General features: G+C 48.2%; 2 protein-coding genes across 10 annotated transcripts; both read left to right on the top strand.

Moving 5' to 3' along the window:
* Positions 1-11,419: 11,419 nt before the first annotated feature.
* On the top strand, positions 11,420-18,616 carry HIGD1A (HIG1 hypoxia inducible domain family member 1A). 4 transcript variants are annotated; one of them, XM_054693504.1, is made up of 5 exons: positions 11,851-11,906; positions 13,037-13,243; positions 14,896-15,010; positions 16,205-16,339; positions 17,018-18,616. In XM_054693504.1, exons 3-5 carry the CDS (start codon positions 14,914-14,916, stop codon positions 17,065-17,067), a joined length of 282 nt encoding a protein of 93 aa, XP_054549479.1. In that variant the 5' UTR covers positions 11,851-11,906; positions 13,037-13,243; positions 14,896-14,913; the 3' UTR covers positions 17,068-18,616. The 4 variants fall into 4 exon arrangements, with proteins under 4 accessions (XP_037382887.1, XP_037382893.1, XP_054549479.1 ...); XM_037526990.2 differs by lacking the exons at positions 11,851-11,906; positions 13,037-13,243 and adding an exon at positions 11,420-11,498; XM_037526996.2 differs by lacking the exon at positions 13,037-13,243 and having other exon boundaries at positions 11,849-11,906.
* A 10,077-nt stretch (positions 18,617-28,693) lies between these two features.
* Positions 28,694-69,601, top strand: CCDC13 (coiled-coil domain containing 13). Of its 6 annotated transcripts, none has more exons than XM_037526955.2 (16): positions 28,694-28,720; positions 35,707-35,933; positions 37,606-37,754; positions 38,711-38,853; positions 40,474-40,563; positions 44,063-44,179; positions 45,352-45,456; positions 47,342-47,503; positions 49,468-49,644; positions 51,076-51,282; positions 53,390-53,529; positions 54,067-54,150; positions 56,947-57,069; positions 65,528-65,682; positions 68,198-68,312; positions 68,836-69,601. In XM_037526955.2, the coding sequence occupies exons 2-16, from the start codon at positions 35,713-35,715 to the stop codon at positions 68,993-68,995; spliced, it is 2,148 nt and encodes a 715-aa protein (XP_037382852.1). In that variant the 5' UTR covers positions 28,694-28,720; positions 35,707-35,712; the 3' UTR covers positions 68,996-69,601. The 6 variants fall into 6 exon arrangements, with proteins under 6 accessions (XP_037382852.1, XP_037382866.1, XP_037382844.1 ...); XM_037526969.2 differs by lacking the exon at positions 28,694-28,720 and adding an exon at positions 29,075-29,209 and having other exon boundaries at positions 49,468-49,551; XM_037526947.2 differs by lacking the exon at positions 28,694-28,720 and adding an exon at positions 29,075-29,209.
* Positions 69,602-69,828: the final 227 nt, after the last annotated feature.

Here is a 69,828-nt window from a genome sequence, read left to right as displayed (position 1 = left end):
GCACCCTATGACACTAGCAGCATCTGACACTTTGCTTGGGTCTGTGCCTTGGCACCTAAGGATTTTCCTATAGCTGATTTAATGACTATGTTAATCATTTCTACCCCCACGTCCAGCTCTTGGCATTGTGTGAGCCAGGTTTCTGATCTTATAGGGCTTCCTTTCCAGTATTTCTATCCTATCGCCCATCAATAGGACTCTATAACTCTTAAGGATCCTTAATATTAGATTCAATTAGATTTTGGATATTTCACCTGGTTTCATCTGACTCAGAGTCAGAACCTTCAGATTCATCTATTATTCCCCTTCTGTCAGAAGGAATTTATTTTTCCTCTCTGGGTCTCAGTGTTCCTATCTATAAAGTTAGAGGTGTTCCATCTCCAGTGTCCTATCAGAAAAACCCAAAGATGAGAAAGCTGACAGACCCAGGATGGTAAAGAGTGAGCAGTGGCAGCAAGAGCCCTTGGCCTGATCTCCTGGTTCTGTTACAGGGCAGGGAGAGGGGCACCCCAGACCCACCAAACCTGCCTGCTCTAAATAGGTTCTGCCATCTGCTGCATCAACACAAAAGATATGAAACTTTAATGAAAAGGAGCTTTAATACAATTAGGAAACAATACAGGTAAGGCAAAGAATCTAGTTTCTACATCAAGCACCCAAAGTTACCCTTCCCCTCATGGGTAAAAGTCCACCCAAATGGGATTGGCCCAGAGCAAGGCCCCAAAGCCTGCCCCAAGTCTAAAGCATCTTCCAGTGGGGACCCACAGAAAAGGATCAGAAACAACCAGACAAGTCTGGAAGGAAAAGAGCAAAATCAAAATCGAGGCAAAACCCGCCATTGTCACCTCCCCACGGGTTTCACCCACATCTGTGTCACCCAGTCCACGACCAAAAGACAAGCGCAGTTTCTTCACATGTCTCTAGGCTCCATGTGCCTCCTCCTGGTCTCCTTCTGGCTCTCCCTCCTGCTTCTGTTAGGGGGAAAGGATGTCCTAAAGCTAATTCCATACAGGTTTTGTGGACTCCACCCCCACCCCAGGCCAAAGCCAAAAGACATTGGGAGAGACAAATCCCATCACCACCAAAGGGAAGGTGGCTGGAACCTGAGGGTGGGGTTAAGCAGCCAGGTTTGGTATAAAACCAGACACGTGGACTTTGGGGAATTCCCTTTTTGGCTCTCCGCCAGCTCGCAGCGTCCGGCCAGCTCTGAGAGTGCCTTTGGGTTTCCAGGTCGGTGGATCGGGTAGGACGCATTAAAGACTTTATTTCCCTATTTTCTCCCTGAGTTGTACATTTCCTCAATTCCCTTTCCCTTGTAAATAAACCTTTTATTAACCTTTTGTGTGTGCCTGTAGTGGAGTATTAATAAGTCCCTTTTAAGTACGTGGGTGAGGACCCACAGCCAGGCAACCCGCTCAATATCGGGGCTGCTCAGTAACACTTCCTTCCTCCCTCAGTCTCCTCTGCAGCTTCTTCTCCTCCCTGTCAGCTCCACCCTCCTTTTGGGTGGGGCAGAAAACCTGGAACCCCCCCCTTTCCTGGGGACCACCCTGTTACAGGGGCAGCAGAAAGGTTAGGTGATCAGTGTCCCAGTCAGTAGGAGGGAAGCGAGGGGGCTTCTGAGAGGGAGACTGTACATGGTGGGCTATCAGTGAACTCAAGTTCATTGAGTGGACTTGGGTCAGGCACATCATCTTTCTTTTCTGATTTCCCCTGCAACTGGGCAGACAGATTCCTGTCCCTGAGCAAAAAACATCAGCATAGCTAGAGTCACTCAGGGCCCCCAATTTGGGTGAAGTGTCTGTTAGCCTAATCTATTTTTCTCCCAGAGCTATAAAGTAATTGTCCATTCATCTCTGGCAAAGGAGGCCATTACCCTGTCCTTACTGTGCTTTGGATCTATTTCAGATGTCAGCTACATTTATGAGCCCTCAATTCATTAAGCCATCAAGACAAGCAGATGGCGCCTCACAAGCAGCGTGAAGGTAAAATGATTTGGAGAGCCTGACCATCAGTCAATAGAAACCGATTAGCCATGCCACTGAGTACAACAGTACCTCCCAGAAGTGGCAGAGAAATAGTAGGCTCAAAAAAAGCCCTATGTTGGGCCTCCCCTGGTGGCTCAGTGGTTGAGCGCGCAGCCTCTGTAGTGCCGGTTTGATCCCCAGCCGCCGGGCAAGGGTCCCACATGGCGTACAGACCTCTCCTGCCGCCCCGCTGCTCCCCTCAGCAGTGTACTTCGGTCCTTCTGCCTGCTCTGCTCCCCACTCTGGCTCTGGTGAATTCTCTCACCCTCCTGAGCTTCTGACTGTACCCAGTGCTTGTATAAATAAACAAATTCTTTAAAAAAAAAAAAAAAAAGCCCTATGTCATTGTTGGGAGAGATGGGGGGAGCAGAGAGGTGGCGATCAGTATCCAAGAGAACAGGAGAGAAGGAAAGGGCCTCTGAAAGGGAGATTGTGTAAATGGTGGGTGATGAGATGATTAAGAAGCCACAGGTGTCCAGGGCCCCCCCACCCAGGGACTGTAGCTCCAGTAACTGACATGCAGCCAGTGTCACTCAACTCAGGTGTTCGTCTTTGCAGAGACTCAGCATTTACTGTAGCCTTTATGTACAAGACACCACAGTCGCTGATGGGGATATAAAGACGGATGCAACACAGGTTCTGACAAGAAACCCTGTGATGGTCTGGTCTGTGAGGATTGCTCCTGTTTCAAAGCAAAGATCCTTACCAAGGTGGTAGGCGAGTGACTCTATGGCCTTCCACGTCCTTAAGGTTAAGAACCTGGCCTCCCAATGCAGAAGATAAAAAAGCTACGTACTGAACAGGTTTTTAGTTTCCAGGTGAGTAATGCTGATAGTGACTTTCTAACCCATTCCACCTCACTACCAAGCACCTACAGGGCCCTTTGCTCTTGTTAATACCCTGATCCTAGACCTTCAAGAGCCACCTAGCAGAACACTGTGTAAGGTCTTCAATAACATTTAAAGTCCTCCCCAGGGTAGCTCAAACCTGCTTTCCATCATTCTCTGACTACTTTATCCACAAATTGTTGCCTTTACCCCACACTGTCCTCTGTGCCAGAACTACAATTTCATAGTCTTTGTTCCTCTGCTCGTGGTTTCTTCCTTCTGGAATATACTTACATGCTAGTTATCCTTCAAGGCCCACTCACCCAGGTCTCACTCTCAAGAAGTCTTCTTTGAAAACACTCACTCACTATATCTACCTGAATCTCCATTCACAGCACTTATCATAGACCATCATGGATGTTTTTCTACACCTGATCCTTCTACCTAATCAGTGTACAAATTATTTCAGGATAGGGACTGAGTTTTTAACTTCTGAGTCCAGTAATTGCTGATGGTGATCCCCAACTCTGGCTTTAAAATACCCACAGATATTACCAATTTTCTTAAAACATTTAACATTTGGTTTGAACAAAATTCCAGAAAGATTACTCAGTTTTTTTAAAGAAGGCTATAAAAATGGGGGTAATGCAGCTTTAAACTTTACCTTGACCTAAAGAGACATCAGAGTTTAGAAGTCCATCCCCTTGGAGTTGGTATCATCATGTGTGGAAAGCAGCTTGGTATGAGACGTTACAAAGACTTTCTAAAGAGGGGGAAATTAGCAAAACTAGAAAACACTTCTTATGCTGTCCTTCTTCCTATAAACTACAGGTAGGTTGATTTAGTACCTGAGAACCGCCCCCCAAAATTTTAAGTCTTCCACATCAATTATATTTTGAAATGACAGAGTAAGGAGAATGGAATAATACATGGTTGCCCGAGTCCAGCTGCAGCCGAAGTAGGGTTCACGAAGGAAAGGACCGCGTCGGCGAATGAGGAGACACAGACACTTGATCAGGTAGTTGTTGTGCCCAGCGTCGACCAGTGCAGCCCCCAAGGACACACAGACAACCGCTGTAAGAACACAAAGGAGTTTATTACGGGCTCGAGACCGGGCCCTCGACACGCACCGATGTAACGGTGGAGGTCGGGAGCCCTGAACAAAGGAGACAGGGATCTTATATAGGGATACAAGTAGATTTCTAAAAATTAAATCATGTTGGCAGTCATTCATTAGTTACATAGGTGCATCATTCATTGATTACACAGATGCATTTCTTAATAATGGTGGGTACACAGTTATTTTATGGCTACTTTGACCCATCAGTGGCCTGCATTGCTCGGTTCTATTTTATGGCCAATTAGACCCATTACTCGGCTCCACTGTGACTGGCCATCAGAGATAAGACCAGAGTGGGGTGGGGGTCATAAACCCTCTTTGGCATGCAGGCTAATTAGTCTTGAGTAAGCAAAACTTGAAATACTAAGATGGCGGTTATACACAAGATGGAGGAAGAGTGGCTAAGTCTCACAGTGGTAAGCATCTCCTGCTGATCGCCTCAGCGGGACTTTATTTATACATTTTTTATTTCCTTGTTCTTTCAGTTTCTTTTACAGCATGGGCACCTGTGGTTACAATTTTCTCTGAAACATCTTACATCATTGTTTAACAAAAGTACACCATCTGCTTTTACTTTTTCTTCCTTCTGGTCAACTCGACCTTATTAATTTTCCTATAATCTTAGCAACTTGAAGACGTGGACAAGGGTGCTGGACAGAGCATGTCCTATGTGGTTATACAGGCTAAGCTAGGTGAATAAAGGTTAAGCAAGCATTGAGTAAATGGCAAACCTCCAAAGTGCCTATTGTTTCTAAGTTAAAAAGTTACGTATCTGCTTTTAACCCGGCTCATGTGCTTAATGAGCCATCTACTAACATTCTATGACAATAACTACATTTAATTTTATCTAGATACCTAGATAAAATCACCTTGTGGCGGCCTGGTGCCTGGCTTCCTGACTCATGAGACACCAAGGGGGCCCTAACCTTTTTATTCTCTCCCATAAAGAAACCAAGGAAGCCAACACATTCGTACCATTAATTTTGAACCATTTGTTCATATTTTCATCATAAATTCCAGTATAAGGGATGGGTGGGGTAGGACTAAGAAAATCTATTTTACTTATATGCTTGACTCGAGAAGGATACCAAAGGCGGCCTCCTATTTTATATGCAGGGCCAAAGGTCCAAAAACTGTAAGAACAACATGTGGTGTTCCTTTTCTTGGATCTTGTCGCTTTAGGGGCGCCTTAGGGCTTTCCTCAGTGGGGACCTCCACTGGGCTTGCTTCCAATAGTTCTTTCAAGCATACTTTGCTAAAGAATTCAGCATTGCTCATGGTAGATGATTTACAAATCAGGGGACATTGAAAAATATTGGAAATTGTCTCATTACCAATTATATTGGAATGGACATCACTCAGATTACTGGAATATACAGCACTAAAATTGGCAATGATGTCATCATTCATTTTGTTATTTTGAAGCCCATACAAAATTGCCAAAATTACAAGAACTGCCATAAACAAAATGAAAGGAAGTAGCAGGAGCCAGCTGTGGAGCCTCCTGATTTTTAGGAATTTCCCCCATGCTTGGACTTTGTCACAGCATGAGTAGCCTGGCTCGCACCACATGGTATGCATTTATTACCAACTATAATGTCTGCATGATGAAAATGGTAAGTTTTTCAGTCCTGATTATTGTTTTCTTGTAACATGATACGGAATAAAGTGTGGCAGAATAATCTCCACAAAAAAATTATGTGTCAGGCCTCCCTGGTGGCACAAGGGGTTAAGCACTATGAAGCTATCAGCAGCCACTGCAGCACGACTTTGATCCCCTGCCAGGGAGATGAACCACATGGTGCAGCAGACCTCTGCTGTCTCGCCCACTGCTCCTGTCAGCAGTGTATTTCAGTCAGTCTGCCTGTTCTGTTCCCCACTCTGTCTCTGGTGACTCCTCTCATCACCATCCCCCAGCACCTCTAGCCTCCACCCCAGCTCTTGTATGCATAAATGAATAAATCTTTTTAAAATATTACGTGTCATCCAACTATTTCAGATACCATCATTATTTACCAAATTTTGGTTTTACATACTGATCAGAAAAAGAGCCTTTCTCATATAAATAGGCAATAAAACCTCCAATAATCTGGCACAAATAGCAGTTGCCCCTGATTAATATATTAAGCTTAAGTAAAGTGGGAACTCCCAATTTGCAAGGAAAATTCAAATTTCCATGAATGAAACAGGTCCTGAATGATGTTGTGAAACTTAAAAACATCTCACTAAAAACAAATTCCTTTTTCTATTTCTTGTCAGAACTTCAAAAAACTCAACTTCCTAAAAAACATGGTAGTTTTGAGTCATTATATTCTGAAACAGCAAAGTATTTACACTGTGCAGTAAAGAATACAGGTATATTATATTCAAATTATAATTTCCTGAATTTTTATGTCTAATATAGGTGATGCAGCGCAAGCTGAACCCTGAGCTTAAGTTAATAGGACTGCTGTGGCAGACATTTAAAATTAAACAGTCAAAACAAAAACTGAGGAAAAAAAAGGCCATACTGTAGCTCTTTGGACAAATTCTTATTTGGAAATTATCTTGCTTACATTGTTCATATTTTTTTCCAATGACCCTAATGTTAAGCAAAATAAAAGAAATGACTCGTCTTTATTTCCATGCAATCCAAAACTAACATAATTGTTTTTAAAAACTTTAAATTACATAATAAATTACTGTTTAAATCACTTTATCATATGTAGGTTAGAAGCAATAGAGGAATGAAAATTTCTCATTCACTTTTATTAAAGGTCTCCAGTTTTAAATAGCACTGCAATACTAGGTCTGCTCCCATGACTCAGAAAGGTAAACCAGCAGACAGCACCAGACTGGTTCTTAGGAGGACTTTATTTTCATACAGGTTCTACCTGTAAATGTGTCATCTAAACCATCCACTTAAATTCTCAGTCTATATTCTCATAATACAAAAGGAAGTGGAGTGCATGATCTTTCATAAGTCTCTAACACTTATGAAAGATCTAACACTCTGAGTCGAAAGCTTTAGGGAAAAAAATAGAATGCATTGGTTTAAACCTTGGCTAAACATTTATACCATATAGGAATCTTTTGAAGACTTCACTAACTGGGAAAAACATTGGATCCATTGTCTCAGCTTCAATAAGAGCCTGTCAAACCTCACATATTCCCACTACAATTTCGCTTAGCTAGACAAGGGCTCTTAGATACTATGCCATCCCCAGGGAAAGAAAAGGGTGATGGTGTTATCTGTGGCTTCTTTCAAAAGAATGAGATAGTAAGGTTGATGTACTCTTTCAAAGTAATTTCATCAAAAATTTTTTTCAGGATTGATTCCCAATTTATCATTTTCATCTTTACAGCAATACACTAAAAACTATACTGAGTCTGCAACCAATCCTAATAAAAATGGTATTTTTTAAAAATGATACATCATTTTGGACTTGAAGAAATACTTATAAACCAGTACAATTATGTAATTTTCTTCTTTCCTGCTTCTATTGATGCTCTCTTTGTTCTGCCTTAGCCCAAATTGACAGGGCTGTGCTTTTTCTATTTTGAAATTCAATACATTTCAAACTGGGACAGATCAAGGACAATCTTACCAAGAAGTGCCTAGCGATAGCCTCAAGAGAGATATTTTGGGGGACAAATATGTGTCTTCCATGCAATTGTAACTGTAAAGGAAGTAGATACATAGCTTTCCCTAATTTCTCTTTTTTTTAAAGATTTATTTATTTATGCATAGAAGAGCTGGGGTACAGACCAGCGGTGTGGGGCATGAGAGGATTCACCAGAGACAGGGTGGGGAACAGAACAGGCAGATTGACCAAATTACACTGCTGAGGGGTGCAGCTGGTGAGTCAGGAGAGATCTTCTGCGCCATGTTGTTTTTTCCCTGGCAGGCTGGGGGATTGAACTCGTCCTACAGAGGCTGCAGACAGCTTCATAGGTTGCCTCTTAACCTCTTGTGCCACCAGGGAGGCCCCAGCTTTCCCTAATTTCTTTTCTTTTCTTTTTTTTTTTTTTTTTTTAAGATTTGTTTACTTATTTATACAAGCACTAGGTACAGTCAGAAGCGCGGGAAGGTGAGAGAATTCACCAGAGACAGAGCAAGGAACAGAACAGGCAGAGTGACAAAACACACTGCTGAGGGGAGCAGCGGGCGTGGCAGGAGACATCTGTCACACCATGTGGGACCCTCACCGGTGGCTGGGATCAAACTGGCGCTGCAGAGACTGCGGGCAGCTTCTCAGCTCAGCGCTCAACTGCTACACCACCAGGGGAGGACCTTTCCCTAATTTCTTTATGTGAGCCTGTCATTCCAAAATTTATATAAACCCTTCATGTCTATATTGTTTTAATGTTAATAGTAATGAGTCCAGTTTATGTATAAAAAGGCATTTCCTTCCCTATGTCCTAAAAACTACCTGCTGTTAAGGATCCCTTTACTTACACAGAATCAAAATTCCTTGTATACAGACTTGGATCTCTGCCACTTAGCAGATATATGACCTTTATACTAACATCATGTCCACAGCAACTGGCTTAATAGTTATAAGTCACTACTGGACAAACTCCTTTAGAGCAGTTTTGCCTCTTTGAACATGCACAGGAAATTTTAAAGCAATAGCTAACACGTTTCATGCCAGGCACTGGACTAGCACTGGATTAGCATTTCCTCATTAATCATCATTACACATAGTCCCCGACTTAATGATGGTTCAACTAATGATTTTTTTATTTTATGATAGTGCAAAAGCAGTGACTGGACTTTGAATTTTGATCTTTTCCCTGGCTAGTGATATGTAGTATGAAACTCTCTCCAGATGCTGGGTAGTGGTGTTACAGGGCAGGGGACTCCACCCTCCTTTTGGGTGGGGCAGGAAACCTGGAACCCCCCCCTTTCCTGGGGACCACCCTGTTACAGTGGCAACCAGGAGCAGCTCCCAATTAGTCATGCAATCATGGGCGTAAACAACCATTCCCTTCTCCACGTTCAGTACAATGTTCAATAAATTACATTGCAAATTATAAAAGAGGTGGTAGGTGACTTTGCCCACCTGTCTGCTATCATCAGCATTCTGGGCATGTTTAAGGGTTGACTGGGCTAAACTGTGATCTTTTGTAGATTAGATGCAGTGAATGCATTTTGACTATATTTTCAATTTACAACAGATTTATTGGGAAGTAACACCATTATAAGTGGAGGGAGAGCTGTACGGCTATCCCTGTTTTACAAATGAAGAAAGTGAAGCTTTGAGGAGTAAAGGTCAAGGCTGGTATGTGCCTGGGATTGGCAGGTAGGTCTTTCTGACTCAAATCTCATTCTTGGAAATAAACGAGTTAGCGAACATTGTTTTGATTTGTATACATCCCCAGCAGATCACTGCTCCTGTCCTTGTATTCCAGAATGTAGAACTTAGTGACTTTTGGTTTCCCTTCATATTAAAGCCTGTCAACCTCTTTTATCACTTTCATTATCCTAAAAGAGCCCTTGAATATTCCTAATCTTTGAAGACTTCCAGTTACTGAACTGTTCTGTCTTTTCTTCGTTTAATATTATTGAGCGCCAACTGTGTTCAAGGAGACATATGGCAAGGAAGACAAAATACGCCTTTAAGGAGCTGTAAGATTACCACATTGGAGGAGGGTGGGCTTAAGTTAATCATACATAGACAGCATGCATGTTTCCTACATGAGTCCTAACTCAACTATGAGAAAAGGGTTTTTTTAAACTCCTGAGCATTTACTTCCTACATATACAAGAGTTGTCAGTCTGCGTCATTTTGTGCTTGAGACTCTAGTTGGATATATTCCCCACAGAACAATCGTCAATGCTTTGCATCAACTAGCTGTGGAACCAAGCTTAGCCAAGTTTTCGCCATTTTGTATATCTTCCACCTTGATATGTTAGTCCCTGTACAGCTGCATTCTGGAGATAAGTTTCAATAGTCACAACCCTCACTCCACTTGGTGACGAAAAAGCAGACCACCCTAGCTGCCAATGAGGGTAGTCCTATCCATAAATGGGACAGCATCACTAACCGTCCAATCAGTTTGAAACTATAACCGTGCGTACCAAAATGCCTTTGTAGTAGCCAATGAGTAATTGCCAGCCTCTTTCAAAATTCGCTCCGCTCGTGACCCTACAATAGACCCCTGCTTCCTCTGTTCGGGGCTCTCGCTATCTGCCATTGCATTGGTAGGTGCGGTGAGCCCAGACTCCCATTTGCATTTGCATCAGCTATCTTTGGATTCTTGGAGGCTATGCTCACCAAGTCTGCTGATCTTGCGCACAACACTTGCCACATAATTTCTGATTATCTATCTATTCTATAAACAAGTGAGGGGCTGTTCACAGTATTCACTGTCACAAAGGGCTTCTGACACCTTCTTCTTCCCAGAACCCTCCCTGACGTGGGTGAGATTGTTATAGGGCAGCCCCGACATTGAACAGGTTGCCTGCCTGTGGGTCCTCACCCACGCGCTTACAAGGGACTTATTAATACTCCACTACAGGCACACACAAAAGGTTAATAAGCGGTTTATTTACAAGGGAAAAGGAAATAAGGAAAATGTACAACTCAGGGAGAAAATAGGGAAATAAAGTCTTTAATGCGTCCTACCCGATCCGCCAACCTGGAAACCCAAAAAGCACTCTCCAAGTTGGCCAGACACTGCGAGCTGGCGGAGAGTCAAAATGGACCCCCCCTCAAAGCCCACGTGTCTGGCTTTATACCCACCTGGCTGCTTAACCCCACCCTCAGGTCCCAGCCACCTTCCCTTCGGTGGTGATGGGATTTGGAGTTCCCAGTGTCTTTGGCTTTGGCCTGGGGTGGGGGTGGAGTCCACAAAGCCGGTATGGAATTAGCTTTAGGACATTCTTTTCCCCCTAACAAGATGATAGCTCTCCAGACCCCATACTGCCATTCCTGGCCGCCCCCGCCTGTGTAAGCTTCGTGAGGGGCGCCACGAGACGCACAAGAGGCGCAAGGCCCTGATGGGAGATCGCCAGGGAAGAGGAATGAACTGAACACTCAGTCTCCCGACAGCCGTAGGCGCCCCTTGGGGCGGGGGCGTGCCCCGTATCCCTCAGCCCGCTGTCAAAACCCCGCCCAGCGCGTGCTCGGGACGCAGCATTCGCGGGGCTCGCCACGGCTCCCCGACGGGAAAGAACGAGAGAAACCTGGGGTAACCCTGGGCCAAGCAACCGCTTGGCCTTCGAGGGCTATCACGGGCCCCCGCACGAACACAAAACGCCCAGCCGTCAACCCTGACGCAGCCCCTCCGCGCCTGCGAATGACGTACAGCCGCTACCGGCGCCCCAGCCAATCCAGGGCCCGTTTTAGGTCGCCCCACCCGCCGTGCGCACGCACGGACTTCCCCGACCGGCACTCATCCCGCCCACTCCCGCGTGCTGATCGCTGCCTTCTGATTGGTGGGGGCCGTCTGGAGGCGGGACCGGGAGAAGCCGGCTGGGGTACGGGCAGGGGTTCGGGGCCAGGCTCTGCTGGCGTCTGAGGGGGCTCCGAGTCCTGGGTGAGTGCAGTTTGAGTGGTTGCTGGGTCCCGGGGAGCCAGGAGTGCACGGCGGACAGAAGTGGGGTAGCGCCTGGCTGGGCCGAGAGCCCCTTGGGAGGTTGGGGGCCCGTCGGGACTGGATGGGGGGCGATGCCCGCGGGGGAGGCCTGGCGGGCTCGGGCCCGACGGGTGGGCTAGGCCTGGCCGGGCGTCCCGGGAACGGGCCTGGCGCCTTGTCAGGTGGGGAAACCGCGGCCTGCGCGGAGATGGGCAGAAGTTTGTGGAGTAAACGCCGGGACGGAAGACTCGCCGATGGGGCGGCACGGAGAAGCCTGTGGAGGGGCGCGGGGTGACGTCAGAAGCCGGAGCCCGGGCGTCCGCCGAGCAGGGGCCGTCCCTGGCCGTCCGCGGTAGCGGCTCCTGAGCGGTGGGTGAGGAGGGCTGGGGAGGGCGCGCGCTCGGCCCCGGAGGCCGGACAAGGTCACAGGGAGAGTGAGGGGGAGAGTGAGGGGGGGAAGTTGAGAGATTGCGGGCCGGGCGGAAAACCACGCGACCTTCCCGTCCGCCGCTCGCTGTTCTCTGGCCGAGCGTTTCCTCCGCCCCCGTCCCGGGCAGGTGCGGAGGCCTCGGGGTCTGGGGGAGCCTCTGCGACGGCCTTGGCTTTCCTGCCTCAAGTACGCGCCCCAGTTCGAGATGCGCAAACATGCAGGGGTGCACTGGGACCTGCCGGCGGGCCTCGACCTCAGCACTCGGGGTTCTCTGTTATTCCCGGGGCGGGAAGCTGCCTTCCCTCTCGAGAGGAACCCCTGCGGGAGGAGAATAGGCTCCCGGGAGTGCCCGGGCACTTTCCAGCCTGACGGCCTCTCGGTTTTGACAGATTGGAGCGGTGCCTTGCCCCATCGTGAAGGAAGCGGGGGTCGTCCACCCGCACACCGGGGGCTTTCTTGCTTCCCTCTAAGTCAGAATCACTGGGAGTAGGGAGAGGATTCTTAAAATGAACCCTTGGGCCCTGCCCCCAGACCCTCTGAATGAGAATCTCCAGGGTGGGGCCTCGGCAGCCATTTTAAACAAGCTGACAGGTGATGATGCAAAATCAAGGTTTGAACTATTGTTTTAGGTAGTAGTTTCTGTCACCAAAATGACAGACTCTGAATATCCTTTAGTCTTTTGCATCATCCGGGCAGCTCATCTTCTCTTACCCCTTTTCTAAGATCCCAAGTATTTGGATATGTCTTTAAAAGGTTACAAAATAACTCCTGGCTTCTAAGTTGGCTTTGAATATCTGATGGTTCCTGCCTCTTTGCACCTGTTCAACTTTCTGACAGAGAGCTGTCAATTGTTGTAGGTGAATAAGAAAAAAATATTAAAGGAAAATGTAGAACTTGCGCTGGTGAAAAAACTTTTCAAATCACAGTTGAAGTTGAATGAATTAAGTTGGGAGAAGTTTCCATTTCATTTTTTTAAAAGATGCAGGCTTTTGTTGAGAAATGGATTTTAATATTTCTCAGATTATATACCAGCATCATAAAAATGTGTATGTGTGTTGTTCTTTTATAGACAGGAGACAGCCATCACCCCTCCCTCTTTTGAGGAGGGCAGGGAAATCTTTTGCTCAGGTCACCTGTTGGATAGTGATCCAGATGTGAGATAATTAGAGAAAAAACTACCAACTTTCTTGCTTTTAAAGACAATTTCCAAAAGACTTCTTAGTTTTGGAATAATTAAGACAAAGGAAGAAAACATGCTTTATATCTGCAAAAGAAGGTAATTTTTTTAAAGATTTTTTTTATTTATTTATGCATACAAAAACTGGGGTACAGGCCAGAGGTGTGGGGAGTGAGAGGATTCACCAGAGACAGAGTGGGGAACAGAGCAGGCAGATTGACTAAAGTACACTGCTGAGGGGAACAGGGGGGAGTCAGGAGAGGTCTGCTGCACTGTGTGGGTTGCTCCCTGGCTGGCTGGGTATGGAGCTGGTGCTGCAGTGGCTGCGGATAATTTCATAGGTTGCGTCTTAACCGTTGGTAGCACCAGAGAGGCCCCTTTAAAATTTATTCAACAGACATTCAGTGGCATACTTATTACTTGCATGGCATCATGCCAGGCATTGAAGATAATAACTAGGGTAGGTGTAGCCCCTGACTTAAAGGATTCTTGCTGGAAAAATAGTTACACAGGCATTTATAAATGCCTGCCCTCCTTAAAAGAGGGAGGGGTGATGGCTGTCTCCTGTCTATAAAAGAACAACACACATACATATAGAGAAAGTATAGGGACTGCATAACCAAAGCACTTATCCAAAAAAAAAAGCTTTCCAGAGGCGGTCAGTTGAAATAACCTGAAAAATGGGAGGAATTAGCCAGGACTCCCTTATTATATGGATAAGTTTACAGGCAGGTCAACCAACTATGAAGAAAGAAGTGTTACATAATTACTCTGACTAAGTTAAAAATGAATTTATTGACTCTTGATAAAATGCTTATTTCAGGTGACTGAAAGAGGAGAATGGCGCTTTTGGTCCCTGTGATAATGGAAATGAATCTTTTTTTTCCCCAGACACTTTAGTCATATAACTATAGAGCTAGTGACTTTTTCTTTTGTAACATTTCAAGAAATAAATTATAAAAGAAAGTAGAGAATTTTAAGAGGGATAACCAATGTATATGAAGTATATAGGGGAAGGATATTCTGAAGCTTAGAAGATAGTTATTAAGAAGATCCCCAGGGGTAGTTTAATGCTACAGTAATATTAAAAAAATAACCATAGATCATAAAAAGCTAAAAAACTGTTATGTTCATTTAATATAAATAAATAGCTTTTAAAAGGAGGCTTTTCTAGCATAGTATCTAAAATAAAGTTTGGTCCTTTAAAGGAATAAATAATGAACTAAGTAAGTTGCTAAGTAAATAGTATTAGAAATTCTGGTTGTTAAGAATAACTGTAATCTTGCTCAGAGACAACCACCATCGATAGGAGAGGTAAGTGTAATAGGTTAGAAACTATTCAGAAGTGAAAACCGAAGTAGCACATTGGAGAAAATAAATCTGTCTTTGAAGTTAGCCAGTTACAATTGAAAGCAATAAAGATTATACTTAACTATACTTTAAAATGCTTAGTGTGATTTTTCAACGTGATATTGAAGAGATAGTAAGGAGAATCAGTTTGGTTTGAGTAATTTAAAGTTACCTAGTTGAATATAGTATTTTAAAGGAATCGATTGTGTGGGAGAATAAACATTCAACCCTCCCTAAATGTGACTAGAGATTAAAAATACAGTTATTTTCTAAGAATATTTTTAAAAGTTCATGGATAACATACCAAATTTTTATGGAAACTTGGATTATCTTAAATACATCCAGTCATTTAACATTTTAAATGCTTTTAATTGTAAAACTTTCTGGAAATTCTGTTTCAGGAAGATTCTTCAATCACAATGTCATCCAACCAGGACATTTCTCTGTCTTCATATGATGAAGGTCAAGGATCTAAACTTGTTCGAAAGGCTAAAGAGGCACCATTTGTCCCCATTGGTGAGTTTGAGGGTCTAATAATCAATCTTTTGTAAGCTTTAATCTATTAGAAGTGTGGTCAACTCATACAGCACATCCTGAAAGCATGTATTTCCTAATATTTTATCATATGTTGATATTTGCTGGTATTGGTTCAACTCTCATTACAAAAATTCTCTTGCATATTCAGACTTCTTGTTTTAGTAAGTCTTATTTTAGTGAATATGTTGAGACCCCCAAGACTGCCTAGTCTCAGTGGTTTGTGAGGAGGACTCAAGACTCAGAAAAATATTATACTCGCAGCTATGGTTCATTATAATCTCTGCTGTATTAAGTTATTTCTTTCAGGGAAGGAAGTAGGACGGAGAGGAAGAGGTCCCCTGGCACTCTTTTAAAGGTTCCAGGAACCCACATTTTATTTTTTATTTTTTTAAAGATTTATTTATTTATTTATACAAGCACTGGATACAGTCAGAAGCGCGGGAGGGTGAGAGAATTCACCAGAGCCAGAGCGGGGAGCAGAGCAGGCAGAAGGACCGAAGTACACTGCTGAGGGGAGCAGCGGGTGGCAGGAGAGGTCTGCGCGCCATGTGGGACCCTCCTCCGGTGGCCGGGGAGCAGCCAGGGATCGAACCGGCGCCGCAGAGGCTGTGGGCAGCTTCGCAACCCAGCGCTCAACCGCTGCGCCACCGGGGAGGCCCGAACCCACATTTTAAAGATGATCTTAACTTTCTGAATCTGCTACTGTTTGCTATCAGTTATGGATTTTGGCTCTTAGGGGAGGAGAATTAAAAACTTAAATTGTATGTAAACTGTGGTCTGGTAAAGCATTCTTATAAAATAGAGAAAGTACATTCGTTTTTTCATTTTTTTTTTAAGATTTATTTATGCATATAAGAACTGGGGTACAGGCCAGAGGTGCAGGGGGTGAGAGGATTCACCAGAACAGAGTGGGGAACAGAACAGGCAGACTGACCCAAATACACTGCTGAGGGGAGCAGCAGGTGAAACAGGAGAGGTCTCCTGTGCCATGTGGGTAGCTCCTTGGCTGGCTGGGGATCAAACTCATACTGCAGAGGCCACGATTGCTTCATAGTGCTGTGTTAAACCTCTTGAGCCACCAAGGAGGGCCCCGAGAAAGTACATTAGTTGATAATAGAATATCTTGGTTCCCTGCCACCACATATGCAGCATACTTGAAACTTTATTTTACAGGAATGGCGGGTTTTGCGGCAATTGTTGCATATGGATTATACAAATTGAAGAGCAGAGGAGATACTAAAATGTCCGTTCACCTTATCCACATGCGCGTGGCAGCCCAAGGTTTTGTTGTGGGAGCAATGACTCTTGGTAAGTTCCTTCAGGTAATTTTCAGATAGGTTCCCAATTAATGGGTTTCTTTGCAAACAAGCAAGGTAGATACTGACTTTGAAGCAGTTTCAAAATAGCAGTTATATTCATTTTCATGTAAAAATCAATTGTAAAACAGCTCATATAGTAACATAGTTCTTCTGTGATATATCTTACTAAGGTTTTAAAAGAGAAAAAAATCTTACTGGATTTATCATTTCATTGAAGAGTCTTGATATGCAAATAAGGTTATAGTATGATCCTATTCTCTGGGAGAGACATGTGATTGCTATTGTATTGAGTTCTTGAAGGTTGAAAAGATTTTTTTAATGTAGGTATTACATACTTTTGTTGAATTTAATTCATTGACTTTATCTGGTATTCTGTAGCAAGGGTGACTCCTTTTATAGTTGTCAGATAAATATTGCTTGTTCTTTCAAACAAATATTTAAATAGCCTGAGTTAGTCACTTTATCCTTGATCTACTTGGGAAAGTCTATAAGAAGAATTTTAGAAATGTAAATTATTTAAGAACGCAAGAGTGAAGGCATCTTATAATTTTGTTCCTCTGTAAATATTGCATGCTAGCAATGCTGTTACTTTTATTTATTTTATAAACTGTTTATTTTCTTAATATTGAAAATACTTAAATACTTAATTTGCATTCTTTCTCTTTAGGTATGGGCTATTCCATGTATAAGGAATACTGGGCAAAACCTAAACCGTAGAAGAGATCCTGTGTTGGTCTTGGTGGTACTTACTTTAATTAGACATCTCATATTGAGGTTATATGATTGTATTGAAAGTTATTTGAACGGGTCAAACAATAACACGGTAATTGGAATATTGACTTCCTTTCTTGCAGACTTGATTTACCTGATAATGAAATTACTAGTGAGTAGTTTACTAGCTGGGTCATTCAGGGGAGTCAAATTAGCACCAAAAAACATGTAAGCGCTTGATGGTGGTAAACCATTCACCTTCTAAACTTTTCTGATGAAATCAGTTCTAAATAAGACAACCGTCCAATTCTAAAGTACTCCCAATTGCTATAAGATATTATCTACCCCAGTTAATTTAATTTGTTCCTGCCTGCCTCATGGACTGAGCAGTACTTCAGTTTTTAGGTCTGGTTGGCTCTTGAAATAATAATGTAGTGCATGGATTGTGCCATCATAGGCCTTCCCCCCAACTGAAAATGTGTGTGTGTTTAAACCAAACCTAAAAAGCTGACAAGAACTGCCTTATTTAAAAAGTATACTTGTAAACGTGAAAAAAACTTAATTATGGGTTCCAGTTTAGCGCTTTTGTAATTCAGAATTATATTTTTGCTGCTGTTATTTAGAATAGTTTTTAGATGTCATCTTAAAACAGAAGTGTATTTTAAGCCCTAATTTAAAGGTAAATGAACAATACTTTTTCAGTGTGCCGTATGTTTATTTCCTCTGTAAGAATCATAAATGCTAAACTAAAATTACTTAATGGAAGTGGTTAAAGCAGGTTTGATCCAATGTTATATAAACTTTGAGATACTACAGAATGCTTTATTGCATTTGTGATATTCTCTTGTCTCACCTGAATTTACATTCCATGGTGATACATGGTAAATGTAATGTGTTATTAAAGTAAGTGAACACATCCGATATCTTCTGTTTATTTCAAATTAGAAAAATAAAACATTCCTGAAAACACCATAAAAGTTAATTTTCAAGAAAAGATAGAAACATTTCGTACCTTTGGTAGGAACCACAGGTAAAGAATATCTACCAAATAGGAATAATAGCTAACATTTATTGAGCATTTTCTATGTGTCACACATTGCTCTAAGCATTTTTCATCTGTCATTTAAGATCCTAGCAACCCTAAGGAGTTGCTAGTTCACATAGCAAGAGATTTGGGACATGAACAGGTGAAATAATCCAAGGTCGCACAAGCTCAAAAGGATTATAGGTCTGGACCTGGAACCTAGGCACTGGAGAGGTAGGTCTTTCATAGTGATAAAGAATTGTAGTGTTAGTCTTTGTGGAATTCATACTGGAATACAGCCGGTGTCACAAATTAATAAAACGAGACAAGAAGTCTTAACTCACCACTGACTGTATAGCCAGCACCAAATCAGTGTTTACTCAATCTTAACTAACTAAAAACTTAAGGTAATTTCTATAGTCCTGTCTAATAGATCTTTACATGGGTCTGTGAGAAAGTACTTTAAAAATGTAAGATACAATCAAAATCAACAAACAACTATGAACCAGAGATACTCTATGGGGTGTGGGGGATGGGGAAAGGAGGGATAAGGGTCAGAATAAGGGGGTTGTAATTGTATGGGGAATATAAAAATAAAATTTAAATGAAAAAATGTAAGATACTACTAGGATCTGTTTTCTCAGCTTTGAATAGGTGTTATAGGAAACGCTTATAGGCAGTCCTTAAAATTGTTTCATGAAGCTTCTTTTGGAACAAAATTGAGAAGTTTCGGAAAATTATGCTAATCAATGAGTACATTATTTTGTTTAAATACTAGTTTAAGAGACTTGAACTTGAGCAAGACAGGAAGGAGGTTTGAGAGATAACAATTGAGCATTAATTATGTGATCAAGAGAAATTGAGCAGGGGGCCTCCCAGGTGGAGCAGCGGTTGAGCGCTGGGTTGCGAAGCTGCCCGCAGCCTCTGCAGCACCGGTTCAATCCCCGGCTGCTCCCCGGCCACCGGAGGAGGGTCCCACATGGCGCGCAGACCTCTCCTGCCGCCCGCTGCTCCCCTCAGCAGTATGCTTCGGTCCTTCTGCCTGCTCTGCTCCCCGCTCTGGCTCTGGTGAATTCTCTCACCCTCCCGCGCTTCTGATTGTACCCAGTGCTTGTATAAATAAATAAAAATAAATCTTTTAAAAAAAGAGAGAGAGAAATTGAGCAGGGTTGCCTGCCTAAAGGAGAGAATGGGAAATCAAGGTTGTTGAAGATGGACATCAGGTCATGGAAGTACTTAAAAGTATCTCCAGGGGAAGTGATAACTAATTTTTATTGAATCGGACCTCATTGGGTTCATGGTTCTGGCACTTACTATCTGTGTAGTCATCGTTTCTTCAAATAAAGTATGGACCATAGCAGGGCCCAAGGTTGTTGGGGAGAGTAAATGCAGTGATGAATGTAAAAGACAGCTCCTTTATGTGAGTTCATGGCACTAAAAGCATCGGTATACTCAGATGGTCAGTTACCACTGTTAGTGTTCAAGCAACAACTTCAGAGCTTGTCAAGGAAGCCTGGAATTGATTTAATAGAAAGCATAATGGATACTGGGTATAGCATGCAGCAGGAACATCTGGCTGGGGGACCTTAGCCCAGGGTTAGAGTTAGAGAAAGTATCCCTGAGGAAGCCGGGGTCTACCTTAGGTAGATATGTTTATCCTTGCCCTCCCCTCTCACACCGGCCGCCCTACACACACACATTGAGAGAGTCCTTGCTTTAATAGCATTATCTTATGAGGACATTGGTATATGGTTGCTTCCAGGTCTCTCTTCCACTAGTATGTTTGAGCATATGATCTTTCCACCCAGAGCACCCGTCATTGGTGCCTGTCTAAAATGGGTGTTCAGTAAGCGCTTGTGAGTAAAAGTAGGTTTTGGTTTATTGCATTCAGGATCCTGCTTTCCCCAGAAAGCATTTATAATTAATGTTGAACAGTGCCATCTGGTGGTTAGAGTTGGAATTTGACACCACGCTTCCATGTACCCCTAAAATATATTCTGCTTCTGTGCCAGAGTCAGAATTTTCAAGAAGATTGGCCATGTCTTTCCTCTTGTCTCACAGATGAGGAAATGCTGCTGAGAGTTTCAGGAACTGTTTACATCCCCATGTAAACCTCCAACTCACTGCAACATATCTATTAGGCCAGAACAAAGTTGAATGAACATAGGAAATTTTAAAATTCTCATGAGTCTGAGAGCAGAAATACCAGTTATTTACATGTCACACTTTTGAAAGCTCTTCAGACGGAATGGGAAAAATTTGAGAAAGGAAACCAAACGTACCATCCATGCATCCTAGCTTTTTCTTAAAGAGCCTATTTTCCCCTGAGTCACTGAAATTTGTAAAAGAATTTGTTTTTAGCAAGACAAAAGGTGAAAGTCCAGTAGTGGAAGGTGATTCTAGAGTAGAGGCCCATGTCCAGTTGGTCCCCTTAGAGGAACCTAGGAAAATATCCTCTCTAATATTCTGGATCCGGTCTTTTTCCTTCCCCAGTTGAACTGAAATGTCACAGAGTAACTAAAATTTTGCAATGTAAGGAAATGCTGTCATACCTTGTAGCTGGCCTGTTATCTACATTGAGCTTGTCTACCCCAACATCTTTGCTTATGCTCTACTCCTTTCTTGAATGTTCCCCTTCCCCACTCCCAGTTTGGTTAAATTTCCATTTAATTTAATTTTCTGATATATACCATAATTTAAGTGCACACTGTAAAGATCAAAATCAAATTCTACTTTTGCAAAAGGTTCTCTGAATTCTCTAGGCCAAATAAACTTGCCCTTTTCTCAAATCTTGCCATATTTGAGTTTAAAACAAAAAAATACGTTCTCTACTGTGATAATACTTTGCTTTTGTACAGTGCTTTGCCCTATATAATAAATGCTTAATACTCTTCCATTAGTTCCTCACAAAAATTCTGAAGTATGTATCTTTCTGACTTTAGTAATAAGGTAAGCTCTAATTTATTCAAGGTCACACAGTTAAAAGTTGGAACTTAACCCAGACCTGGAGGCCATGGTCATGTTGGAGAGTTTGCACGGTGAAAGGGAAGGCAGGTATATAAAGGATTGCCTGCTCGAGTGATACTTCAATGCTTTCCTTCATTTCCACACTGCACCCCACTCAACTCTGCAGGTCCCAAGTCCAATAATCTTGCCTGATAATACCATAGCTGCTTTATCTTCAGACTTTTTCATATATAAAAACCCTCAGTCAATATTTGTTTTGGCGTTTATTAGGAATCTCAAGAGATTACTGGGGAGATGATAAATTTAAAACAAGTGCAGGAGGCATTGGGAACCAGTCAACATGGGAGGGCCTCCGTGGTGGCCCCAGGGGTTAAATACCGCGCTATGAAGCACTATGAAGCAATCCGCAGTCTCTGCTGCAAGAGTTTGATCCCCTGCCAGCCAGGGAGAAACTCACATGGTGAGGCAGATCTCTCCTGTCTTGCGCTGCTCCCCTCAGCAGTGTGTTTCAGTCAGTCTGCCTGTTCTATTCCCCACTCTGTCTCTGGTGGATCCTCTCACCTCCCACATCTATGGCCTGTACGCAGCTCTTGTATGTATGTAAATAAATCTTAAAAAAACAGGGGAGACGGCAGCTCTTACTGAGACCAGGTGACTTGCATCCAACCATTTTTGTGTGTGTGTGTGGGACCCTCGCCGGCGGCAGGGAGAACGAACCGGTGCTACAGAGGCTGCTGTGGGCAGCCTCGAAGCCCAGCGCTCAACTGCTGAGCCACCAGGGGAGGCCCTATCCAACCATTTTGAAAGATCTTGATATGAGCCAAGAGTGAGCCATTGAGAAATTGGGGTGGGGAGTGAGGGATAGAAAATACATTACCAATCCACTGTGCTGAGGGCTTGGGGGAGAATCAGGGTAAATATCATCCATCAGAGAGGACCCTTGGAACTAAGGATTAGTGAATCTTGGCAGAACATTTTGTCTAATTTTGAGAAACATTTGAAACATACAATGAGATCACCATATGTGCAAACACATCTTGGGCAAAATAGATATGTGGATCAAGTAAGATTTGACTTGTTGCCAAAGTGATGTTAACCTAAAACGAGAAGTGTACTCAGGGGAGTCTGTCACAGGATGGTGACTCAACAAAGAAAGCCCAAATCCATGGTGAACTGAAGAGAACTGGCAGTGTGCACACAGCACCTTCCAACAAGAAGGAACTTGAACCTGGAAAAAATGAACAGTTTTCATCTATGTGGGCACTCCTAGTTGTGAAATAGAATAGTAGCACTTATTAACCCTGGGTCAAAAATAACTGCAAGGCTTGCCTCTGCTCTGAATCCATGTTCACAATATGTTCCTCATGACTCTCTTGGTCCCGGGGGGGTATCTGACTCTTGGAAGGGAGGGGCCCTGGATATAGGCCACATAACTCCTGGCTTAGTGTTCTGGTTTACATGGCAATCACTTAATACTATGACTGGCCAACCCCAAGAGACACTGATAACATAATGTCCAAGTGAGAGTTTGGACCTGCAAAGCTGAGATCCGTAAGTAGAGAGCTCTGAAATGGGGAGAGCCAAGCGGAGCCTTAGTTTAAAGTTGTAGCAAAGCTTACTTCCATTTTGAGGCAAAACAGCTAAATCTGTAAGGATACATGATAACTGAAGAGCACTTCAGTTTGCCAAGCATTTTCATGATCTATTTTGTCATAATAATGAGGCTACTATTGTGCTATTTCAAGAAGAAAGCTGAGGTTTGTGACTCATGACTAGTGTTGTTACAGGGCAGCCCCGATACAAAATGGGGTGCCTGACTGTGGGTCCTCACCCGCGCGCTTAAAAGGACTTATCAATACTCCACTGCAGGCACACGCGAAAGGTTAATAAAAGGTTTATTTACAAGGGAAGGGGAAATGAGGAAATGTACGGCTCAGGGAGAAAAGTGGGAGACAAAGTTTTAAATGCGTCCTACCCGATACCCCGATCTGGAATCCCAATTGGCACTCAGAACACCGCAAGCCAGGAGCCATGAAGCCAGCGAGAGAGGGAGAGAGCGAGCTCCGCAATGCCCATGTGTTTGGTTTTTATACCAACCCTGGCTACTTAACTCCACCCTCAGGTCCCAGCCACCTTCCCTTTGGTGGTGATGGGATTTGTCTTTCCCAATGTCCTGATGGCTTTGGTCTGGAGTGGGGGTGGAGTCCACAAAGCCTGCATGGAATTCGCTTAGAACATCCTTTTCCCCCAACAGTACCTTTGTATAGAACTAAATACACACAAAAATGAATACAACTAAAATTGGGGAGCAACTGAGTAACATAGGTGGATTACATCAATGTCAATACTTGGGTTGTGATGTTGCATTGTAGTTCTGCAAAATGTGGCCTGTCCACATGCTCCTGCATGTCTGGGGTGGGGGGTGCCACATACACCTGCATGTCTGGGGGTACACATACTCCAGCATGTCAAAGAGATGAACGCATCCTGAGGAAGAGAAAAGCAACTGAGGGCCTCCCTGGTGGCGCAATGCTGGTGAGATAGGACAAGCTAGGGTTATTAGGCAGTTTTAGGGACAGTGCAGGAGGGGACCTCTGAAGAATTTAGGGAGGCTTCAGAGATAAGGACAAGCAAGGAAATGAAACCAATTCCACTGGGAAAAACAAACATCCTAGCACCACAGATAATCTTGTTAAGGATGGTCCTGGTTTTCTTCGGATGATAAGATAAAGTGTAAAGATGCTCACCGGGAGGGCTAGACCATAAAGATAAAGATATAACAAATGGGGAAAGACAGACCTATTAGATAAGGAATGTGAAGATCTCTCACTCAGTAGCAAATTAAGTGAGACAGCCGAAAACTGACCAATCACAAAGAGACTGGTAGAGCTTTAGAATAATCAGGGAAAGAAAGTATATATTCCCTGAGACACGACTTCACTTGGGCTTCCTTGCCCCTCCCAGGCCTGGTTCCCTGGCCTGGGAGTCCCACTTTATTTCTGCTCTTTTTCTCCTCAATAAACTTTTTTGTCTTTTAAACAAACCTTGCCTGAGCGTCTGCGAAGTTCCTGCTGCGGCTTCGTGAGACACCAACCCGTGGGGGGTCTAGTGGCCGGGGCTCAGCCCTGCCCTGCAGTCTGGGATCCGTTCCTGGCTGGGAGACTAGGCCTGACAATTCCGGTATCACTGGGAGCCACGCTACTCATGTCGTCTGACAAGGGTCCAGGCATAGGATAGATTCCTAAAAAGTCAGGAATCTCGTTAGCTGACTCCTGCTAGATTCTCATTTGTTTATGGCTAGTTTCTACCATTGTTAAAATACGCATTTAAAAGTAATTTGAGAAAAATTTCAAGAACCATTTGCTTTACAAAGTAATCTTCATTATGATAAATTATTTTATTTATTTTATTGCTCTTGTAGTAAATTTAATAATCTGTGCTTATTTACACATAATATGTTGTGAAATTATTATTTTCATATATCCCCTACCCCCTCCCCAACCTAACCAGAAACTGCAAAAATTTTGGGTCAACAAACAATAAAATTTCTAAATTTCATAAAAGATAAAAAATAAATAAATAAATAAATAAATAAAAGTAAAACTGCAAATGCTGTTTGATCAATTACTGAATAACCAATTTGATGGCAAATGGCACTGCATGATACAAATATTTCATTATTTATAAAATTAGTAATTCTCGGCCAAAAGGCAGTAATTCAACATTTGGCCTTACATTAGCAAGTGAAAAACTTCCGAGAACAAAAGGCTGTAAACGTCCCTCGGCCAAGTCTTTGATATGGATTTGGGGTCTTTTGAGGGAAGGGCTAAATGGAGAAGGAAATTCTTTTGCCTTGAAGTTAAGAGATAGCAGCTGGGTGGCAGACGCGAGCCATGCTCCAAGTGTAAGAAAATTCCTGATAAGCCAGGAGGCTCCATAGCCTGCTAAATTCTTCCTGTTTGTTTAAGGCTGATTCCCCTGGAGGTGACAATTGGTACGGTAGCTGTTAGAGTTTGCATTCAAGAATAAGTCAACAGCAATTTTGTGACTGGTTGAGCTAATAACCATGGCAGCACTAATAATGCACTTGGAAATAGTCAATGTAGCTGTTAGAGTTTGCATTCAAGAATAAGTCAACAGCAATTCTGTGACTGGTTGAGCTAATAACCATGGCAGCACTAATAATGCACTTGGAAATAGTCAATGTTACAACTACTGATATGTCACGTATTAACTATTCTAGAAACCAAAAGCTATAACCATCTCCAGCCCTGCCTCCGATGAAATATTTGTAGTTCTTTAAAACAACAATCAGCAATCTTACAGAAAAAGGAATTTTCCCTTGCTCTTAAAGTTAGATATGGAAACTAGGCTGACAAACTCTTTTGTTAGATTAGGAGAATTCCTCCCTTAATTGAGAACTTGGGGCTAGGGAAGAGTAAGTGCAGCTTGTCTGGCATTGACACCCTCCAGGCCCTTGGTTCCTTAATATTGAATCAATATCTTATTAAAACAATATAGTATTAGATAATGATTTCTATATAAAAGCCTCCCGTTTTTTGCTTTAATCATATGGTTACAGGGCAGGGAGAGGGGCAGCCCAAACCCAGCAAACCTGCCTATTCTGAATGGGTTCTGCCATCCGCTGCATCAACACAAGTCATGACACTTTAATGGGAAGGACTTTAATACAATTAGGAAACAATACAGGTAAGGCAAAGAATCTAGTTTCTAAATCAAGCACCCAAAGTTACGCGTCCCCTCATGGGTAAAACGCCATCCAAATGGGATTGGCCCAGAGCAAGGCCCCAAAGCCTGCTGAAAGGTTCAGCACGGTAAAGAAAAGGAGAGTCAGGCTGAATTTCTCAAAGGGAGGGAAAGTTTATTGCGCCCCAGGCGGGCCTCACACATCCAAGGTGGGGGTCAGTGAAGCCGCGCACTTTGTTAGGGGAAAGCAGGGTTTTATAGGGTAAGGAGGGGTCAGGTGGGAAGTTGGGTTCGTATGGCGGGAAAAGTTTGTAGGGCGCGAAAAGTTTCGTGGGGCAGGTAGAGGTTCTTTGTCTGAGAAGAGACTCGTAGGGGGATGGGGGAGGCTCATTGTCTGAGTCCTCCAGGCAGGTATCCGCATTCCTGCCCCCCAGGTGGGCTTCCCAGTGGGTTTTTGCATTCCGGCCTCCTACATGGACTTTTCATCTGCCACAAGTCTAAAGCATCTTCCAGTGGGGACCCAGAGAAAAGGATCAGAAACAAGACAAGCCCAGAAGGAAAAGAGCAAAATCAAGACAAAAACAGTCATTGTCACCTCCCCACGGGTCTCACCCACATCTGTGTCACCCAGTCCACAACCAAAAGGCAAGCACAGTTTCTTTACGAGTCTCTCCATTCCATGTGCCTCCTCCAGATCTCCTCCTGGCTCTCCATCCTGCTTCCTTCCTTGCTCAGTCTCCTCTGCAGCTTCTTCTCTCCCTGCTCAGCTCCACCCTCCATTTTGGTGGGGCAGGGAACCTGGAACCCCCCCCCCACTTTCCTGGGGACCACCCTGTTACACTATGGTTATATGTTAGTCTAAACATTATAGGTTAGTTAGAAAAAATCCCTTTGTCTCCCTTCCCCCAGGTAACTTCCTGCCCTTTGTTTGCCCAAGCCCTTAGTTGATAGTTCACCATGGTAAACATAGAAATGTTACTTTCAGTCACGTAAGTTTTTGCTAGTAATAAAATGATTGTTTAAGATAAATGACTGTTCTAAGAACACTTTTGTTTAGCAACTGTGCCTTCTTCAAAATAAAGAATGTTACAACCTCTGCTGGAGGGCAAATAAACCCCTGGCTGTTCTAGAGAAAGAGGTAATGATTGTTATCTTCCTGCTCTAATACATATTCTTATGTACTCTCACGGTTTGCTTGTAATGTATAAATAAAGGGCTGCTGAGACCCTCAGCAGGATGATGTCTGCACCCTGATCAAGTGTTTGAATCTCCTCACTCCCTTTTCCCCTCAACCCTCAGATTCGTCCATGCAGTCTCATCCTTACAGGAACCCCTGACCCCACGACAGTTTGCTGGAGCTGGTTTCTGGCAGTGCAAGGGGTTAAGACACGACCTATGCAGCTATCCGCAGCCACTGCAGCACAAGTTCAATCTCTGGGCAAGGAGATACCCACATGGCACAGCAGACCTCTCCTGACTTGCCCACTGCTCCTTTCAGCAGTGTATTTCAGTCAATCTGCCTATTCTGTTCCCCACTCTGTGGTGACTTCTGTCACCCCCCACACACCTCTGGCCCAGTTCTTGTAGGCATAAGCAAATCTTTAAAGAAAAAAATAAGGAAAGGAAAAAGCAACTGAGATGCCTGAAGACTTGCAAGATTTAAAAGCCTGGAAAAATATTTGGAGAGCTTCCTTAGCTCTCCTTATCATAAATTTGCATTCTACCACCATATATATGTTGAATAGCATAGTAACGTAATTGGGAATTGCCTTTTTTTATTTTTTAAGGGTCTACGTTTTCTACTTTGAAAATAAACCGTAGTCGTTATGTTATAGGACAGGGAGAGGGGCAGCCCAAACCCCGCAAACCTGCCTATTCTAAATGGGTTCTGCCATCCGCCGCATCAACACAAAACATATGACACTTTAATGGGAAGGATCTTTAATAAAAACTAGGAAACAATACAGGTGAGGCAAAGAGTCTAGTTTCTAAATGAAGCACCCAAAGTTACCCATCCCCTCGTGGGTAAAACTCCATCCATATGGGGTCGGCCCAGAGCAAGGCCCCAAAGCCTGCCACAAGTCTAAAGCATCTTCCAGTGGGGACCCACAGAAAAGGGTCACAAACAACCGGACAAGCCCGGAAGGAAAAGAGCAAAATCAACATCAAGATAAAAGCTGCCATGGTCACCTCCCCACGGGTCTCACCCACATCTGTGTCACCCAGTCCACGACCAAAAGACAAGCGCAGTTTCTTCACGTGTCTCTAGGCTCCATGTGCCTCCTCCAGGTCTCCTGGCTCCATCTTGCTTCCTTCCTTCCTCAGTCTCTTCTTGCAGCTTCTTCTCTTCCTGCTCAGCTCCACCCTCCCTTGGGTGGGGCAGGGAACCTCCCCCTTTCCTGGGGACCACCCTGTTACAGTTATTTAAATTCTCTACTTGCAAAAATGAGAACACAACCCTCCAACTCTACCCCCCAGATAGGATCACTTTTTCTTTCAAAATTCCTATGTACTCCCGTCTTGTTTCTGTGCCTACTTTTGTAAAACAACTTTATTTCGCAATTACTATATTGCGTTTTTTCTTTTCACTCGCCATCACAACATAAACTCTCCCGCACATTTTGCAAAGACCTTGCGAAGGGTGACATCTTCCCGGCCCCTGCAGGCCTGCGGGTCGTGCACCTCCGCGAAACAAACGATCAATGTCAAAGCCTCAGCCGACTGCGCCCTCCTGGGTCCCAGCCCACGCTCCTAATCCCATTCCGCCCCCGCCTGGTCCTTCTGCGCCTCCGTCCCTTGCCGGACTCCCAGCGCCCTCTCGGCTTCCGTAGACCGGTGAGCCGTCACGCGGACGGCGTTGCTGGTTGCCTTGGTGACGGTTGCTAGGGGCAGCGCGTGCAGGCGTCCAGAAGAGGTGCCGGCGCGGCGGCGGCCGTAGAGCGGCGGAGAGGAGTGACCGCTGTAAGTGCGGGGAAGGGCGGACGGGCCCGGAGCCGGGGGACCCCGCAGATGCCGGGGGTTCTGATCCCGACCCCGGCGCGCACGCTCGCCCGAGAGCCCCGCCGCGGGCCTGATGCTCGCTGCATGCCCGGCGCCCGGCGAGAACTCTCTGAATCTTCACGCACAGCCCCCTCCCCGCTGCAGGCCCACACTTATTTTCCGCGCGGTCCAGGGCTTGGTGAGACTCAGAGAATGGGTCACCCGACAAAGTCACTTAGCTCAGGAGACGGCGTAGACAGGCGCGCGAACTCGGGTTGCCCTGACCAGCGCCCCCTGCTGGCCGCTGCTCGCCCCACGCCGAGGGTCTGAGCCTAAACGAGCGACCTTGCAGCCTCGGTGCACGCTTCCTCCTGCCGCCCTGCCAGCCCCCGCGAGACGCAGGACGCTCAGAGCAGTTCCGAAACTGCAGGCTTCGCAGCGAAAGAAGGTCACAGCATAATTAGAAGGAAGGTATACAGATTTCCTATTATCCCCTGCTGCTACACAGGACATCAGTTTACCACTAGGGTGGGAAATTTGTTGCAAGGATGAACCTACTGTTAATTTACATCAGGGTTCCCTCGTGGTGGTGTGCAGTCTATGGATTTGGACAAATGTGCAATGAAACGTAGCCACTGTGGTGTCATGCCTAGTACTTTCACTGCCCTAAAAGTCCTCTGCATTCCAACTAGTCATCCCAGTGCCTGGTAACCACAGACTTTTGTATTGACCAGTTTTGCCTTTTCCAGAATGACATATGGTGGGATTCACAGAGTATGTGGCCTTTTCAAGACTGGCTTCTGTACTTAGCAATATGCATCTAGGTTTCCGTTGTGGCTTTTCGTGACTTGATAGCATTATTTCTTTTCTTCACTGAATAATATTCCCTTTTATGGGTATACCAGTTTGTTACCATCCATTTAAGGGTATCTTGGTTGTTTCTGATTTTTGGTAATCATGAATAAAGCATCTATAATCATTTCTTTGTAGGTTTTTGTGGACATAAGGTTTCAACTAATTTGGGTATCTGTGATTGCTAGATCATTTGGTAACACTATGTTTAGCTTTGAAAGAAACCACCAATCATCTTCCAAACTGACTGTACCTTTTTGCTCTCCCATCAGCAGTGAAGGAGAGTTGCTGTTGCTTCAGATCCTTGGAAGTATTTGGTGGTGTCAGTGTTTTGGATTTAGCCATTGTAATAAGTGTGCTGTGGTATCTCGTTGGTTTAATTTGTAAATCCTGGTGACAACTAATGTTGAACAGCTTTTCTTATGCTTATTTTCCTTCTGTGTATCTTCTTTGATGAGGCATGTATGTGGGTCTTTCTCCACTTTTATTTTTTTAAAGATTTATTTATTTATGCATACAAGAACTGGGGTACAGGCCAGAGATGCGGGGCGTGAGAGAGATTCACCAGAAACAGAGTTGGGAACAGAACAGGTGGATTGACTGAAATACACTGCTGAGGGGAGCAGTGGGTGAGACAGGAGAGGTCTGCCGCTCCATGTGGGTTTCTCCCTGGCAGGCCAGGAATTGAACCCGTGCTGCAGAGGCTGCAGACAGCTTCACAGTGCAGCGCTCAACCCGCTGTGCCATCGGGGAGGCCCTTGCCTTTTTACTTTCTAAGCAACGCCTTTTGCAGAGCAGAATTTTTAAATTTTATTTAGTCCAACTTAGTCTCCCACAGCTGTTACAGAATCAGGTTTGTCCTAAATCCCAGATTCTGTGTCAGCTTGGACCAAACTATTTGTACCTGGTCCGGACCAGCAGCATCCAACACCCAGGCTGCATCCCAACCGACTCCCCAGAAACATGGCCCACACCTCAGCACCTTTCAAGCTCCCAGGTGGTTTGGTGGGTAGTAGGCCAGGGACCACAACTTGACATGCTGGTCACAATCTTCAAGTTGTTTTCCCAAATCATTGATGACCAAAATGATTTTTTTTTAAAGATTTATTTATTTATTTTTACAAGCACTGGGTGCAGTCAGATGCGTGGGAGGCTGAGAGAATTCACCAGAGCCAGAGCAGGGAGCAGAACAGGCAGAAGGACTGAAGTACACTGCTGAGGGGAGCAGCGGGCGCTGCAGGAGAGGTCTGCGCGCCATGTGGGACCCTCGCCGGTGGCCGGGGATCGAACTGGCGCTGCAGAGGCTGCGGGCAACTTCGCAGCCCAGCGCTCAACCGCTGCGCATCGGGGAGGACCCCAAAATGATTTTTAATAGCTCATCCTTTCATTCTCCAAGGTAACTCAGATTGGACAATGAAGTATGTGGCTGTCCTCTCTCAGGAGACTCACAGGATTATCTGGTTTTTATACTGTAATTAGTTATATATTCAAATAATAGGCTCAGCAGGGTTTCCGTCAATCTCTAGACACCTTTTCAAGTGAAATTTCTTTAAATAGGGTCTCCAGTGCAAGCCCAGCTCACTGCCTAGCTTTATAATAAAGTTTCATTGGAATACCGTCACACCCACTCATGTACTTAATTGTCTGTGGCTACTGTCCGCCACAGTAACAGGCTACATCGGTTGCAACAGAAACCATATGGTCCATAACACCTAAATTATTATCTAGCCCTTAAAGAAAAAGTCTGATTTTACCTAAAGTTACAGCATGGAGTCTAATTGTTAAGTTACAGTATGTCCCTGGGTATCCCATCTGTTGGTGTAACAGGGTGGTCCCCAGGAAAGGGGGAGGTTCCCTGCCCCACCCAAGGGAGGGTGGAGCTGAGCAGGGAGAGGAGAGGATGCAGAAGAGACTGAAGAAGGAAGCAGGATGGAGCCAGGAGACCTGGAGGAGGCACATGGAGCCTAGAGACACGTGAAGAAACTGCGCTTGTCTTTTGGTCGTGGACTGGGTGACACAGATGTGGGTGAGACCCGTGGGGAGGTGACAATGGCAGCTTTTATCTTGATGTTGATTTTGCTCTTTTCCTTCTGGGCTTGTCTGGTTGTTTCTGACCCTTTTCTGTGGGTCCCCACTGGAACGTGCTTTAGACTCGTGGCTGGCTTTGGGGCCTTGCTCTGGGCCATTCCCACATGGATGGACTTTTACCCACGAGGGGACGGGTAACTTTGGGTGCTTCATTTAGAAACTAGACTCTTTGCCTTTCCTGTATTGTTTCCTAGTTTTATTAAAGTTCCTTCCCATTAAAGTCTCCTATGTTTTGTGTTAATGCAGCGGATGGCAGAACCCATTTAGAATAGGCAGGTTTGCGGGGTTTGGGCTGCCCCTCTCCCTGTCCTATAACATTGGGACACACTGGGGTGGAGACTTTTCATTTAGTGTTGCACTTTCAGCAGAGGGGTCCAGGGGTTGCTGCAGTATGACGGGAGGGTCAGTCACCAAGACCTTTCTCAGTTTCCAGGATTTGACGGAAGCACTCACAGCGTCTAGAAGCGCCGTTAGAGACACAGTCTGTTACGGTGCAAGGATGCAGGCTAAAATCTGCTCAGGGAGTCGGCACTTTGTTTTTTGTTGTGGTTTTTTTTTTTACATATTTTATTTATTTTAAAGATTTATTTATTTATGCATACAAGAGCTGGGGTACAGACCAGAGATGCAGGGCATGAGAGGATTCACCAGAGACAGAGTGGGGAACAGAACAGGCAGACTGACTGAAGTACACTGCTGAGGGGAGCAGCGGGTGAGACAGGAGAGGTCTGCTGCGCCATGTGGGTTGCTCCATGGCCGGCCGGGGATAGAACTTAGATTGCAGAGTCTGTGGATTGCTTCATAATACGGTGCTTAACCACTTGCACCACCAGGGAGGTCCCGGGAGTCAGCAGTTTGGACAGAGTCCAGGAGACACCAGGCATAAGTTTCCAGCTGTCCTCTCCCAGCGGAGTTGTGGGAACAGTGCTGACTTCTCCCAGCGGCAATGCCTGGTATCTGCATGGCACTTTGCCAGCCGGGGAGACTCACCCAAGCCTTAATGGCCAGGGAATTTATTGTGAGGGGCAAGAGGTAGGGAGTAGTGACATGGACATGGCTGGCTGGCTGCTTGCTTCGCTAACCTTAGTCATTCAGTCTCCCACCTTTCCAGGGGTCAAGCTGGAAAGGAGAGAAAAGTGGGAACCAAGATCCAAATCATAACATCACTCTATTAGCACAGACTATCTGGAATGGTCCAAGGCCCCCAAGTAAATAAATACACTGTTAATAGGCAGAATATGCCAGAAGCTTAGAGTGTCTTCCCTAGAAGCTGGTCAAGAGCCAAGCCTTTTTTGAGAATGTGCAGGGTATGGACAACCCAGACTTGCTGAGTTAATCCTTGACTACACACTTCCTCTTCCTGGGCAGAGCTGCCTGGTGAGGAATCCCAGGTGACTGGCTCCTGCCTTCACTCAGCAGGCTCAAGGGCCAGATAACAGGTTCCAGTCCTGGCACATTAGGCCCACCTGCAGCTCTGAGTCCATGCCCAGTATTCATTCACTCCAAGCTCATTGACTTGGAACCTCTAGGGGTGGAGCTGGACATCAATATTTTTAATTTTATCCCTAGGTATTCAAATTGAGGCAGGTTTAAAAACCACTGGGTATAGGCCTTGGAACCACCCCAAGTGGACAGGATGGAAATACATATTTTAGAAAGGAAATGAAACACTTGAGGGTGTTCTCCCTGCAGGATCAAGTTGGCCTGGGGATACCAGCAAGATTAAGCCTGGGGGGTAGTATAGGAACAAAGGCGCAAGTTAATATAATTAGCTCAAACTTGGCATCAGAAGGGAAAACAGGCTGGAAGGAGAGGCTGCAGCCAAATCCTCCAAAGCTTTTAGTGCCTTTGGCCTTCATTTTGTGGCTAATGGGCATCTACTTAAGCTTTTTAGCACAAGGGTGTGGCAGGCTCTTAGCTGTGCTTGGAAAGGCAGCAGGACTGCAGGATGAGGGGAGAGAGGGGCAGCAAGGGCTATAGGGAACTTTTGAGCAGTACTAGCAAACTGGATGGTGGGTAGATGAATTGAGTTGGTTTAAGGCAGGGATGTGTCACGCTTTAAAATCGTGTTTAAACTGCTTTAAACATGGACACATTTAAAAATTACATTTTCTAGGGCCTCCCCTGGTGGCGCAGTGGTTGAGAGCAGCCTCTGCAGCGCTGGTTCGGCCAGTGGCGAGGGTCCCACAAAAAAAAAAAAAAAAAAAAAAGAATTCCATTTTCTAGGCTCAATTCTTCTATTTATGCAAAGTTCAAAAACAGACAAAGCATCTGGAATATGTAAGGTACTCTGACCATTCCATGAGAAGAAGAGAGCACAATTTAAAAATGGGCAAAAGATACAAATAGACATATCACAAAAGATCTACAAATGGCATCAGCTCCTGGAAAGATGCTCAATGTATTTGTCATAAGGGAAATGCAAATTAGACCCACGTTGAGACACTACTCCATGGCCACTCAGATGACTTACCTGCAGACTGCCCATGCAGAGTGTTGACCAGGATGTGGAGTGGCTGAAACACTGCCTGTGGGAATGGAAAATGGAAAAAGCCACTCTGGAAAACAACTTAGCACTTTCTTATAGAGTTACACATAAATTTCCCTAATAACCTGGCATTTCCAAGAGAAGTAAAAACATGTTCGCACAAAAACTTTATCGTATATGAATGTTCATAATGCTTTTATTCCTAATAGCAGACAATGAAAACAGCTCCGATATCCAATAACTAGTGAATGTATGAACAAATCGTGGATGAACAAATAGCTGCGCAGTGAAATACTCTACCTGGCAGTAAAAAGGAATGAACTAAGGATACATGCAGCAACAGGGACGCATCTCTAAAGTGGAGTGCTAGGCAAAAATAAAAAGGAAGGAAACTTGCCAGACACAAAAGACTACCTGCTCTGGGATTCCAGTTACATGGAATTCTAGAACAGGCAAAATGATGGTGAGCAGGGAAAAACGGTGAATGGTTTGTCTGAGATTGGAACTGGCAAGGAGACTGATTACAAGGGGCCCAGGGGAACATTATGGAGTCATGGAAATGTTCTACATGACAGTGGAGGTGCTTTATACGATGTGTGTATGCATCAACATTCATTTGCACACATAATATTGATATGCTTTTTTTCTGTGCAAATTATATTTGAATGGAGCTGATTAAAAAGAAAACACCAGGGCCTCCCCGGTGGCGCAGCGGTTGAGCGCTGGGTTGCGAAGCTGCCCGCAGCCTCTGCAGCGCCAGTTGGATCCCTGGCTGCCGGGCGAGGGTCCCACATGGCGCCCAGACCTCTCCTGCCGCCCGCTGCTCCCCTCAGCAGTGTACTTCGTCACTCTGCCTGTTTTACTCCCCGCTCTGGCTCTGGTGAATTCTCTCACCCTCCCGCACTTCTGACTGTACCCAGGGCTTGTGTAAATAATCTTTAAAAAAAAAGAAAACACCAAATTCTTCTTACTAGTGCAGGTCAGAACAGTGGTCCCCACTTGGGGAACAACTGACTTTAGGAGGCACAGGCAGCCCGCTCGAGGAATCTGCCTTAGGTGGCCACCTCACAGGTGCATACCTCGGTGGAGAGTCATATGCTCAGGATGTACGCACTTTTTACTACAGGTAAATTACACCTCAATTTAAATTTATACCTCAAATTTTAAAAAGTAGAAATCCTAGAAGTTGGGATTTAATTGCCCCAGGGACATGGACAAGCACTGTTACATTTTATAAGCTCCGAGGAGATTCGATGGTTCTGTTGTGCACTGTTGAGAATCACAGCTTTTGGGGACAGGAAGGAGTCCAGCGTTTTCTGAGTGACGGGGAGTATTCTGATGCCACTCTGCATCTGCGGGAGGGCACTCAGCTCAGCTTGGGCTGTCAGGGAATGTAAGGTGAGTGTGGGAACTTCCCCACGGACACACAGGAGACTCCAGGGTGGGGGGCTGCTGGCAGCCTGATTACCTGCTGAGCACTCTCTGGAAATACACACCTTGAGGAGTTTGCTTCTGCTCAGACTCCTTGTCCTACTCCTAGGGCAGGATGGCAGCGGATGACAGCTCGCAGGACACCTTGCGGCGCCAGTTCAAGGCCATGCAGGAGATGCAGCACAAAAGGTTGCAGATGCAGATGGAGAAAAGGAAGGAAAAGGAACTGAGCCTCAAAAGCAAAGCTGATGACAAAGAGGAGTCCTTGGAGATTTCCAGTGGCCTCAGCCTTCTCCAGGCCGGGGAGCAAAATTTGAAAAATGGCTTTGCACAGAGGTAAGTGCAAGCCCTCCCTCCTCGGATTCTGCAGGGAGAGGGCAGTGTGGGAGAAGGGTCATCGTCGTCCGGTTGACTACATGTGTGTCCCGAAGCTGAGTCAGAGCTTTTGACACAGCTCGTTATTGAAGACTCTGGCAGCTGATAGTAGAGCTTGACTCCCGAGACATGATTTGAAATGAAACATATTTAGAGACCATTTAAAGTCAAACTGAATTTTTTAAAGTCACCAAGTTGTAGCTTACTCACTTTCATTTTCTTGTGCAGTTTTGAAAACTGTGTTTGACTGACTGGTGGATCCTCCGTGACCCCACCACCAGATCTCAGGGACTGGTCTCCTGAGCCAACTTCCCTTCCTTGACTCACAACCACACCCACACATGCCCGCCCTCAAGAAGCCATTGGTGGGTTCCTTACCTTTTTTATAGAAAGGGACAAAGTTAAAAGGAATCCAGAAGCTCCTCATTTTTTTTCTAAATTCCATGATGTCAAGCAGATGCATATTGGTTTTTACTGGTTGTTAGAAAGTCTGTATTGATACATAGTCTCTGCTAATCATGTAAGCAACAGATTTAAATTGTCTTTTTGCTTCTTGTTTTGCCCAGAATCTATTTTCTCCACTTTCAAATCCTACTTGTTATGGTTTATCAATCTTCAAAATGTTCTCCCTAAAAATACGAATTGGGAAAAAAATAAGGATTTCTCAATAAATGAAAAATATTCATATGGTTCCTAATATTATCTCTAAGTTAACTCTAGACCAGTTTCCAGGTGATCTTTCCCCAAAACTGGACTTGGTAGAGACTTGAGTCATTGGTGGAATAATAACGACAACAAATGTAGTAATAACAGCTATTCCTAATTATTACCGTTTCCTATGACTTGCATAACTTCTTTGCTCCCTGAACAGCTATCCCTAGGGAGCCTGCTCTGCGCCGGATAGCAAAGTGGTCACAGACCCAACAGTTTTTTGTGTTTTGAAGTGTTGAAAAGAGCCTTGCAGGACAACTTGTAATACACAAAACCAACTATCTATTGTATTCCAATTTCCTGTCCAGTTTACTATCGTTTTTTCCTAAGTATCACTTTGGTTGCTTTTCACATACTTTTATGTATATATTGCTTTTGCAGTCAATCCATTCTAAATGCTTCTAAAGGATTTCTTCTTAAGTCATAAATGATTTAGAAATGCATGGTGTTTTTAGTCCCCCAAAATCAATATATTTGGGGCTTTGTTTTTTATTTTATATATTTGCTGTCTTTTCTACTATTGATTTCTCATGTTAGTCAATTGCCATTAAAGAAAATGGTCTGTATGATATCCATTATTGGGGATTTGCTTAGGTTGCCTTTGAGTCTGTCATATAATACATCTTTATATCTGTTCCATGGATGCTTGAAAGGAGTATGAATTCTGAGTGGAGCATTTTATATAGCTCTCTGTTAATAAACAGTGCTTTTCAGACCTTCTTTCTACTTTCAGGTATGGTGTGTATGTCTGTACGTTGTCACTTACTTTTCAGAAGAGTGTTAAAATCTGCTTACTGAGGTTCCTCGATTCCTCCTTCCTGTTGTATACCTCAGTCCTTACCATCAACCAGGTACAGCAAACCTGGGCAGTGGAGGCCTGACCCTGGTCAGCTGGTGCTGTGACTCCGCCTTTGCCTTGCAGGGTGCTTGAAGATGAGATTGAGCAGCTTCGAGATCAGCTCAGGGAAACAGTGGATGAGAATGGGCGATTGTATAAGTTACTGAAAGAAAGGGACTTTGAAATCAAACACCTCAAAAAGAAAATAGAAGAGGACAGATTTGCCTTCACAGGTCAGTCCTCCATCGCTGCAGCAGCCCCTGCCCCAGGGCCCAGGTTGGCTCACGATCTGCCATTGAGCCCACCTGACAGGGCAGAAGGCAGGTGTCCAAGGGCCAGCTATGGTTACACTCATCCAGACCAGTCTGGAATGAGGGAGAGGGGCTAGGAGGAGAGCAGGCCAAGGGAGCCAGCACACGAGGAAATGAGAGCGCAAGAGCACCAGGAACTGGGGGCAGCAGGCGGGCATTCAGGCAGAGCAGGTGACCCAGCTGGCCTCGCGACATGGGGCCTCCATGATGTCCACAGCCTGCTCGGTGGACCAGCAGAGTCCATCCTCTCTTGGTCCCCCTTTTTCCCAAAATAACCTAATAAAGGGACAAGGGAGCCAAATGTCCACCTTGATGCTCATGATGCTTGTCTCCCTTTGATAGCCCTTCGATGCAGGTCTGTGCCAACCTCAGCCTCCTGATGTGTCCTCTAGCTGGCCTGGCCAGCAGCAGCAAGGCTGGCTGCCTTGATTGGAAAGCCATCGGGTACCTTTGTTTCCCTTCCACCAGCTGCCTTTCTGTCTTGTTCTGAGTGGCCCCATAGTCATGTTAAAAAGTCGGCCTGAGAAGGTATCTGCCACTGTCCTGCTGTAGCAACCTTGCAGGCCATCTGACAAACCTGCCCTCCAGACAGGACGAGGGCCTCCCGGGCTATACTGTCAGCCAGTGGCCAAGCGGAGCTGGCTCCCACCTTCTGCACGGCCCCTCTCCAGGCGACGTCCCCCATGTCCATCCCACCAGACACCTCTTCTGGAGCCTCCTGTCCTTTCCCACTGCGCCCCAGCAACTCTGGCCTCCTTGATGTGCCTCCGACACTCCATGCAGCGCCACGGCTTTGAAAGCCCCAGCGCCGTTGGTGGTGCGGCGTAAATTTGAGGTGTGGGCCTATGTTTTTAATTGACACCACCATTTCGTTTTAGGGACGGCCGGTGTAGCTGGGGATGTGATTGCCACCAAAATTGTTGAGCTGTCTAAAAGGAACCGGGTGCTGATGGCGGAATCAGAGGGTGCGAAAACCAGAGTGAAGCAGCTGACCAAACGCATCCAGGAGCTGGAGCGGGAAGTGAGGGGCCTTGGTCATTCCTGCCTCCTGAGGGGACACTCTGGACCCTGGGCCACTCCTTCAGAGAGGAGAAGCCACACTTAGAGGCTTTGGGTCCTTCTGAAGTGTTTGTGGGCCCGTGTGTGCATTGAGGCCCATGGTCTTGTCACATCTGGAGAGGGGCGGAGTGTGGGAACAGAGGGAGCAGAGGGTGTGCGAGGCAGCCTGGTGTCGTGGCTAAGGGTGCTGACCTGGAGGCCGACTACCTGGGTGGGAGCCTCAGCTGGGGCACTGATTCGCCTTATAACTGAGCAAGTTCTAAACTCTTCCTCATTTCCCTCCAGCTGCCACTGGGCAGTAATGATAACGCTCACCCTAAGGCTTTCTGAGGATTAACTGAGGTAACCTTGTAAAATGCTTTGAATAGTAGCCAGCACATGGTAAGGACTAGTAAGGGTTTGTTCAATAAATTAACGGGGTTCCTGCCAATTTGAAGCTCGAGCTAGAAGCATTCCACTAGTCGGTCTCACTTTACTCCATCTTCCCTTTTTGTTGTCCCCTGCCCCCCCACAGTGAATCACAGACCCCTCCAGTTGAGCAGAGCCAGGGCCCCAGCAGCTCATGGTCCCCGAGGAGCTAGAATGGCGTCCATGTGCTGGAGAAGTCTATGTAGCTTCTTCTATGGCTGAAGGGGCTGAGACTGGAAGAGGTTAAGAGGCTTTCTCAAGTCACACAGTGTGTGGTGCCAACTTTCAAATCCAGTTTTGTTGCTTTCCAAAATCCCCTCCATCATTATAGTTGGCAGTGAAACAGAGCTTTATGCTAAACATATTTTTCTGGAACCATCCCAGGCTCTGTGATAGACCATGGGGAAACAAGGTGTCAAAACAGTCATGGTCCTTGCCTTCCCGAGAGATAGCCCTGCACCCAGGGCCTCTCAGAGGAGGGAGGGGGTGTGTACCGTGGAAGGATGAGAAGGGACCAGACGCCAAAAGGTGGATGAAGGGCTCATGCAGAAGGTCCAGCCAGTGCAAAGGCCCTGAGCAGGGAAGATGGCCAGGAAGGAGACTAGTGTGGCCAAGACTGGAATGAGATGAGGCCAAAGAGGTGGGAGGGCACACCATGCCCATCCTTGTCAGACAGGGCATGGTGTTTATGTGAAGAACAGTTGGGAAACCAGGAAAGGGCTGGTGGGCTGGTGGGTAGTGACCTTGGCCTCCAGGCTGTGAGCCATGTGACAGGTTCCTTGTGTCCTGAGCTGTCTCCTTGTCTGTGGCACAAAGCCCACAGTTCCTTTGCTCTCCACCCCCAGACGGTTGCTAGACCTGCAGGGTGCAGACCACGCTGCTGCATGATTGTTTATTACGCCTTCAGCGAACCCCAGGACAGCGCTTATCCTGTGACTGGGGAGTGAGGCAGGCAGACAACCCATTAACCCCGCTCCTATGGCAAAGCAGCTGGCAAAGGAGAGTGCCTCCACTGATGATCCTAAAGCGAACCCAAGGGGAATCCTAAAGTGAACCCAAAGGACAATCTCTGGGGACCAGTAACCACACATCTGACGCAGCCCCAGGGCGCTGGACTCATATGCTGCCATTGCTGGGCAGAGTTAAATATTAAGTTTGAGGTTTGCTTTTTCAGCTGCAGGCAGCGCCAGCCAGATTGCCAGCCAAGGGTGCTACCGAAGCAGGAGGGAAGTCGCCGAAGGCCCAGATGGGAGACAGAACTTTGGTACGACTTCTCTCTGGGGGGGTCTGAGATGCAGGCATCAGCTTGGGCCTCTGCTCCTCCGTGGGAGCATAGTGTCTCTGCCTGGGGTCCTGGCCTGCCCTGCGTGGCTGAGCCAGTGCCCACAGCCAGCAGGGAGCAGTAACTGAGTCTCTGACCTGAAATGGAGGCCTTGAGGTTCAAACTCTGCTTCTGTCCCCAGAGAAGGCTGTCAGGAGTTACCTGAGGGGCCTGAACTCTAGACCCTCAGGACCAGGAGTGATTTTGTCTCCTTAAGGCCAGTCTCGTGCCTGTTTGGTGCTAGGGAGGCAGTGGAGGGGCTCTGCCCTGGGCAGGCCTGACTGCATGTACTTCAGGGCTTACCCTGGCTCCCAGGGACATGGCTAAGCTGCCTCTGGTCTATCCAGAGCATTGAGCACCTCCACGTCCCTGACTGGAGCTTTCCCCGGGGAGAAGCTGCTTGTTCAATCACTTGTTGAGTCTGACAGAATTTTCTGAGCCCTGTGACAAAGGAAGCAAATACAGAGTATCTGTCCACAGGGGAGATATTGAAGGATGGAGGGGGATGGGGCCTTCAGACAGCCCCCAGGCTCTGAATTCACAAAGGGAGCACATCCTTCATCTGAGGCAACCACGAGGTGAAATGCAGGAGGGGATTTCTGAGGTACTTTACTGGAGAAGGTGGATGGAGGAGGGCCTTCCATCACGAACAGTCCAAGTCAAGCTCAAGGCTTGGAAGCACTCACTATTCCTGTTCTGCCTGCTGGCTGGATGTCAGCTGGATAACATTTGCTTGCAACCTAGGACCCAAGAGGGAGAAAGGGTAACTAACATAAGCCAAAAAACAAAAAAAAACAAAAAAACAAACAAAAAAACCAAACAAACCAAAAAACTGGTTTGGTCACCTATGTCACCTATGGAGGGAAACCTTAAATGGCAGCTACAGCAGGAGATTTGACTTTGTCCTGTGACTGCAGGGAGCCTGGGAGGTTTCTGGCTGAAGAATGGGTGATGGGCAGCAGCCTCAATTCATCAGCACCACGTGTTTTCCCCAGGCATCTTCTGAGCAGAGAGGGAACAAAAGTGATGTTCCCCCTCCTTAGACTGTTGGGGCAGCCCAAGCCCGAGCCGCGCTCAGAGGCCTGCAGGCTACAGCGCATTCCAGAGAGGAGCTGAAAGCCTCCCTCTGTGTGGTGCTTGGGGAGGCCTAGTGTGCCAGCATGGGCATTGTCCTCTCCTCGCGGACTGCATTTCTGTCATCTCCTCAAAGAAAACAGACCAGGCTCAGGAGGGGTATGCCCTTGCCCATGTCCCCCACAAGGCCTGTGGAATGTCACTCTGGGCAGAAATAGCTTTCCAGAAATGTCAGGGAGGTACGGCTGGCCCAGCTGTCCAGGAGGGGACGACCAGGCCTGCCAGGGTTGGAGGGGTAACGGCTACTCATCTTCGAGCGCGTGGCCGCTCACCGGAACACCATCTGACCCTCAGCCCCGCCACCAGCTGCCCACCCAAGCCAGGCTACTGAGCGTCACCGCTGTCAGACCTTCAGACGCATTATCCCATCAGCATCATTAGTTCTGTGGAGGCTGTATTACCTACCCCCAGTTTACAGATGGGAACAGCTCGAGAGGGCGTCACCACCTGGGTTCTAGATCCAATTCCAATCTGGGTGCTCTTTCCATGCTCTGGACGAGTCACAACAGTCGTGTCAGACATGCTATAGTCCCACAGTTTCCGCACCTCCACCCGTCAGGGCCGATGAGGGGGTCAAGGCACCGAAATGCTGGTAGGCAAGGGGTGTTGCTGCCCCACCAGGGCAGACTGAAAGCAGCTCGTTAGCAGGAGGAGGCCAGGCTTGTGTTTTTGTTTTAAGTTTTTTGTTTTTTTTTTTCATTTATACGATAGCTGGGGTACAGGCCAGAAGCGCAGGAGGGTGAGAGGAGCACTGCTGAGGGGAGCAGCAGGCGCGACAGGAGAGGTCTGCCGCACCGTGTGGGAATCTCTCTGGCTGGCCGGGAATCGAACCCGGCGTTGCAGAGGCTGCGGACAGCTTCACTGCTGCGCCACCCGGGAGGCCACATTTGTGTTTTATTTGAGTTCCCAGTTTGCAAGGTCTGTTCACATCCGTTATCCTGTCTAGCCTCTTGGTGGCACTGTGAGGAAGTGGAACAGGAAGTATTTGTTACCCTTTCCTGCCTTGAGGGAACCAGATGAGGCCAGAGTTTCTGGACCTGGTGTCCAGCTCTAGTTTCCCTGACCAGTGTTTTTCAGCTGGGTTGGCCAGAGACTCAGTGCTCCTCTCACCCTCCTGTGCTTCTGGCCTTTACCCCAGCTATTGTATAAATGAAAAAAAAAAAATCTTAAAAAAAAAAAATATATAAACCTGGCCTCCTCCTGCTAACGGAACTTTCCAGACCCCCTATAATTGGGTCTATCTTCACACTAGCATTCACAGGAGATTTTGTTTGTTCTCCCAAGAAAGCCACTGTAGCACCCAGCCTGCCCACCAGGTCTGCTGGGGCAGGAGCAGCGGCCTCTGCATCCACCTGGGAGCACGTTTCTGCTGCCCAGATGCCCAGACACCAGCCACAGCTTAAGAAGGAGACTCAGCCAGTGCAGGGGACCATCAGGTTCTGGGCACACTTAGGTCACCCCAGCCAGCCCTGTGCGTAGGTTGTCGTGCCCCCATCTTGGGACCTGGTGGAAGGAGTTTGAGTGGGCTGACCTTGGAGTCCTCAGGAATGTCTCCTGGAGAGAGACAGAGAAACGGCAGCATACTGAGGGAAACTTACATCCAACTAGTTAAAGTCAAGCATAATTTTGAAAATAAAATACATTGCCCTCAGTGTCCCCAGCAAGCACTTTTCATCGCTGCAGCCACTCTTCATACCATAGAAATGGAGTGTTTGGAAACAAAACTGAAACTTTATTTCTGTTCCATAAGCCCATTGTCATGGGCCAGGATGATGATTCTGGGGCGGGGAGAGGCCCTGAGTTAGGAGGGTTGTGGCCCTCTTGTCCAGCTGGCATTGCCTTGTGTGAGTGAACTAGTTCCCTCTTTATTTTGAGTGAAGATGGGTGAGCTGGGATGCCAGTCTCTGAGCATAGCAGTGAGCACCCACACCTAGGAAGTGTCTGGGACTGGTGGAGCCCATGGGCCCCCTCCAGATGCTCTCCCTCTGTGGCCACCGCACGCATCCATACTTGTATAAGCAACACTCTGAGCCCAGGCCTCAGCCCCCTGGGGTGGGCTGCCAGAATTCATGCCCATGCTCCACCTTTCCCTGCCAGGTACCCCTAACCAAGGGGGTCTTAACCCTCTGCCAGCACCTGCTTTGCCTCTAGGGGACTGACACTAGGACCTGCCTCACAGGGCTTTGTGAGCCTTCACTGAGCTGCTCCTGTCACGCACTTGGCACCGTAGCTGGCACATGCCTCGGTCATTGGGGCTAGCATCTTTATTACTGAAGTAACATGTGACCCTCCTCTCCTTCCCAACCAGCCAGAGACCCCGGTGGTGAAGGTCTTGCAGGACAGGCTGGCAGCCACCAACCTGAAAATGAGTGACCTCCGCAACCAGATCCAGGCCATGAAGCAGGAGCTCCGGATGGCCCAGAAGGTACCTCAGGGTCAGAGTTCAGGTCTTCTTTCTGCCCGTGGCTGGGACAATGCCTCCATTCAGGAGCAGCAAGCACTTGGCCTACGTGCACCTTGCTGCTTGCACTGGCTCAGGATCCATGTCCAGTAACCTCCTTCTACCAGCCTTTGATGCAGACCCATCTGGTGAAGAGGTTGCTGGCTGCCCCTGCATACTCACCTTCATGGTGCCCATCCAGCCCTGGACCAAGGAGAACAGTGCTGTCCACTCGGGAGAGTTCTTTCTCCTTTCCTTGTGCTGTGTACACCCCAAAAGATCTTAGGTCTTTCCTTAGTCAGCCACCTTGGACAAGGAAGGCTGCCAAGACCTGCCTCCTGCCCTCTGCCTGCTGTAATATTAAAAAATGAATAGGTTGTTTGTGTTTTAAAGGCCCCTTTCAAAGGCAATACTCAGAATTGGGACACAGGCCCAGCTGGTTCGTTATTTATTTTTATTTACATAGTGAATTCTCTGGCGTTTGTCTTCCCTGCTGGAACCACTCAGGCCAGCCAAGATTTCCAAAACAGTGTTCTATTGTGGAAACAAGCGCCCGAGACTGGGGCTGCTAGACCTAGATCGGGTTTCTGTGGGTTTCTGTGACAGTCTTCAGAGGGCCCAGGGCCTTGAGGTAGGGCCTAAACACAGCCCCTCCCACCCCGACAGCCACATTGGGGTGCCCTTCTAGAATGAGGTGTCCCCAGGTCACATTCAGTTTTGTCTGCCTCCTTGCTGCATTCAACTGGCCTCTGGTCCGTGGCTCTTCCCGAAGGGTGAGGCTGGTGACAGAGTGCTTTGTGCAGCATCCAAAATGACCTACCTCAGTTCTAGGTGACAGGTGAATAAGTTAAGGAAACAGGTATTGGCCAGCTTTGTGGTTCGCCCATCCCAGAATATGTTAAGAGCAGGGGGCCCCATCTGGGCATTGTCAGCATTTTCTTGACTGTTGGCAGCGCTGCCGAGAAATGCTGGGAGTGATCGCTTTGCTGCTTTCCCAGGGAGAACCGCTCTGGAGCTTGGTCAACCGGCCTTTGAGCTGCAGGGAGGGTCGTGAAGGAGGAGGCCAGGCTTCTGGGCGCCCCATGCACCCAGCCCTGTGTCTAGGACTGTGGGGGGACGCGCGCCCCCAACCCTACTGATGACCTTGCCTTTCTCAGGTGCTGGTCAGTGAGGTCGGGGAGGATGTGAATGTTCAGCAGCTCCTGTCCTCGCCGGGGTCCTGGCGGGGCCGAGCTCAGCAAATTCTCGTGTTGCAGAGCAAGGTGAGTACTGAGTCATCAGGCTTCCCTGCCCCTGAGCCATGGAAAGACCCACCCTGACCCCCACTGGAGACACAGGACCCAAAAGGACACACAGGACCCAAGCAAGGCCCGTGGGCTCGCAGGGTGTACTTGCAGGCTGCTGTTGTGCTTCCTCCCCAAGCAGCCTGACTTTAATTTGTTATTTAATGAACAAGCATTTACGTAACACTTACTGCGCGCCAGGCCCTGGTGCTTCACAAAAGCCAAAGCCTTTGATTTATTTTACTCCAGGCATATTTTCCCTAGTTCACGTAAATTTGCATGACTGTTGTATTTGTAGGCTTTTTCCAGTTATGTCCAGATGCTTGTCCTTTTTTAATTACCCAATAAAAAGCCAGCCTAGCCTTGACTCCCTCTTTTGTTCTAAACATCTTGGTCTCCTCTGGAGGCCAAGCGGCAGGACTCCCGAGCCAGGCTGCTTGGATTCACATCCCAGCCCTCCCTTCGGGCCAGTTACTTCACCTCTCAGTGCCTCCGTGCCCTCCCCTGTGTGCTGGGAGGATGACCTCTGCACAGGGACGTCGGGAGCACTGAATGAGTACAATGCTCTGCCCCGCTACTGCCATGCGAAGGTCAGCTGTGGTTATCGCTGCCCCCTTTTCCCTTCAGACCAAGAAACGCAGGAATAAGTGTGTAGCTCCCACTGTTTGCCAAACATGTCGCCTCCATCCCAGGGGAGTTTGGGTTCACAGGTCCTGGGTGACCTGAATCCACATGGCCTCCCTTGGGATCTTTGAAGCCAACAGGGAGAGGGGGGTCTCAAAAAAACTGTTTAATGACCAGTGTCTTAGAGTTCCAGAGGCCTGAGCTTCAGCCTGGTCTTTGCCATTGATCTACAGGTTCTGTAATCGTGGGCAAATCATTTCCTCTCTCTGAGCCTCTGTCTCTTCATGTGTAAAGTGCATGTACCGGTGCCTGCCCTCTAGGGTTATTGTGGGGCTGAATGAAAGAACATTTGTCAAGGACCCAGCACAGTTCCTGGCCATAATACGCACTCGACACGTTATTTATTGCTTTTGTTGTTAAATTGTATAAATAAATGATTGAAACTACTCCTGATTTCTTTCATGTTTCAAGAGTGTAAGAATTACCCCGCTGCACCGCATGAGGGTGCTGACACGTGCTTTCATGGCCAGGCAGCTGCTCTTGTTAGAGAGCCTAGTGAATTTGCCCTGACTCAGGTTTTTCCAACTTTGTTCCATCATTAGTTGTGTTGGCACAGAAACCAGGATTAGGAGGACTTTGGAGTTAGCCACTTTACACCCTGTGTGATAAAGCTTTGATTTGTGGATTGTCATCTACCTGCCTGTCTCCAGTGGCAGCCTCCATGCTGAGGGCTTCACCTGGCCATCTTGGGGTTTCTCCAAGTTGCCTATTGCTAAAACCACCTGTCTAATGTTCAGGGCCCAGCCTATTCCTTGGAGCTCTGACTTGTGCACTAGAGGGGACTCTAAGATCTGTCATTCTCAGAAGCATCTTATGGAGTCACAGGCTGAGCCAAGTCCAGGATACTGATCCTCAGAGCACCGTCATGCAGGGGTGTTCCACATGATGGGCCTGAGGTTCAGAGAAGTTAAGTAACCTGTGCACAGTTACACAGCCAGTGAGGCTTGGAGCTGACCTCTCAGTTTCCAAGCCCCGCTGTCCCCCTGCAGCATCTTCTGCAAGTGTCTGGGAACGGTGGCCCCCTTGAGGAGCCCACCCCATCTTGTCTTAGGTGGTCTGTCAGAGTTCTTCCTGTGCTGAGACTGGCTGTCCCTTCCCTCCCAGGTCTGGGTCTCCCCCCGCACTTCAAGGTGGCCCCTCTGAGTGCAGACTGTTAGGGAATGAGTTTTGCCATCCTCAGGTTCGAGAGCTTGAGAAGCAGCTGGGACAGACCCGGAGCCGGTCTGCAGGCGCGATCAGTGACGAGCTGCCCATCTACCCAGACCCAAGGAAGCTGTCTGCACAAGAGAGAAACCTCCTGAGGATCCGCACGCTGGAAAGGGAAAAACAGGAAAGCTGGGAGGTAACGCGTGCCAGGAAGGCGGTCGGGCTGGGGCACAGGGAGATCAGCACACCCCTGCGCAGGCCTGAGCCCCTCTCCGTGTAGGTGGCAGACTTCTGGGACTGTGGGTCGCCTCTGTCCCTCGTGCCCCGTCAACCCAGTTTGAGCGGCCTGACGGGGTCCTCACGCCGAACCCATTTCATGAACATTGGTTGGGCGGCCCCCTCCCCGCTGCTTCGGACACATTGGCTCTGAAACTCACGATGTCAAAGAAGAGAGGGCCTTGGCCCCAGAGGGGTGATAGGGCTGGACGCACTTAAAGGAGAGTTGCAGGAGGCTGGGCTCAGCGCCAGGGCTGCCTCTCAGCGCTGTGCTGCGGGCGCCAGAAGCCCAGCTACCAGCTCAGGCAACAGAGGGCACTGACTGGCCCCAGGGATAGACAGTCCTAGGGGGCTGTAAGTTGTGGAAGGACGTGGTCCGCATGCATTTGGGGTGGTTACATAGTCAGGCTCGGGGGATAGGTTGGAGGAGGCATGGGAGGCAGATGTAGTTGTCCCTGTGAGACTCGACCGAGGGCCTGGGACTCTGAGGGTTAACTCTATAGGGTGCGCGGATTTGGGACTCAGAGTGGGAGGGATGTGGAGGACTTCTAGTGAGTGTAGAGGGTGTCGAGGTGAGACAGGGGGTAGGATCAAGGGAGATGGGGAGTTGAGATTTTGAAGTGTTGGCTGTGAGTGCAACTGGCTCAGGCTTGTGTGCCACAGGGAACCCCACAGGTTGAAACCGTTGGACTGACTGTACTGCGCAGTGCAGTGGAAGGAGAGGATTCCCCAGGGCCCTCCTCTGCCAGGCACCCCTGAAAGCCTGGAGGATGTGGCCAGCAGAGCAGCAGGGGAGTGCTGGCTGCCTCCCTGCAGCTAGATGCGGCCCTACGGATTCAGCATGATTTAGTATTTTTCATGCCTGGAATTCACTTCGCCAAGGACCTGAAAAAACTTGTTCAATGATAATTAATCCTCAAGACCAAATCAGATGTCACCCTCTGCCCCAGACCCTTCTTGCTCTCTCGGTCACGATCCTGAGGGTTTACCTAGCCTGGGCCTCTGACCTTGCCCCTGACCTTGCTCACTGCATTCCTGCCACACATGTTCTACCCCAGGGCCTTTGCTCTCACCCTCACCTCCTTCAGCCTCTGGCCAGATGTCATCTTTTTAGCGAGGCCTTTCCTGATCATGCCATCATCCCAACCTTTCTCCCCATTTTTTAATTAGGCTTTGTCACCATTTGCCATCATCTGTCTCCCCTACTAGGATGTCAGCTCCTTGGGAAAAAGGACTCTGTTTTGTTCTCTGCTGTATCCCTAGCACCTATAACAGTGCCCAGCACATAGTAGGCCCTCGGGAAGTATCTGGGAAGGAAGGAATGGACGAGAGACTGCAGAGGTGTGAGGTGTGTGTCCTACATGAGTTTCCAGCTTGAGACTTACCAAAGTGAGGTGCAGCCTGGGTGGTGTGCCGGACATGCTGGAGGAGAGGAGGGATGGAGTGGCAGGTGGAACCTCCCTTTTCATTCTAGCTCTTTTGGGGTGAGTTTAAACCCTAGACTAAGTGCTGCTCACCAGAGTGTGGCTTTTCTCCCTTCCCATCTCGGGGGTGGGACACACGAGTCAGCCTGTGCTTTCCTCATGTCTGACGCTGGCCACGCAGGGGCAGCTGCCTGGAGGCCTGCGTTCTTGGCCGAGGGGAGGGGCACTGTCAGCCACTGCTGATGCCTGCCATGTACTGAGGCCAGGGTGGCCGCAGCCTGCCTGATGGCCCCAAGAGACCCAGGCCAGGAGTCCGGGCCCCGGCTCTACTGACTTGCTCTGTGACCTTCAATGAGTCTTCCCGCTTCTCTGGGCCTCCCCAACAAGTAGAGACGAGAGACCAGAGGTGACCGAGCTCCTGCTCAGCCCCGCTGCCCATGACTGTGTGTTTTCGTTACAGAAACTTGTAGGTGAGCGTGATGCCCTGCAGAGAGAGCTTGAGGAACTGAAGAAGAAGTTTGAGGGCGTGAAGTCCCGGAACAAGGTGCTGTCAAATGATGTGAAGACCCTCAGGAGTCAGATGGGCACCCTAGTGGAGAAGGGCCGGCACGATGATGAGCTCATTGATGCCCTCATGGTACGGCCAGCCACTGCAGGGGGGCGAAAGCCAGGGCCTGGTCCCCCAAGGCTGGACCTCCCCCTACCCCAGCCCTAGCCACAATGAGCCCTCACTAGCCCCAGAATGCACCTGCATAACCCAAAAGTCCACAGCCTCCAGATGGACCCCAGGCCAGGGACAGGAACAGCGTGGAAGCTCCCCAAGGGGTGCAGGTTGTGTGGTGCGGGATTGGTGCCAGCTCAAGCTGCTGGGCCTGTGGACCCCAGAGGAGGAAGAAATGGATGAGGGGGAGGAAATGGATGGCCCCTGGCTTACTCTTCATCACGGAATGGAAGGGACAACTGGGTGGGCCAGTACAAATTCTTGCCTGTGAGATACCAGAGAGCTCCTCCCCTTCTGGGCATGGGTGGCGTCCATAGTGGTAGTTCATTATGCTTAGGACAAACCCTTATTATCATGTGTTATAATCTCATTTTGTAGATAGGGAAACTGAGACTCCAAATAGTTAGACAAGTCCCTCAAGACCACACAGTGGAGGTCAAACCAGGTTAACCTGACTGTAAAACCTTACTCGATTAGCAAGTCCTCACTGCTTTCTTTTTTTAAGATTTATTTATTTATTCATACAAGAACTGGGGTACAGGCCAGAGGTGCAGGGAGGGGGTGAGAGAATTCACCAGAGACAGAGTGGGGAACAGAACAGGCAGACTGACTGAAATACACTGCTGAGGGGAGCAGCGGGCAAGTCAGGAGAGTCTGCTGTGCCATGTGGGTTGATCCCTGGCTAGGGATCGAACTCACGCTGCAGTGGCTGCGGATAGCTTCATAGGTTGTGTCTTAACCCCTTGCACCACCAGGGAGGCCCCCTCTCTGCTTTCCTGCCCCTCGTCTGTTCTCACTGGGACCTGAGGCAGCTCAGAGTTTTGGTCTCTGAATTCCAAGTTGTGCCCCATAGCCTCTTCTATATCGCTGACACGGTCCTTCCTGGTGGTCCCCTGGTGGGAAGCTTTTGCCCCAGGACTCTCCTGTGGGACTTCTCAGGGACTAAAGGATCCCTGGCTGGGGATCTAGGTACTGCCTTCAAGGGCAATCTCTCAACAGAGTGGAATAGGATTTCTTTGTATCCAAGTATCTCCCACTGACTAAGGGGCCAACTTCTGAACCACTTTCTGTGCCCTGAGAGCTCCTTGCATGTCCTCGGCCCCATCTCAGGGAGAAGGAAGTTAAGGCCAGGAAAAGGGTGTGGTCCCCACCTGCCTATGGGAACCCACCTGAAGGCAGGCAAGAAGGTGTTCCTCCTGCCTCCCAGGGGAACAGGTCCTATCCCACTGTTAGTTTCCTGCAAGAGCAGGGTGGGCCACTGGGAGCGGGGGAGGCGCGCTTCCCTTGTCCTGTCTTGCCCAGGGCCCATGGCTGACCCTCGCCTGCCCTGCTCTTTGCTCCTCTCAGGACCAGCTGAAGCAGCTACAGGAGATTCTGGGTAGCCTGAGTCTGCAGGAGGAAAAGACTCGAGCATCCCAGCACCGCCTGGACCAGCAGCTCAACAACGAGGCTCAGCGGAGCAGCAGCCTTGTTGCCCAGCTGCAGGCCATGGTGGCTGAGCGGGAGGCCAAAGTGCGGCAGCTGGAGCTGGAGATCGGGCAACTCAGTGTGCAGGTAAGTAGGGCGCTGGCCCGACCGAGCATTCATCTCCAAGCCCGAGCAAGTCCACCCATTCCCAGAGTAGGCTCAGTGGCTCCTTCTTTCCAGGGCATTTGCTCAGGCCCTACCACTTCCTACCTGCCTCTGCTTTGGCCCCCCTGCTTCCTTCTGGCTCCCTGGCTCTTCTGCACAGAACTTTCCTCTCTAAGGTACCAACCTGATGGTCTCCCCACTCTGCATAGAACCTGCCTTTGCTCTATCACCCATCCCCTCCCCCAGTCCTCAAGGGTCCAGGTTCCTGCCAGCTCACCCTCTTTGGCCCTCCCTGTGGTCCTCATCTTCATGATCCAAGATGGTGGTGACAGTGCCAGCCTTTCCATTTGTATTCCAGGCAGCAGGACGGCAGAGGAAAGCCACACTTCCTCATCCAGTTTGCTGAACACCATCTGACTGGCTCTTGCTGCCCCTCCTGCATCTTCTCTCCATCCCTCCCTTTCCCCCACACCCTGGCCAGTGGATGCTGCTTAGCATCTCACAGGCACTGCTTTCTCCTCACTCCAGGCCTGCGCATGCACCTTCTCTCCTCTCCCCCCCACCTCGCCAGCTGCCTTAAGGTCTTGCCTAGTCGCCGGAGCTGCCTGGACGCCCATTCTGTGTCATGTGGTGGTCTCGGGCATGCTCCTGACTCCCTGTGGATACCCGCGCCAGACTTTGTCGCTTTGTATAATCATTTCCCCCTTCTCTCCCGCCATGTCCCCTTGAGGGACATAGGCCTGGGGCCTCAGTGCCTGACACCAGTCACATAGTAGATGCCCACAACACGCTTGTCCAACGAGTAAGCTCCTGGAGATGTACGGCAAGCGCCCAAGCGCACAGTCCGGCCTGCCAGCAGTCAGCACTGTGGGCTCTGTGGCTCCTCCCTGTGGTGCTGGTGCTCGGAATGGGGAGTTGGTGACCTCCGGGAGGCTTCCTTGGCCAGCACATAGGGCTCAGTGACAGGGGAGCCTCGCAGCCGGGTTGACTAGTAGACCCAAAGGTGTGTCACAGAGCAGCCCTGCCTTTGTTCCAGGGACCCACGGCCCGGTCCGATGAGCAGGAGCCCAGGGCCCCTCAGCCCCGGCTTCAGGCCGGTGGTGGCAGGTGGTTCTGCAGCTGTCCCACCTGCCCCTGAGGCCAGAATAGCCTGGGGCCACAGGATGGAGTGTGGGAGAGAATGCTGAAGCCCCCAAGGCTGGGAGAATGTACGTGGCACTGAATGTGTCTTGCAACGTCTTGCAGTCCTCACCCTGCTTCCCACCCCAGGTTCCTGGGTAGCGAAGGTTGAAGGGGCTCACAGAACAGTCCGGCTTGCTCACCTCACCATGCTTCTGCTTCCAGGCACAAAGAGGACTGATTCTTGTTTTGTTTTATTTGTTAAAAGAAGACTGATTCTTATGTCATAGGTCACCAGCTGGTTGGGAGCCAAGCACTGCCCACCGGACAAGTCGGTGCCTGCTGCGGGTTTTCTCAGAATGGGTGGGGCAGGGGGACATGTCAAATTGTTTGGGTTCACGCCAACCCTCCATCCCTTGAGGGTGGCCTGGTCTGCTAGGGGGCTTCTAATGTTCCTTCTTCAGCCTGGTCTCATCAGCTGTTCTTCTAGAACTGGGAGGGGAAGTAGGAGGGAAGGTGCCTGGGAAGCCCAGCCTGCCCCAAGCCTGCCTGCCCTGGCTGGGGCCCTGCCAGCCTATCTGGCTCTGGGCGTCTAGAAGGTCCAAGTGTCTCCAGTGACAAAGACAGCTGGCCTCTGGACACACCTGGCTTTCGTCCACATGTGGGCCCACTGGAGGATAGAGGAGTCCGCCTCTGGTCTCCTCCTCCTCGAAGGTCATGTTCTTCCCTGTGGGACCTGAATGTAGAACAGCCAGTCACTGCCACCAGCGGGCTTTCTGAAGAGAGGCATTATTAGATGTCATTGTCATGCAAGGAGTGCCTTCACCAAACAGCCCTCGCTTTTCACTCCTGAAAAGAAGTCTCTTTCACATTCCCTGAAAGCCCCGAAATCAAGCCAAGCCCCCCTCCTGCCTTCTCCAAACCTCTGAGCCAAAGCCCTGAGAATTGAACCCATGTCTGTGCCCTGCAGTACCTTCGGAATAAAGGAGCAGGCGAGGGGTCCCGCGGGCCAGAGGTCAACCCCACCTACACCAAGTTTCCAGAGGACCAGGGCCTGACCAAGTCCCCAGCCTCAGCAGGCGATCAGGCTGGCAGGCTCGGATCGTCTCGGTAAGAAAAGAAATGGGGCGGAGGGCTTGGAAAGTGAATATTAATTATTCAGAAGAAAAGTTGTTTCCTGCTGCCTCTGATGGGAAACCACGGCTGCAATTTTAAGATGCCTGTGGCATTGTCCTTCCAATAGGAGTGCATTGCCTCTCGAGTGCATTAGCCCTGCGTCTGCGGGAAGGAGCCAGCGAGGCCCGATACTGCTGCTGCGAGAGCATAGGCTTGCAGCTCCCTGTAATGTCCTCTCCACGCTGGCCCCGAAATGCGCTTGCTCCCAGGATCCTCAGACCCGTGTTGGACTGTTCGAGGCTCTGCTGTCTCCTGGTTCTGTCTCATTTTGAGCAAACAAGAGTTCCTGGAAGAAGGGCAGCAGTTGAGAGGGTTGCCCTGCCAGGGCCACTGTGAGGGCCAGCACTGGCCACCTCCTTGTCCCCAGATCCCGCTGGCCCCTGCCCTCTCCCCCCACTAAGCACATGCAGAGGTGAGGCGCGGGCCCGGCCTGCCTTCCCTCAGTGACCAGCCCCTTCTGCCTCCGCACAGCTCGGTGACCAGCCTGGGCCACATGCTGGTGGAATCTGCTCTCACGTGGCCCTCCATGCCCAGTCCTCACAGGGCCTCACCCAGGTACGAACCCAGGACCCTGGGCTCCCCCAGTCCTTCCCATCCTTGGTTGCATTGTCATCCCATTAAAAGGAGGGGAAACTGAGGCCAGGCCAAGTCAGGGACCCTTTCAGGTAAACATAAAGACATGGCAGGTCAGGCAGGTCCAAGTGCCTTGTCCACCGTGGTACAGCAGAGCTGGAATGCAGAGCTGGAGTCTTTTTTTTTTTTTTTTTTAGATTTCTATTTATTTATTTATTTTTATTTTTATTTTTTTTTAAATAATAAATTTTATTTTTATATTCCCCATACAATTGCAACCCCCCCATTCTGACCCCAATCCCTCCCCTCCCGCCCCTACCCCCCAAAAGTGTCTCTGGTTCATAGTTTTTTGTTGATTTTGATTTTCACTTTCTTATAGTTATTCATTTTCCTGGTCCCTTATTTAAGTTTTCTAGATTCCTGCTATGAGTGAGACCATCCGGTATTTTTCTTTTTCTTTCTGGCTTATTTCGCTGAGCATGATCCCTTCCAGCACCATCCATGTTGCTGCAAATTGCATGTGTTTATCTTTTTTGAATGCTGAGTAATATTCCATGGTGTATATGTACCACATCTTCTTGATCCAGTCATCTATTTTTGGGCATTTGGGTTGTTTCCAAAGCTTAGCTATTGTAAACAGTGCTGCTATAAACATAGGGGTGCAGGTGCTCTTTGGAATTGATGTTTCTGTGTCCTTTGGGTAAATACCTAGGAGTGGAGTTGCTGGATCATATGGAAGCTCTATGTTTAGTAGGTCCAGAAATCTCCACACAAGAGCTGGAGTCTTGACCTCAGACCAGCAACCTACTATCCTTCCTGCAGCCACACAGTTAACACAGAGAATCTTCGTTAACTCAGAGAATCTTCCAGGGCCTGGAGCCTCTTACCTTCCCTTCCCTTCTCCTGCCCATTGAGAACCAGTCTCTAGGGGGAGAATTTCACGTCATACTGGTTCCCACTTTAAGTCACTGATATCCCCTCAGCTCACTGGCCCCCTCTTTCTTAATAGAATCAAGTCTCTGGACTTAAATGGACCCTTTGTTCTTCCTGCCAGCCTACAGACAAAGGCCAGTTTTGTCCTGCCCCTGAGCCCTGCCCACTGTCCATTGGAGCCATGCTCCTGCTGTTAGCCCCCGCCCCCACTTCTCAGACAGGTCAGCTCAGGTTCTGGAGGCCTCAGAGTGGCCCTCGACCCCCAGCTGCCCCGTGTGGGTCTGGGCCTCTGTAGGCTGCTGTCTCCCAAGGGACTAAGTAAGACACTTTCAACCTGACCATTGGCAGCCCGGGGACCATGGGCCAAATCTGGCCACAGCTGTCCCAGCCCTCAGCCTGGAGTCACAGGGCTTTTGGGAAAGAGTAGGCCAATTCTGAAGCATCAGGGTGCATGCCACGCTCTCACCCCATGGGAGGAGTGACAGGCTCTGTCTCTCTAAGGTTTTCCTGCTCTGTATTGGGAACAGGAAGATGGACAAGCTGGCCCCTTAATGTCCCTTTCAGGCCTATGTGGCTGTGACCTTTATATTCCACTGGGATGCATGAACTGGCTGCCCAGACTGCTGGTTTTCAAGCTTGCTTCTTGTTTCACAACACACAAGTATTTACTGAACCCGACCACAGGTGGGCCCTGCCCTTACAGATCTTACAGTCCCTTCCCATCGGTAGCAAGACAGACATTCATGGAGCAGAAGTGACCCCAGAGTGTGTCTGTCAGGGCTCGTGTGGTGACCGATAGGGCATCCGGGCCAGCAGCTTGCCTTTTCCTCTTGCTGCTCCTGCCCCATATGTGAGAGTCATGGAGATCACTAGGTGAGGGTCTTCTGAACTGCAGGGCACACAGACCAGCTGGCATCTGCTGATTAGATGCACATTACGATTCCATTACTGACGTCCTGAATTCCTAAAACACACTAAGTCAGTGCCAAAGCCACTGATAAGGTGACTGAACTTTGAGTAGCAAGAACATGGGGGCATCTGCTGTCCTCAGAGCCCATCTCAACCAACCCCTCATGCTCAGAAGGGAGGGCTGGGGCCCAGAGGGGAGGAGACCTGCCCAATACCCCAGACCCAGTCAGCCCTGGGCTCACATGCCCCAGCCTGGCCCTTCATACATGCCCAGCTCTGCAGCCTCCCTGTGTCATTGATGCTAGAAAAGCAAGCCTAGGGTCACCAGGGTCTACCAGGTAAAACAAGGGCAAGTAGAGAGAAACTTTGGGTTCACAATTGGGCTCTGGGGGGGTTGGAGTGGGGGCAGACCTACCTTCTATCCTGAACCCAGGCAGCAGGTAAGGGACGGGCAGGTAGGCGCAGTGGGCTGGCTCAGGGCTGGAGGAAACTGGCCACCTTATAAGAGCCAAGTGTCCAGACTCCAGGAAGGTGGGTTGGACTTGGGGCCAACCAGGAGATGCAGAAGGACAGCGGCACTGCCCACCTGGCATTACACAGGGCAGCCAGGCTTCAGGCCACACAGGTGCTGAGGGCTCTCCAGACTTCAAGAGCCCACTTCCCCAGCAGCCAGACTAATTTCAGGTCCCCAGTGATTGGATGGACAGTGGTGCTGATGCAGCTTTAGCCCTGCCAGAGTCTGGCTTTGGAGCCAGTGATGTGAGGTCTAGAGACTTCAACAGAGCCAGATATAGTGAGGAAGACTCGGGGGCTAGGAGGGGCTGGGCTGGCTTCCTTCTCCAGCTGTCTCTGAGGCACCCCATCACAAAGGTAAGTATACCTCTTCAGGTAACCCTGCAAATGACATCTGCCCTCTACCCCTACCTTGGCCCCCAGGTTCTCGGACTCCCCTGAACAAAAAGGCTGGCAGGCTCAGGTGACAGAGTTCAAGGCCCTCTGGCAGGCCACCGAGGTGGAGCGCGACCGGCTCACCGAGTTTGTCACTGTCCTGCAGAAACGGTAACTCGTGGCTCCTCAGACCACGGGCCTAAGTGGGCTGGGGGTGGAAGGCCTGGCACAAGGGCACCCTCTTGGCCAAGCGCCAGGCCTCTCCCACGAAGGGGTTCACTTTACCTGAGAGCTTGGTTCGCACAGTCTTTGTCCAGGACTTTCCCAGCCACACCTCATGTGCCCATCAAGCGCCCCACAATCCCGAGGCCTGACCACCACACTTATGGTTTGCCTCATCCTGTGTGCACCCAGTGGGACTGCCGCGTGCATGTGGGTGCCAAGTGAGAGTCTCGGTGGGAGGACGCTCAGGAGTAGTTGAACCAGGCAGATAACCCACCAATAACTAAAACTGATGATGAGCACGGTGCTACACTGGGCGCCTTCCGAAGGCTCAGTGAGAAGAAGATGCGGGCCAGACTGAAGTCTGGAATCCCAACAGCAAAAGAGCTGTTGACAGGTGGGGGTGCTGAGACAGCCCTGGGGAGAGGAGGGAAGCGGGCAGCCGAGGCTGTGCTCCAGGAGGTATGGTCTTCTCCACAGGGTTGTTGACAGATTTCCATTCAGATAAGTCAGTGTTCCTCTTTCAAGTGACCCTTTTGGCAAGACTTGCTGGTGCCCAGGTCAACACGGCCCCACCGTGTGACCTCCACATGGAAGAATACAAAGGACTCCACTGTGTTTCTGAAATGACAGGCCAGATCACATGTCAATCCGGGTTCTGGGATGACAGTGGGAAGGCAGATTTTTGGGAGGTGCCAGCAAGACTCTAAGGTGCAGGACGAGAACGGAGCCTGGGAAAGTGCAGAGACCTTGGTAGCGGGAACCTTGGGCACTGGAACCACACAGGCCCAGTGGTTTTACGCCAGTGCATTCTGGGAGAGGAGGTCTGGCCCGCATGGGTCGCTCACATGTCCCTCCCCAGACACAGGCCAGGAACCCTGACCAGAAGAACCCCCGGATACTCACAGAACAGCAGGGGCAGTTTGTCAAAAGGAAAAATGGCATGCAGTTACCAGAGAAGAACTGGGTGGTGGGGCCTGGGAAGTGGACAGCGGGTGGCTGTGCCTGAGCAGAGAGACACCTTCTCATGCAGTACGTAGAGCGGCCGGGGAGGGGGGGTGTGTAGATGAGAAAAGTAACATTAATTCCCTTTCTCTAGCTGAAATGTAATGGAAAATAGAAGCCTCTAGCCTGTCAGATGGCAGAAACACACTCAGCTCGGGCTTTCTCGCCCCTTCTTGAGGGGCACCTGAGTGGGGGGTTTTGGGAGCCGCGGTGACTCAGGCATCTGTTGCTGTGTAGCAAATCCTAAACTTCGTGGCTTCAAACACGATGGTTTATTGTTTCTCGTTATTCTGTGGGTTGCCTGGGTAATTCTGCTCCTCGTGATGCCAGCTAGGGCCCCTCTGAGCCCATTTAGCTGGAAGCTCCATAGCGTCTCTCTCTCCACGTGGCCTCTCACCTGGGTGTCTCTATGCAAAGCTGGGTGTGGGGAGGCAAGCGGGGCGCTCCTCTGGTCACATCATGCTCTCAGGGGGTGCCTTTGTTCTTTTTGATTCCTGAGGTCCCTTCTGCTGCTGTGTCATTTCTGGGAGTGGGGAAGCTCTGGGAGGCTGTCTCAGGCCCATTAGCAAAGACAAATGGTCTTTTTAATCCAGGGCATTGCTATGGACTCAAGCAAAGAAGGGGGGCTCAGGCCCTCTCTGCACTCCGGTCCCCCCAAACCTATTTGGATTTCTCACCCTCAGAATATAGGCCCCTCCCTCTCTCTTAGTCTGCCCTACCAGTTCCCGGGCCTCAGCCACAGCCCCCAGCTCCCCAGTCTCCTATCCTTATCCCAGGGAGATGGCTGCGCTGTGCTGGGGACCCCCCCCAAACCATGCTACCATCAAAAAGGGCCTCGGTGGAAAGTGAGACAGAACTTCTGTGGTCTGTTTCCCTTCTCTCGAGTCCTGTGTCCAGTGACCAGTGTCCGTGGTCCTGTGTCCAGTCTGAGCCCCACATTGTAAACAACCCAAACCAGGTCTTCCCTCGCCCCAGAGAGCCAGGCTCCGGATCATGAGGATTGTCTTCACACACAGGAGTTTTGTTTGAGATGCCCACCAAAGGAGTCAGCAGTTGTGTTGGCACCCTAGTAATGCCAACTCCCCAAGTGACAGGAGCGCTATGATTTCACAGGGAGGGAAGGAATGTGGGGGAAACCGGGGCTTCCCAATTCCAGGTCCAAGGAAGTGCAGGGCAGTGTAAAAGGAGGGAGTAAGGGTACCTGACTTTCCCAGCAGGGAGTTTTCTCAGCCATCAGCAGGTGTTTGTCTCCAATGTACTATCAACCCCAGGAGACACAGAGAATTTTTATTAGGGTTAAAACATAGTCGGTTTTTCCAAATCTTCCAGAAATTCAGTGGAGCAAGTTAATAGTTAATCATAGGATATAGGGAAACCAAATAAGACAGTGGTGTAAAACAATAACAACAGTACAAAACACAACAAAGCAAAAACGGACAAGTATAAATCAGAGACATCCTGCAGGGGAGGAGGAGGGAGAGGGACCAGAGGGAGGGAGGGAGGAGCACAGGGGACTGAGGTGATGGTGCACGGGTGCATGGGTGAAGGAAACTCCATGGGGACTACACCTGAGGGGTGGGGAGAAGCAAATATTCTTTAAAAATGAACAGGGCTCCCCTGGTGGCACAGGCAGTTGAGCGCTGCACTATGAAGCTGTCCGCAGTCTCTGCAGCACCGGTTCGATCCTGGTGGGCCGGTGAGGGTCCCACATGGCGCGCTGTCCTGTCCTGTCCTGACAGACCTCTCCTGTCTCACCCGCTGCTCCCCTCAGCAGTGTATTTCGTCAGTCTGCCTGTTCTGTTCCCTGCTCTGTCTCTGGTGAATCCTCTCACCTCCCGCGAGTCTGGCCTGTACCCCCGTTCTTATATAAAATAAATCTTTAAAAAAAAAATAAAAATGAACAATGATGCAAAATAAATAAATAAATGAAAATGAGAGGTCTAAAAAAAAGTAGTTAATCAAAGGAAGGAGCATGGGAGTGTGATTCAGTGAATTAACAGTTAATCCCAAAGAGGGAATAGCAATTGAGTAAATTAATAGTTAATCCTGAAGAGGGAATGCCATTCAGTGATTAGAGTTTTATTCCTCTTATTCCTAAATTTTTCATCTAGGGGAGTTTTGTGGTGCAGAACGGAGGGGATCTGGCTACCACCTGTCTCACAGTTTATCCATTTTTCTAGTTGTTTAGAATTGGGAGTTAGTGTGGTTGGTCTGCCATGACAGAAGTCACTAAATATGTCTCTTTTTAAAAAAGCATGCAGTTGGCTTTGCTTGTAAATTCAATCTGAGAATTTGGATTTGAACAGTGAGTTTAATTCATTTTCATTTTTGTAATATTTGGAAATATTTTGATCATCTCAATATTTTCTACTTGCCATGGCTTTTCTTTGTTCTTTTTGTACACCCTTCTCCCTTATATTTGGTGGATCAAGTTTCATTTGCCTCCCTAATGTATAAGTTTGCCAGTTAGACATTCTCTATTCTTTTAGTGGCTATCCTCAACTTTTAACATAAAATCAGCAAGCCTAAAGACAGCAGGTTTCTTTACTATCACTTCAAACAACAGAATAAATTTTGATCTTTTATTCTGATTTCCCTACTTGTATCTTTCATGTTATTGTTACCTAATATTTTCTTCTACACTTCTTAAACCTTCCAAAATTGACTTTCCAAATTTGTCTTTTTAAAATAAAATCAGTATACATCTATTTTTGCCAATATATTTTAAAATATCTTCTCTCAATTGCTGCTTCCTGTTTCTTAATCTTCCTTCTCAGTTCAGTTTCCCTCTTACTGAAGTGGATCCTTTAGTTCAGTGAGGCCATGAGAATAGCAAGCTTCCTGGTTCTTTGTTTATTTTTAAATGTCTTTATTATGCCGTTCTCTTGAATGAGAATTTCATTGGCATAGAATTCTAGATAAACAGGCATTTTACCCAGCCCTTGGAGGCTATTCTAGTCCATCGTCTGAGCATCCACTGCTGTTGAAAGGACTCTGCCCCTGGATGCTTTTTCAGATATTCCCTGCCTTGACATCTGAAAGTTTCACTATGAAGTTCTCCCTTGTTTTATTTTTCCTACTGAGGAATCAATGTGCTTTTTCTTTTCTTTCTTTTTTACATCTTAAAAGGACAGGTTGGTTAGAAAAAGGAGAAAGAAAAAGGTACCGGCATAGTCAAGGGCAGGTGGGAGAGCTGCCTCTTGCCTGTGCAGAAACGCGCTTTTTCAGTCCAAGGACTTCAGTCTCTGTTGCCAAGGACCACTCCCCACAGATGGCTTCTCCGCATCTTCCCCATTCTTGTCACCTAAAATTCCTCATCAACATAGATTAGCTCTCCTTCTCTTTCTTCCTGTTATGTTCCCCACAACTGTTAAAATTTCTGAATATTGTGGACTGATTCCTGGCTGACCCTCCTGTGAACTGGAAGACACATTCGTCCATTTGGGGTTTCAGTGGCCTCGGATGAGCACGTTATGTTAATTGATTGGGTTAGGGCTTCCTGGCCTTGGGTTTGGGTTTTCGAATTCTCTTTCCCCCATGGGAGTCCCTGGTAGACTCCAGCTCTTCAATTTCTGTCTTCCAGCTCATTAAATCTCTTCAGTTGACTTCAATTGCCATGAAACCTGTTTAGTAACTTTATTTTTCATGCCTGGCTATTCTTTTTTATGTAAAACCTCATGTTCTCTCTCTCTTTTTTTTATAGCATTTGTTCTTTTAGTAAAATTTCTTGCCTTTCTCTTTAATAACTTTCAACTTTCTTAGTCTCCTCAAAGTTGCACTATCGTCTTCATTACTTAGGATTCTAAGTCACAAATATTACGTTCCCCCCACGGTGAATTCTTTGCCTGCAAGGTTTGTATTTTGGGGAACTAGTTTTTTTTTTTTCTTGTGGGAGCTCTTAGGTTAAGAAAAGGCCCCTATAGATTGTTTCTGCCTTTGTTTCTGTGCAGCTGTGGGGGCTTCGGTGGTCTCTAATCAGCACTGATTTATTAGGTTAGGATTTCCTAAGCACAAGAGTGCTGCCTTGTGCTTCAGTTTTCTCAAGATGGTGTTTCTCCCCACATCAGGCCCTGGTAGACCTACAGGCTTCCTTCTCACTTTCTGGGCTTATAAATGGTATATTGGCTCAGTGCTTGGTTACAAACACAGCCCTGGAGTCTTCCAGAAGCATGCAGAAACCTCCCTGGCAGCATGCTGTCTTCCAGGAGCCCAAGTTTATGTCTTCTGCCATCACATTGGCATTAAATCCTTTGCCTTATTCTATTGTCAGTTTCATCACTTTTTTTTTTTAAGATTTATTTATTTATGCATACAAGAACTGGGGTACAGGCCAGAGGTGTGGGAGGGTGAGAGGCCAGAGACAGAGTGGGGAGCAGAACAGGCAGACTGACTGAAATACACTGCTGAGGGGAGCAGCAGGCGAGTCAGGAGAGGTCTGCTGCGCCATGAGGGTAGCTCCCTGGCTGGCCCGGGATTGAACTCGAGCTGCAGAGGCTGCGGACAGCTTCATAGTGCTGTGCTTAACCACTTGTGCCACCAGGGAGGTCCTAGGATTGCACATTTTAAAGTGTTGGTTATATTTTTTCTTTACATATGTAAAGAGCTCTTTACAATTTTGTATACAGTGTTATATATGTAATATGTAATATTATGCATGTTTATCTTCAGTAAGTATCATCTGTGTTAAATTAATTCCTGAGCAGGGGGTACCTCCTTCTCTGTATATTTTTTGTCATGATCCCAACAGTTACGGCCCCCATGAAAGCAAATTTTTAACACATAATTTTCTCTAATGACTTACTTACTGAACATTCTTCACTTCCTGCTGCCATGGGGTCAGTTTACTCAGACTCTTGAAATACAATGAAAATCAGTTATGGAGTAAAAAGGCAAATCTTTTAAAAGACTTGGAATTTCACGAATTGATAAGCGTGATGTTGGAGAGCTGTTATGTCATACTCAAAGCCATTGACAAACCAGCATCCTGTCATATTAACCCAGATGATGAGTCAACAACAACAACAAAACAGGGAGAGCGAAGGCAGGGTCAAAAGAGAGCAGAATACCTATGTGTTTGAGAGGCCTTGAGAAGAAACAGACTTCCTGAGAGGCAGGCGCAGAGGCCAGGAGGCAGGTAGAGGAGTGGGATGTAGCTGGGTTTGTGCATCTGGAGGAAAAGCTGTAGGGCCTGCTGGCAAATTGGGCGCTGAAAGCCACAAAGAAAAAAGAGAGAGCAAGAGAGACTCCCAGGTTTTTTGGCTGAACGACTGCGTGAGTGATGGTGACATTTATCAGGATGGAAAAGGCACATTTGGGAGAAGGAGGGGAGAAATCAAGAGCTTGGTTATTCCTAAATTTTATAGGAATTCATAAAATGCATTAGCATTTCCCATGATATTTGCTTTTGGTTTCTTTTGCTATTTCTGCTATCGCAAATGGAATACGAAGTTAAACAAAATGCAAACATTACTGAACTATGTAGCAGAAAAAATGAAAGCCTGCTCTCCCACACATAACTAGTCAATAACTGCTGCAGTTCCTCTTTGATTTTAGTTCATAGGTTGAATTACATTAGCATTAGTGTTTATTTGTTTTTAAATTTTTAATTTGTTATGAAAATTTTAATTAGCTCCTATATAATGCACAATCTGCTCCTACTTGTTCACTTAGTATGATACCACAGACATTCTTTTTATGACTACAGACTATTTTACTATTAATTCACTATGATTTATTTACCATTGCTCTATTGATGGGTTCTTGATTGCTGATTTTAAAATGCTTTATTGTGTAAGGTGTTTCCCTCTATTCTCATTGTGCTTTGAGTTTTAAAAAAAAAACAAGAATGACTAATGATTTTACCAAATGCTCCAATAGCATCTGTTGCAAGACTCACAGGATTTTCTTCCTTAATCTAATTTGGATGTTAAATCTTATAGCTCTGGAGTCCCTGGAGCTACGTTGTCTTATTCTTTTACAATGCCATCGAGTTCTACTTTCTTTCCTTTTCCCTCTGTTTTCACTGTGTAGATGGAATTCAAAGATGGCCCCTCAATTCCTGCCCCTTTATATGTTTTCCCCTTGGGTGAGAGCCGACCTGTGAATATGGTTGCATATCATTGCCATTGACTTACTTGGCCCTGTGGGAATAAAAATAGGTGGGATAATTTTCACAGTTTATCTTTAAGATCACTGAGTTGATTTTCACCAGGGGCCATTTTAGTTTTCAGTGCTTCTGGTGAGCAGTTTCGAAAATGCTTTTTTCCTCCTCTAAGAGCCTTTTCTCACTCTCAGCTCTTTTACAATTTTTTCAAATCTCATCAAGAATTCACTAAAGCTTTTAAAAGAGTTCTCTCTGGTCTCTTCTGCCAATTCTGTGCCAACAGGAGGCCCACCTGCCCTTGGCCCCCTGCTGTCACGCCTGAATACTTTTATGTGGCAAAAGGTACTTAGCAGATGTAATTATCATTATGGACCCTGAAATAGAAAGATTATCCTGGATTATCGGTTGACCCAATCTAATCACTTGAGCCCTTAAAAACAGAGAAATTTCTCCAGCCGGGATCATAGAGATGCTGCAGAAGTCAGAGAAATTCAAAACATAAGGGTATCTGGCTGGCTTTGAGGATAAGGGGGCCAAGTGGCCTCTAAAAGCCGAAAACAAGCAGCCAACAGCCAGAAGGAAACTGGGGCCCTTGGTCCTTCGATTCCAACAACCTGAATGAACCCGGAAGCAGATTCTCCCCCAGAACCTCCAGATAAGAATGAACCCCTTGATTTTGGCCATGGAACCTGGAGCAGAGACATCAACAGTGCCTGCTGAGCTTCTGGCAGAACTGTGAGATAATAGCTTTGTATTGTTTTAAGCGGCTAAGTTTATGGTAATTTGTCACAGCAGCAATAGAAAATAAATATGTCACCTAATGATAATTCTGCCTTCCCAATGGTGATATAACTAGCTTGGGGGGTGGAGAGAGATTTGGTAAGGGGGAGAATACTAAAATAAAACCCAATTTTTTGTCGTGTTTTAATATCGTGTTGCCTGACAGGAAGTCAAAAGATTATATTTAAACCTTAAAAAAATAGCATCCTAAACATCTGTAAGATGATGGCAGTAAATAGTCAAGGAAGCAGCTGGAAGTGATAGAAGTAGCTGCTCCTGGAGAGCAGGAATTGGGCGTGAGGAGGTGTGGGGCGGGGCTGCTGAGCTTTTCATTTTAAGCCTTGGACAGAGCTACATGATTTTTCAATGCATGTTCCTATGTCACCTCAATAAAAATAAAGAACAAGTCCCACCACCATCGATATAAGGTGTGCCACCTCTCTGAGAAACTGAGCGGGAGTGGGTAGGGCGGCCCCTGCCTGCCAGGGAGTGTGGCAGCCCGTCCTCTCTCATCACTAGGGTGGAGGAGAGCAACAGGAGGCTTCTGGAGTCTGAGAGGAAGCTGCAGGAGGAGCGGCAACGCACTGTGGTGCTGGAGCAACATCTGGAGAAGATGCGCCTGGAGCCTGTGAGGACAGTCGGCTCGCAGAGAGCAGCCCCCAGGAGCAAAACAGGTAGAGACTGGACCAGGGGGCCAGCAGCAGTTGGGGGGACTGAAGGAGGGGGCATCTTGCTGCTAGTGGAGGAGCCAGTCAGCAGCACTGGCCAGCCCCCTCAAGGAGAGTGTGGGAAGCAGAGGCCCTCATCAGGATGGAATTCTGCCAGCTCATCCTTCTCCCCTGGTCTCCTACTTAGAACAGGAGCCCCAGAGCATCATCACCCAGCCCCACGTAGCCCTGGCCCAGCCCACCTGCGAGCCCTTAGCATAAGGTAGCACTTAGCTTAAGGCGTTCTGCTGAATACCTCAGCCACCACCCTCACCCCCACCTCAGCCCTCAGCCCTCTATCCAGAGCTGCCCATGCTCAGAGGTGATTATGGGGCAAAGTTGGTTTGCTGGGGAGGCCGGAGCATAGTGGCTGGCCAGGAGCAGAATCCCTGTCTACCTCCTTAGCTATTGAGCATAAGTGGGGATAAAGTGGTCTCTCCACAGGCTTGGGGACCCATGTTCCTCGTCCTGGTGTCCCTCCATCCTCAACATGCAGCTCCATCTCACGGTCTAATTTGGCTGCCTCGCTCCCCCACCAGCAGCAGGCAGGAGACAAGCAGCTCCACAGTCTTTAAAGGCTGACCCTCAGGTTGTTTGTATCACTTCTGCTCTCATCCCATTGGCCAGTTCCTAGTCATGTGACCACACAGCTGCAGCCCAGGTTTAGTTGTCCTAAACTCAAAGGTCTCTTGCTCCCATACAGTGGTTCTTAAGGCACTGTCTCCAGGCCAGCACCAGCAGCAGCTTGCGGGGCTGGGGCAAGCTTGGGGTGCAGGCTGCCGGGACCAAAAGCCATTTCTGGGGTGGTTGGCTCCCAGAGAAGAGGAACCTCCAGCGAGGAGAAGCTAGGCCTCCTCCTGCTGGCATCCTTACCCCCTGCAGGCTCTGGAGTGGAGGTGCAGCCCCCACTGCCTCTCAACACCCCAGGATACCCCTGCCCTTCTCCCAGCCAAGACACTCAGACCTTTGTTCCCAGCCCAGATGAGATCAGAACATTTCAGAAGGATGGGCACAAAGAGGGAGTTGTGCCTTTTCCTTTCTCCCACCAGCAGGGTCCAGGCCTGGAGGGGGCCTTCCAGGAGCTGCTGAGAGTTCAGGCTGAGTCCCTGGGGCTGAGCCCTCCTGGGTCCTCAAGAATGGGTCCTCTAGGAGTGCGGAGTCTCCTGCCTTGGGCTCACCTTCTGCTAGGAGCTAGACTCCCAACCAGAGAAGACTAAGCACAGCAGGAAAAACCACATTTCTCCTGCCTGGACACTGAGGGGCAGTATCTGAAAGTGCCCACATGGCCTCTGCCACCTGCTGGCCTGTGGCACGGGCAGAGTGGCGCCCTCTGGAAGCATGGCTCCATCCCTGCCGTCTGCAAATGAGGAGACCTGATTCCAGAGTTCAGTCCTTCGAGGCATTTCCAAACCAGTGGGGAAGAGAGACAGTAAACAAATAAGCCAGTTAAAGATGTGATAGGCCAGAGGGAGGCAGGCGCTGTGGCTTGATGCAGAGGAAGGCATAGGAGGTGCTAAGAGTGTAGCTGTTATCTTTGGGGTGGCGGAGACCTCACTGGCAGTTGATGACTGGACAGGCAGTGGAAGAAGGGGATGTGCGGGCAGCTAGCTGAGGAACGAGCAGGGACACCACAGCGGAGCCTGGTGGGAGATTTGGAGGAACCACATGAAGGCAGTGAGGTGGGAGCATAGTGAGGGGTAGAGGAGGTGAGGACAGAGACATAGTGGGTTCCTGAGGAGGTGAATTCACTCAGGCCTCACAAAGTTCTAGAGGCAAGAACTATTGTCTTCATTTTGCAGGTGAGGAAACCAGCTCAGAGAAGTTGAAGGTTTACCTGAGGCCACACAGCAGGGGGTGAAAACCAGGTCTGCTGATGCCAGGTGATTTCCCCTGGGCCACACTACCCCCAAGAACCCCACCACCTCTGAGGGCCTCTTCACACAGAGGCTTTCGTATGATGTGCTCATGCCCAAGCTCCCCACTTTGGGGGACTTTGATTTCTTTTTCTGAACTTTCTGTGGCCCCTGGCCCCAGCCACCCTGGATCTCCTGTATGTATATGTATGTGTGTATACATGTGTGTATGCATGTTGTTGGCTGGAATGGGGACTGGAGGGGAGAACTGGTGGTGTGAGGCATCAGATGCAGTGACAGCCTATACTCAGGCTCAACCTACAGGCCAGACCATAGGCCCGGGTGCCCTCCAGAAATGTGTGAAGTGGCAAAGACAGAGATGGTAACAAACATAACCACCTTGGTACATGGCAGGCAGAGTCGGGGCTGTAATAGAGCCAAAACCAGGGCCCGGGAGAACGTAGAGCAGGTATCAGGGAGGGCCCCTGGAGGGAGGCCCTTGTCCTGCACCTTGAAGGAGGTATGTATGTTTCAGCAAGTGGAAAACCAAGAAGTAGGCAGCTGGGGGAAGAGCAGATTAACACAGGGCCCTGGCATCATCACGGAGAGTGGCTGCTACCGCCCCACAGGTCCTCCCGCCTCTAACACCAGGCACAACCCACATGCGAGCGAGAAAAAGGACCCATCCTCCAGCCAGCTCTCCAGTGTGCCTGTGGAGTCCCAGATGGAGGAGCTGACCACCAGGTGCCCTTCTGTCCCGGCTTCCTGAAAGGGTGGTGTTGTCGTCCGTGGATAAAGGGATCATATGCCCCCTTGACTCCTGTTTGAACAGAAGGCTGGTCCTGCAGAGCCTGGGTTTTAGGCCAGCCGTTCGGCAACTGGCTATAGGAAGACAGAACCCAGCCATGACCAGGTTAACCCGCACTCCCTAGAGCAGTTTCATTAGGCGCGGGTGGCTGAGCTCCCTTTTCTCAGATGCAGTGATGAGGAAGGAAGGACAGGGAAACTCTACAAATTAGTATTCACCCTTGAGACAGTCAGCATTTGGGGAACCCCCAAGGGCCAGACCCAGGCCTGCGGGTGGGCCCAGCGAGAAATCCCACATGATTTCCCTCTAAGGATCTGTGGGAGGAGGGGAGGGCTCAGGCGAACCCTGAGGCTGAAAGCAGCCATGCTGGCAGCCCCCTTCCCAGGGCCCTCAGCGCATATGCCCGCACACCTGTGCCCAGGCTTGGGCCGCGCTGAGCCCTGTCTCCATGTGGTCCAGGCTGGCCATCCAGGCAGAGGAGAATGAAATGCTGAAGGCCGCCCTGGGCAGTGCCCTGCAAGGGAAGGAGGAGGACTTCCGTATGTACCACGAGACCCTGGGCCAGGTGAAAGGAGTCTTCCTGCAGGCCCTGCGGCAGCAGAAGGTGGACAAGCGCTAGCACGGCGGCTGCGCAGCAGGGCAGCCTCGGGCCTGGAGGGGACCGGTTCTGTCTGAGGACTCCATCTGCTCCCAAAGCCAGTCTGGGGCAGCCATCTCAGCCCCTTTTTCCAGAAGAAGTTCCTCAAGAGAGACCAAAGCCAACATGTCATGCCAGGAGGCTAAGAAGTCCTGATGGAGCCCAGAGGAGGCCCCAGTCAGGCGTGGGGACAGCAGGGGAGGAGGCCCCGCAGCCCACTTGGCATCCGCAGGAGCTCCGGGACGACGCACTTCTGTGAATGAACACATGCAGTCCTTGGACAGGTGCTCGTGGCCCTGGCCTAGGCCAGGCTGGGGCTCCTGCGAGCCCACACAGCCCCACATGCGCAAGCAAACCCTTGGTGCTCTGGGCTGGGAGCATCACCAAGCCTTCCAGCCCCATCCTGCCCTCCTCACCCTGTGTCCCCACACCCTACTCTCCCCTCTGGAACTCCACCTGTGGCCATCCCCATGCTCTGCAGACTTGGGGGGCTACCATACTCCCAGTTTCCCTGTTGACCCATTCCTCAGGGTTCTTCCTTAGATGCAGGCCCTCAGAATTGCAATAATAATGATTTTTCTCAGTCACCACAGCTCCCACTGAGTGAGCATCTACTGCAGAAACCTGACCCGCTCCATCCCTCGGGTGTCCCAGGGTGCAGTCACCGTATTTTACAGATGAAGAGACTGAAGCTCAGAGAAAGGAGCTGAGCTGGTGTTGAACCCTGGCCTGCTGCCTGCCTAAGCCAGGGTCCTCCAGTGAGCAGGTCACCAGAGCCAGCGTGCCGGCAGCTCTGCCCCACCCGCTGCTCCCAC

This window comes from Talpa occidentalis, unplaced genomic scaffold, assembly GCF_014898055.3.
Source record: "Talpa occidentalis isolate TD23 unplaced genomic scaffold, MPIMG_talOcc4v2.1 talOcc4.10, whole genome shotgun sequence".
In the NCBI taxonomy this organism is placed as follows: domain Eukaryota; kingdom Metazoa; phylum Chordata; class Mammalia; order Eulipotyphla; family Talpidae; genus Talpa; species Talpa occidentalis.
This window is presented reverse-complemented; position numbering and strand designations above follow the sequence as displayed.

Coding starts and splice junctions, on each gene's coding strand:
- CCDC13 (XM_037526955.2), top strand. CDS start 35,713: ATGGCAGCGGATGACAGCTCGCAGGACACCTTGCGGCGCCAGTTCAAG. Junction 35,934..37,605: donor AAAAATGGCTTTGCACAGAG/GTAAGTGCAAGC, acceptor TTTGCCTTGCAG/GGTGCTTGAAGATGAGATTG. Junction 49,645..51,075: donor AGCTCATTGATGCCCTCATG/GTACGGCCAGCC, acceptor TGCTCCTCTCAG/GACCAGCTGAAGCAGCTACA.
- HIGD1A (XM_037526990.2), top strand. CDS start 14,914: ATGTCATCCAACCAGGACATTTCTCTGTCTTCATATGATGAAGGTCAA. Junction 15,011..16,204: donor GGCACCATTTGTCCCCATTG/GTGAGTTTGAGG, acceptor TTTATTTTACAG/GAATGGCGGGTTTTGCGGCA. Junction 16,340..17,017: donor TGTGGGAGCAATGACTCTTG/GTAAGTTCCTTC, acceptor CTTTCTCTTTAG/GTATGGGCTATTCCATGTAT.